The 72,089-nt window shown below is 40.4% G+C and overlaps 3 protein-coding genes across 5 annotated transcripts; 2 read left to right on the top strand and 1 right to left on the bottom strand.

The window, feature by feature from the left end:
* Positions 1 to 4,918: 4,918 nt before the first annotated feature.
* Positions 4,919 to 30,716, top strand: znf462 (zinc finger protein 462; the record flags this gene model as incomplete). Of its 2 annotated transcripts, none has more annotated exons than XM_083902803.1 (12): positions 4,919 to 5,132; positions 5,271 to 10,468; positions 10,939 to 11,073; positions 12,646 to 13,061; positions 15,157 to 15,275; positions 17,256 to 17,453; positions 21,049 to 21,292; positions 21,391 to 21,530; positions 22,836 to 23,059; positions 26,922 to 27,243; positions 28,064 to 28,220; positions 30,258 to 30,716. In XM_083902803.1, the coding sequence occupies 12 exons, from the start codon at positions 4,919 to 4,921 to the stop codon at positions 30,478 to 30,480; spliced, it is 7,590 nt and encodes a 2,529-aa protein (XP_083758929.1). In that variant the 3' UTR covers positions 30,481 to 30,716. The 2 variants fall into 2 exon arrangements, with proteins under 2 accessions (XP_083758929.1, XP_083758930.1); XM_083902804.1 differs by having other exon boundaries at positions 28,079 to 28,220.
* Positions 30,717 to 35,773: 5,057 nt separating this feature from the next.
* On the top strand, positions 35,774 to 45,283 carry rad23b (RAD23 homolog B, nucleotide excision repair protein). 2 transcript variants are annotated; one of them, XM_083903048.1, is made up of 10 exons: positions 35,774 to 35,905; positions 37,710 to 37,791; positions 40,688 to 40,767; positions 40,968 to 41,182; positions 41,274 to 41,329; positions 42,595 to 42,722; positions 42,854 to 42,986; positions 43,941 to 44,068; positions 44,571 to 44,789; positions 44,953 to 45,283. In XM_083903048.1, the coding sequence occupies exons 3-10, from the start codon at positions 40,756 to 40,758 to the stop codon at positions 45,064 to 45,066; spliced, it is 1,005 nt and encodes a 334-aa protein (XP_083759174.1). In that variant the 5' UTR covers positions 35,774 to 35,905; positions 37,710 to 37,791; positions 40,688 to 40,755; the 3' UTR covers positions 45,067 to 45,283. The 2 variants fall into 2 exon arrangements, with proteins under 2 accessions (XP_083759174.1, XP_083759173.1); XM_083903047.1 differs by lacking the exon at positions 35,774 to 35,905 and adding an exon at positions 36,558 to 36,735.
* A 2,404-nt stretch (positions 45,284 to 47,687) lies between these two features.
* On the bottom strand, positions 47,688 to 53,326 carry klf4 (Kruppel like factor 4). Its single transcript, XM_083902256.1, has 5 exons — positions 53,055 to 53,326; positions 52,769 to 52,880; positions 49,926 to 50,811; positions 49,245 to 49,415; positions 47,688 to 48,661 (listed from the first exon to the last, which is right to left on the bottom strand). Exons 1-5 carry the CDS (start codon positions 53,057 to 53,059, stop codon positions 48,486 to 48,488), a joined length of 1,350 nt encoding a protein of 449 aa, XP_083758382.1. The 5' UTR covers positions 53,060 to 53,326; the 3' UTR covers positions 47,688 to 48,485.
* Positions 53,327 to 72,089: the final 18,763 nt, after the last annotated feature.

Genomic DNA, 72,089 nt, shown 5'->3' on the forward strand with positions numbered 1-72,089 from the left:
TTTTAAGTATTGTTGCTGTTCCCTTTGCACCTTTCTCTCTTTCTCTGCCTCCATAACTTTCTTGAAACTAAAATTGTATTGATTTCTATCTGATGTTGTCGTCTCATCTCTGCGAGAAAAAAAATCGATTTCCATAGCCTGCTGTTATTGCCACTGTATTTTTCCTTTAGAAAAAAAGCTCTCTGTCATTTTCCATCAATGGCTCATTATTTATTGAGGCTCTGAAGATTGACAAGATGCATGTTCTGTCTTGTTTTGCCCAAATGAATGATCTATACCTCGGACGCTGGCCATGTAGTAATGTAACACATGTATACGGATGTTTTTTGTGTAAGATAGCAGCAGTAACCAAGAGTTAAGGACAAAACCTCTGTGCTCCTAATCAGCTTAATGCTGGCTTTTTTCAAATGCCCTCTTTCAGACTAAGCAGCTGCTGTGAGCCAGTTTGAGTAGAGGGTGTGACTGCTGGCAGAGCTCACCGATGCAGAGAGACCGGTTGGTGATTAACAAATGTCAGTAGACTTTGGAATCTGGGGAGCCCAGTCTGATGGCTTTGTCCTCTGTTGCTTACCCAGTGAAGGTCTTCCAGGTGGCTCTGTCATGCTCTCTCGCTGCCTCCCTTCACCTCCCACCCTTCCCCGTTCTCTCCTTCTGCTTCTCTCTGCCCCCTCGTCTTCTCCTCAGAGCTCTGAGATAAAGAAGTTCAGACATGCCTCGCATTTTTAGACCCCCTTGTGGAAAGTCGTTGGCAGATCCTACAAAACGCCACGGCTGTGTTTCTCTGCTCAAAGTGTCGGTGCTCTGCCGATTGCTCCGACCTCTCTTCTCTGAGCATTTCTTGATGTGTGAGATAGAGTCTGTGAGGAATTAAAGGAGCAAACACAGGGCTGGCAAGATGTTTTCTGCTGAGCAGTGTGAGAACAGTGCTTGGGTACAGCACCGTGCATCTGGCAGATTTCTGTCAGCAGCTTTCCACTGACAGGCTGCCTGCCTGCCTGCCTGCCTGCCTTTGAGGAACAGGATCAGATCCGTGGGTCCATGTTGTGTGCTGGCTGAACACCTAAGCACACATAGTCAGCTCCCTAAAATGGCTGCCCTTGAAGCTAAGCTCAGAGGAGGATCTGAGCAGCTCAGCCGCTGCCTGTCAGAGCCCCAGCTGATGAGATGAAAGCAGTGACACAATCTCACCCATTAACTTGATGTGGTGTGGAGTTTGGAGTTCTTAGGCAGATGATGATTGTGTCGGGAGGCTTTTCTCTCTCTCTCTTCCCCCAGCATATTCATCTCCCCCTCTTTCTCCTAAAGGATTCTCTTGATATCCATGTCAAGGAATCTTTCATTAGGAGGCAACTTTGTTCAAAACGGCTGTGAACTGCCAAGAGGGCAGGGTGGGGCCTCGTGGCGAGGCTGTAACCTGACCCTGAACAACAATGGATCCCCTGGTTGCTCAGGGACACACTGGCGGCTTGGCCTGCTCACATGGAGCTTTCCACTGGCAGGCCTGGTAGGGTGTGGGAAGCAGGGCGGGATTCCCAACTGTCTCTGGCTGGATCGCATGTGAAATGTCTTGGTTTCAGTATCCAGAACAGTGGGCTGAGTTACACAGTGATAAAGTTATCTTCTGATACAATCAGAGCTGACTTTGTGAGACAGTATCCAGTTTTAATTACGTGTAATCGCTATTACACCACAAATGTTGACTTGATTTGAAATTCACCCAAAATTTGCTGTTTATTTGTTTGTTTGTTTTTTACTTCCACAAGCGCAACTTCGAAAAACCTGATGACTACACTACCGATCAAAAGTTTGGGGTCACCTATACATTTTGTGTGTTTTCCATTAAAAGTCACACTTTTATTCATCAAAAGAGTTGCAAAATGAATAGAATCATCCAGTAGCCTTCTAACAGGATTAGCAAACACAATGTACCATTAGAACACAGGAAATGGGCCTCTATACACCTATGTACATATTCCATTAAAAACCAGACGTTTGCAGCTAGAATAGTCGTTTACCACATTAACAATGTATAGCGTGTATTTCTGATTCATTTAATGTTATATTCATTGAAAAAAAGTGCCTTTCCTTAAAAAATAAGGACATTTCTAAGTGACCCAAAACTTTTGAACGGTAGTGTAACTGCAAACAGTGTGGTCAGAGTTTCAGATTGGTCATGTGTCAGTTGTAGCCCCAAGGTTGGTGCCCTCAGGCACTGATCAGGTGCTCAACACCCCACCAGATTTGTTTTTTAAGTCCTAGTCTTTGGCTCAACTAAGGCTGCCTCATGTGGCTGCATCTCTCAAGGCTCTCAGATTTCGTGCAGCTCCCTCCAGAGCCATGAAAAGGTTTTACATATGCAGACTATGCAGAATTTATTTACGCTTCCAACGAGTGCCAGCTTTCATTTAGTCCTGCATTTCATTGGATAAAAAAGTAATTGCCTTGTAATTGCTCAAGAATATAATGGCGAGAAGGAAAACTGGTTCAAGCTTTAATTTTGAAATGCTTTCCTCGAGGGTCTCTTAACTGTGTGACACTTTGGATTAGTGAAGGTGGTTGTTGTATTTTACCACTCGTAAACTTGTGGTTTAATGGTGCAACGGCCCTAAAACAAGTAGAAGGTGCGCGTCTTCAAAATGGCCAATATTGTAAAATGTGACCCAGTGCGAGAGGCCAAACGTTTTGAACACAGACAAAATGACTAGAATTTATTAGAAAACCATCACGAAAGAGCTGTGAAATGATGGCCACATCATCAGCTTACATTTTCTTTTCTGGCCAAATCTGAACTGCAGAAAAACCCAAAGACATAAAGCCTTCATCTCTCAGTTGATTCATCCAATCTTATTTCAGAGCAGATGATACAATCTGATGGAATAGTCTGCTCTAAATACTGAGCTGTGGAGCTGCTCTCCAGCTGTTGCTTATCCCAAGGTAATAAAAATGGGACAAATCAGCCCATAATCCCTCCTCAGTCCCCTCCATTGTTCTTTGAATGATGTTAAAAAATGGGACCTTCTTAGTATTCTGTGTAACATCAGCATCACTCGATTTCTCCTCTCTGTCATGTTGCTCGGGGCTTTCAATCAAAGTTAATGGACAGCTCCAGTCATTTTTAGAGCTGTAAAAACCATTTTTACATGAATTCACGACACACCAGCCATGCGGTGCATTGTAATGCGACATAAATGTATTTTAGTTATGCAGAAAGTCTTGTTTGCGGACACAAAACTAAATACACAATTTTGCATGGTTCGTTTAGGAGGTGTATTGCTCACATTTGAATTAGCTACCACCTATATATATATATATGTATATATATATATATGTATATATATATATATGTATATATATATATATATACATATATATTATATATATTACATATAAAAATTAAATTAGATCAATTAATTACACATAATTTATTATCGCGCAATTTTTTTAATCTCTTGAAAAATTACATACATATATAAATATATTTATATGTATGTATATATGGTACACTCAACAAAAATATAAACGCATAAAGAAAAACTTGTAGTTATTGTTATGTGACAAAACAGATTAGCTATCCAAAAATAATAGTACTTATATCACTATATATCAATAAAGTGGCTTTAATTTGCGAGCATTCGGATCAATTTCAAAACAAAAGTCCTGGAGTAATGACAGGAAGAACACAAGGGGGGTTGATGATCCAAGTTCACAAACTTCAATACTTTGTGTGTGTCACCATTAGCCTCACTCATCACCAGGTTGTCGATCGTGGCCTGGGGGATGTTGTCTCATTCCTCCTAGAGAGCCACTTGAAGTTGGCGGCCGCTCTGGGGAACTGGAACCTGGTTCACTGTTGTTCCAGTCTCTCTGAAACGAGTATATGTCTATATATGTGCACAGTATATGTATATATACATATGTATGTATGTGTATATATAGTATATATGTGTATATACATATACATATATACAGATGCATATATATACAGTCAGGTCCATAAATATTGGGACATCGACACAATTCTCTTCTTTTTGGCTCCATACACCACTACAATGGATTTGAAATGAAACAACTTTAGCCTTAACTGCACCAGCTTTAATTTGAGGGTATTTACATCCAAATCAAGTGAATGGTTTAGGAATTACAACGCTTTCTATATGTGCCTCCCACTTTTTAGGGGACCAAAAGTAATGTTAAATTTCAAGTAATATGAACCCTCTGTATTCACTGTGGTGAAGTCTTCTTTTGATTGTTGACTTTGAAACACATACACCTACCTCCTGAGTGTTTTTGATCTGGCCAACTGTTGTGAAGGGCTTTTTCTTCACCAGGGAAAGAATTCTTCTGTCGTCCACCACGGTGGTTTTTCCGTGGTCTTCCAGGTCCTTTGGTGTTGCTGAGCTCACCGGTGCATTCTTTCTTTTTAAGAATGTTCCAAACGGTTGATTTGGCCACACCTAATGTTTTTGCTATTTCGCTGATGGGTTTGTTTTGATTTTTCAGTCTAATAATGGCTTGCTTCACTGACAGTGACAGCTCCTTGGATCTCATAAGGACAGTTAACAGCAACAGATTCCAAATGCAAATGTCACTCCTGGAATCAACTCCAGAACTTTTACCTGCTTAATTGAAGATGAACACCTGCCCACACCTGTCCATGAAATAGCTTTTCAGTCAATTGTCCCATTACTTTTGGCCCCCTAAAAAGTGGGAGGCATATGTATATATGTATATATATATATATATATATATTTATATGTATGTATAGCTTCTTTTTCATCCACAACCACCTAAATTAGACATATATTCCACCATCAACCTCTTTGAATATAATTTCCGTCCTCATGATCTCTCTCTCTCTCTCTCTCTCTCTCTCTGCAGATTTCCCTGATTTTCCAGGGAGTGCTCCCTCTTTTCAGTGATGGAGGTATTGCAGTGTGACGGCTGTGACTTCCGTGCCGAGTCATACGATGATTTGAAAACCCACATTCAGGAAGTGCACACTGCTTTCCTGCAGCCTGCGGACGCAGATGAGTCTGACTCTTTGAAAGATGAGGATGACGAGGAGGAGGTGGAAGAGGAAGAATACGAGAATAAGGATGAGAAGGATTATCCATCTTCCAAAGCTGGAACAAGTATGTCTGTCACATTAAGTCAGATGTCTGTCTTCATTTTCTTAGGATTAGGATAACACTTAATAGCAGGATAATTTATATACTGATTATTAACGTCAATGTTTTAGTATTTACAACTCCAACTGCTTCTTTTTTTAGGTCCCAACTCTGCTGACACTTCCAACCAAACATCAAAAAAGCAGACAGCTGAAACCCATCTGCAGTTTTACCAGTGCAAGTTCTGTGTCCGTTACTTCAGATCAAAATCACTGTTGAAAAATCACACCAAAAAAGTGCATAATGCCGTGGAGGACGATTCTGACGCGAGCATCTCCTCACAGACGGACAAGCAGCCCAGCTACACTGTTATCACACACAACAACCATTCAAAAGTGTATTTGTGTCAGTATTGTACGTACAAGTCTCCACGCAGAGCAAGGATACTGAAACACCAACTCATGTATCATAGCAAAGGTCCCTCAGAGAACGCTGGAGATGCTTCAGAATGTGCTGAGACGGCAGAGGAGTCTGACAAAGCTGATGATGCACGCATGAAGGGAATGTTTGCCTGTGAATGGTGTGACTATCAAACAGACCAGAAGGAAAGCTGGACTAATCACGTGGTGAAGGAGCACAGTGACAACGTCAAGATAGTTTCCACCGCTGCAGAACTGGACGGCGAGGCGATTGGGAGCTCACCCAAACCAGATTCTCCCTCCTCTTCCCATAGTCCGAGTCAATCAATGAAGAGTTTCGCTCATGTTCACGGAACGGTGGAGGACTCGGGAGGGAAAACGGCAGAAAACACCTTTGAGAAATCAGTCCCAGAGATTGCATCCTTTCAGTATGCACAGATTAGTGCGGTTACACCCAACAGCACCGGCTCATCTATTTTGTCCAAGAGGTTTGCTTCGTCTGACGTCTCCAACAGTGTCATAGATATGGACGCCAACTTACTTAATGAGGAAGACTCTAGAAGCAGCTTAGAAGATGATGTTGACGATGAAGATTTGGGTGATATAGATGATCCCAGCTACAGTGGAACCCTGTCAGCTGACGCGAAGCAGCTTTTATCTGATGAAGATAACAAATTACTGGAGACAAAAGGAATACCGTTCAGAAAGTACATGAATCGCTTTCAGTGCCCCTTCTGCTCCTTCCTCACCATGCACAGGCGCAGCATCTCCCGCCACATTGAAAACATTCACCTGTCTGGCAAAACCACAATGTATAAATGTGACGAATGCCCATTTATTTGCACCAGCTCTCTTAAACTAGGCACACACAAGCAGAGCCACAATTCCTCACACTTAGAGACCTTGGACCTAACGAGCGACAGCCCAGAATCGCAGAATGACAGTGGTGGAGAGCCAGTTAATGGGGGCAACATAAGCTCCAAAGTGAACGGAAAAAAGATAACCAGCAGCACACCGAACGACCAGCAGAACCCTCATCGCTGCACGCTCTGCAGCTTTTCTACCACCACTCTAAAAGGCCTGAGGGTTCACCAGCAGCATAAGCATTCCTACTGTGATGACCTAGATCCCTCTGCCTTCGAAAGCCAGCTGACTGACCAGCCAGACTCTGAAGTGGAGGCTTCTCCAATCTTTCTACAGAAAACCCAGACCTCAATTTTAGGACTTGCTACAAAAAAGCCCCTAGTGCCAGGAAAAAGAGCCAGGAAGTCCATTAATGACTTGCCTTTGGACTTATCCTCAGTCAAAAAGAGAACTAGAATTGATGAAATTGCCAGTAACCTTCAAAGTAAGATAAGCCAAAGTCAGCAGGACATGATCATAAATCTGGACGACATGGATGACGAGGACACAGGAGAAAACCATACTAGTCTTGATGACGAGTCGAGAAACCATGGTGGCAAACACCCACTTTTTGCCTACAACGCACTGCTCTCTCACGAGGGAGGTAGAATAGGAAAAAGAAAAAGCAACCCCAAGTCGAAACCTAGAAACATTCCTATATCACTGACTCTCTCGGACGACAGTGAAAACATCTCTGCTGATCCCAGTGACGGCACAGTGCACGAGAACAGTGACTATTCAGAGGAAACCGGAACTGCACGTTTCTACTGCAAACACTGTGATTACCAAAACAAGTCGGCTCGTAGCGTCAGCACCCATTACCAGAGAATGCACCCGTACATCAAGTTCAGCTTTAAGTACATCCTGGACCCTGAAGACCAGAGTGCCGTATTCCGCTGCTTGGAATGCTACATTGAATATACAAATTACAACGATCTACACCAACACTACATGGATCATCACCCAGAAGCTAGTAACGTTCTCAATTTCAACCAGCCACATCTGTTGTACCTGTGCCGCTTTTGTTCGTACACAAGCCCCAATGTCAGGAGCCTAATGCCCCATTACCAAAGAATGCATCCCACGGTTAAAATCAACAATGCCATGATCTTCTCCAGCTACATTGTAGAGCAGCCCCACAAAACGGGCGAATCACAAACTCTAAGGGAAATACTAAACTCTGGTCCCAAGACATTTAACTCGGCCACATCGACGCCCAGGTCCTCCTCGAGCCCTGTGCTGAAACCTGCTTCCAAGTCCCCCGAAACCAGTACTGAGGTAGACCCTCTCAAAGACACAGTGGGTGGTAATGTTGTCATTTATGATTGTGATGTGTGTTCTTTTGCTAGCCCCAACATGCACTCCGTTTTGGTCCACTACCAGAAGAAACACCCAGACCAAAAGGCGTCTTATTTCCGTATACAGAAAACCATGAAGGTCATGTCGGTGGATCAGTCACAGCCTTCCACTAACTCTTCATTTAACCTCAGCGTGTCTACATCTCAGAAACAGTCGAGCGCAGCACTGTATGGATCGGATGAAGAAATGTACTACTGTAAACACTGTGTGTACAGCAACAGGTCTGTTGTTGGCGTGTTGGTCCATTATCAAAAAAGGCACCCTGAAGTAAAAGTAACGGCAAAATACATCAAACATGGTGCTCCCACTCCTGGTTTGATGAAGTTAATGGATGAATTGCAAATAGCCACTCCCAAGCAATTTATAAAACCGCTTCAAAACAACGGTCACGATGGAGCCACCAATTCAAGTCCTAAACCAGGAAGTGGTGAGAAAGGAGAAGACGAGTTGTTCTTTTGTCAGCACTGTGATTATGGCAACCGCACTGTAAAGGGAGTGCTTATTCATTACCAGAAGAAACATAGGGAAGCGAAGGCCAACGCTGACCTTGTACGCCGTCACACTGCAGTTGTCCGGAGTCAGCGTGAGCGTGCACAGATGGTACAGTCGAATAACGCCTCATCTACTGCAATCCCACCTCCTCCTGACCCTGAGAATGCTTCGCCACTGCGGTCCCTTAAGTGCAGACACTGTTCCTACACATCCCCCTATGTCTATGCCCTGAAGAAGCATCTCAAGAAAGAGCACCCCACTGTGAAAGCCACATCCATGACAATTCTACACTGGGCTTACCAAGATGGCATACTGGAGGCTGGTTACCACTGTGAATGGTGCATTTACTCCCATGTTGAACCCCAGGGCCTGCTTCTCCATTACCAAAGACGCCATCCTGAGCACAACGTCGATTACACGTACATGGCCAGTAAGCTATGGGCTGGTCCAGAGACCACGCAGCAAGGAGGCAATATGGAAACAAAACATTACAAATGCAAAGACTGTGCCTTTGAGGCCTGTACAATATGGGACATCACTAGTCACTACCAGGCAGTCCATCCCTGGGCTATAAAAGGGGATGAATCTGTGCTCTTGGATATCATCAAAGGAAACGACTCCGTTGAAAACCAGCAGGTAGCCAAAGAAGATGCATCTTTCAATTGTCAGCCCATCGAAGACGACGTCGCGCTGGTCATTGCCAGCGCACATCAAGAAAGTAGCCCCCATCCTCCCCACCCACGTCTTTCCATCTCTAACAATCCTTATCAGTGCACTGTGTGTCTGTCAGAGTACAACAGCCTCCATGGCCTCCTCACTCACTATGGAAAGAAACACCCAGGCATGAAAGTAAAAGCTGCAGATTTTGCACAGGAGGCAGACATCAACCCAAGTTCTGTGTATAAATGTCGTCACTGTCCGTATGTCAACTCGCGCATCCATGGCGTCCTCACTCACTATCAGAAGAGACACCCATTAGTGAAAGTGACTGCAGAGGATTTTGCAGATGATATAGAGGAAATCCCTGACTTGAATGAAGCAGACGACAAGTGCAAAACTCAAAGGCAGGGCTATGGCGCATACAGATGCAAAATGTGCCCGTACACACATGGCACACTGGAGAAACTCAAAATTCATTATGAGAAGTATCACAATCAGTCAGCCTCTGAAATGTTCTCTCCTTCTCTGACTAATTTCTGTTCCAGTAGAGACACAGAGCCAGTGGCTGAATGCAGTGCGAGTAATATATCAGGTACGGCAAAAGATGCTAGTGAATTGGACCTTGTCCTCTCCCCGTTACCCATCAATAAGACAGAAAAACATGCTATATTCAAGTGTCAGCTCTGCAAGTACTGCTGTTCCACTAGGAAAGGTATCGCGCGACACTATCGCATCAAGCATAACAACGTCCGTGCTCAGCCCGAGGGGAAAAACAACGTCTTTAAATGTGCTCTGTGCTCGTACACAAATCCTATACGCAAAGGCCTGGCAGCGCACTACCAGAAACGCCATGACATTGATGCGTATTACACCCATTGTCTGGCTGCGTCCAAGACTTTAGCTGAAAAGCCCGACAAAGTGATAGCAACCCCGTTACCAGAAGCAGAAAACTCCGAAATGAGCGCAGACCTGCGTTTGGCAGTGGAGAAACGAAGATGTTCTCTCTGTGGCTTCCAGGCCTTCAGCAGGAAGAGCATCGTCTCGCATTACATTAAGCGCCATCCAGGTGTCTTCCCCAAGAAGCAGCATGCTAGCAAGCTTGGCCGCTACTTTACTGTTATCTATGCCAAAGAACCCGAGAAGATTGAGGCAGAGGAAGACAAGGATGTGCTGGAGGCTCCGCCCGAACCCGAAGAGGACAGAGACGACGACTGGCTGCCGTTCAAGTGTCTAAAATGTTACCGATTGTCCTTCAGCGCAGGCGAGCTGCTCTCTATGCACTACAACGACCACCACAGCAATGACTTGAAGAGGGACTTTGTGATGTCGCCCAGTCCTGGGGAAGAGGACCCTGAGTTGTACCAGTGTTCTCACTGTGAGCTGAAGTTCCTGGCTCTCCCGCTTCTGGCCCGACATCTGCTGAATCACAATGAGGAGTTTCAGAAAAGGGCAATGAGGCAGGAGAGGAGGAAGCAGCTCCTCAGCAAACAGAGAACCCCAGAAGTGCCTGACTGCAAACTTGAGAAGGTGAGCAAAGATGAAACTTTACGATAAACATGACTGTCGATCACATAATATATCAAGCTATGACACTGTACCCAATTTGACTCCTGAGGTTAAATGTGCACCCATGTATATACACACAAACATCATAAGAGTATACTATTAATTAATCATAACATAACATGATAAACTATCATTCATTGCAGGTTTGCCAAAAGTAATTAAGTGAAGAATAAATTAAAGAGATAATTTTATATTTCAATTTGCCTCTTCTCTGTCATCAGGTGTATATAACCACATAATAATGAGGTGTGATAATTAATTTCATAATTAGTTAATCAAAATGCCATTGATCTCATTTAATGCATTCTGTATGTGAGAGGTTAAACAATGGCCTAATCTCTTTCAAATGCAATTAAAAAGCAAAATGTGATTGTTTTTTTCCTGATTTAAACTGGTTCATTTCATACATATTTTTTTTTATTTCTCAACAGGAAAACCCTGTAAATAAAGCTCCCATAGGATTTAGGTGTAACTTCTGTGTTGAAGTGCACTCCACCCTGCGAGCCATCTGCAATCACCTGAGGAAGCATGTACAGTACGGAGAGGTCAAAGAGGGACACGTCAAGGTAAATAGAGCTGGGATTATTCATTCATGGTATGTTATTGTTGGAGAACCGGTTCCTAGAGGCTGGAATATTTTGTGTTATATAAAAAGGGAGTTCTTATGCATCATTTAAGTTTTAGAGAGCCTGTTATTTTATGTTATTGTTCAAATTAACTTCATCGTCCACCTATTTAACCACAATACAGTCATTTTCAAATGTCAAGGGAATAACAAACAAAATCGAGTGCATGGATTTCCAAAACAGTGGGCATGGATTTCCTAAACGGAGGGAGCGGTTTACTAATCTGAGGAAACAGTTTACAAACTATTTTTATTTTTTCCACACCTGACCCTAGCAGGGCTCCGTACAAAGAAACAGCCAATGGCAGGCTAGTTAAGTTTTAGCTAGCTAAAGCTAAGTTTAGCTAGCATGCTGGAGCTTTCCCTGAAATGTTGAACCACTTCATTGTTTATTAGTCGTGTCATAGCTGATTCTGAAATCAAACACATGTACTTTATGTATTATTTACTCATCTATTTAGCATCAACAACTTGAAAGGTGGACATTTGCTTTGCTCACATTTCACGTCTTACGAACAAGCGTCCGGCTCTGGGGTGACCTTTTACGTCTCTGTTTCTCCATTTTGGTTAACAATGATGGAGGCTTCTGTGTCGACTGGTGTCAGAGAGAACAAACAAGGCTGTCCCGTAAGCAGTGGAGTATCAGAGAGGTTGCTGAGCCATAACTTTAAGGGCAGTGGTGGGTAACCATTCAAACATTAGTATTCCACTGAGGCTGCCAGTGAAGGGAATGTGCCAGAGGATCCAACGCCTCAAACGGAGGCCTGCTTCTGTCATCAGTCAGTCACTCTGGCTTTTATGTGTTAAAGATGAGCTCGTTTGCAGCCGCTGAGAAATATACTTTTTTTTCAAATTAGTGTGGCAACAGATCTGCCAATAAAAAGTGAGTTCTTATGCATCATTTAAGTTTTGGGAATAAAATGCTATTCTGTGTCGCTAGTAGAAGTAACCCTGTCAGGTTTAGGGTGACCGGTAACACGTGTTTATTTCCACAAAATAAGTTGTTTTACACATTGCAGAGAATAAAAATAAATGTTGCTTTGAACAGACTTAAGTAGAATTTAAATTCTTGAGCCGCGTCTGTGTGTGTGTTGTTGTTGTTTTTTTGATGGACTTGGATGAAGAACAGGGGTGACAGCACAGTTGGGGCAGACTGCATGGCAAGGTTGGGCCTGTGGATGTTACATCTTATTTATGGCTGCATGAAGTGCAGGGTCAGGTCCTTCCGCAGAAAAAAAGAACTTCCTCTGGGCAATAAAAAAGTCAAGGTGATTGTTGGTCGAGTCAACTGCAGCAGAAGCCAGTCTGCAGCAGCAGATGGCGGATGCAAAACACTGATGGTGAACGTTTTGTTTTGCACTCAGCTCTGTCTCATTGTTAGTAGATACTCAAATGTGTAAGGTATTGGGTGTTGGCTCATTGTTTTTTCAGCAATTTATCATTATTCTTTTGATTTCTGTGCATCCACATGTTGAAATACTACAGAATACCTGAAATATCTTTTCTATTTCAGCAGGAGGTCAACGAGGTCCCCCTCACCCTCCCCTCAGAGAGCCTAACTAACGGCGACCTAGAGGGCGACGAGGCAGCTGAAGCTGATGACCTTGAGAGGCCCGAGGCCGCCGCGATAGGGCCACACATGGTGTCCGCAGTGTCCAGCGGTGCTGCTGTTGCCGCAGACATGGTTGAACTAGAAACGGATGCCGCCGTCGACGAAAGCGACATGGTCCTTGATGCCGCGGTATCGGAGGGACCGCTGACTCATCGCTTAGCCGCTGGGGGTCACCCGTGTGCCCAGTGCGACCGAGTCTTCATGTCCATGCAGGGACTGAGGTCCCATGAGAGGAGCCATTCAGCCATGGCTCTGTTCAGCAGAGAGGACAAATACAGCTGCCAGTACTGTCAGTTTGTCTCACCGTTCAGGCACAAGTAAGTCGGGGGGAACACAGTCCATATCTTTTTCAGCTGTTTTTTTTTTCATGTGGTACACAACCGTTCAAAAGTCTAGGGTCACCTATACAATTATTTTGTGTTTTCCATTCCAAAGCATTAGAACACTGGAGAGATGCTGGAAATGGGCCTCTATACACCCATGTACATGTTCCATTAAAAACCAGACGTTTGCAGCTAGAATAGTCGTTTACCACATTAATGTTTAACGTATATTTCTGATTCATTTAATGTTATATTTATTGACAAAAAAGTGCTTTTCCTCTAAAAATGAGGACATTTCTAAGTGACCCCAAACTTTTGAACAGTAGTGTATATTATAAGAGCACATTGGAGCTGCATTGTTGGGCAACTTTGCCCAAAATAAACTCATATTCACCAGAATTAGTAGGAACAGATACAGTGTCCATAAACTGAGGATAGCTCTCTAATGAAAGTATCATTGTAAAAGGCGTTTACAAGATAAAGTACAACTTTATTTGGTTAAAAATGATTGACTGAAGCCTGAAATATGCAGAACAATATTTACGCTGCGCTCAATTGGTGCACTAATGAATATTCATCTGTTCTGACAGAATAACATTTTAGACCTGGTTGATTTGTGCCTAAAGGTTATTGGCAAACCACTTAAACACTCCGGCGAGGACTAATGGAGAAGCCACCGCAAACCAAACAAAGTTGTACTCGCTTGTGTGTCATTTCAACTGTGATCTGATTTTTTTATTTATTTATTTTTTTTTGCTCGTGCAGATGCTCTTCTTCCTTCTTTCACTCCCTTACAAAAACTGAAAATGATCCAATGCTGGGGTTCTTAAACGGAAAATGAGGGAATGACAAATGTTAATACTTAACTAGATACATCACTGCTGCCAAAATGCCATCTATAAATAGTATTAAATAAGAATTTGTCTTGATGATAACTTAAAAGGGACACGTTTTCCTGTCATTTATCCTCTTCACTTATAGAATTGTTTACCCATACACTTACAAAATGTCGTCATGCTACTGTATATTTACATTATAAATGGTGCTGGGCATGTTAACGCACATTAACGCATTACGCGTTTCCATGACGACTGACAAAAGACCGGCGTGGTGTCATGTTTAGGTGCCGCGGCACCGGAGTCCAGGCACCGTTTCCCAGTTAGCTCCGTTAGCTGCGTTAGCTCCTTTAGCGCTGTTAGTGAGCGTACAGTTGAACTGGAGCGGCCTGTTTATTGAACGGAAAGAGCAGCGCTACAAATAACTAGCGTGCCTGTGTACTGCGTATGTGTGCCTCTGTTTTTAAAGTTTAGCGTTACTTTAGAGACTCATTTTAACTCTCAGGAGTCACGTAAACATGACGTCACGCGCGTCTTTTTCCAGTCAGTCGCCATGGAAACGCACCGTGTGTAAATGTACGTTAACGTTAATGACGTTAACCGCCGTTGTCTAGATGTTAAACTTTCCTTTTGTGCACGAGTATGGTTTTATTTTACACCTTTGCTTTGTTTACCTTGTCACCTTCACTTCCTTCAATCTCCTAGCAATTCCCTGCCTCTGAGGAGAGCAGGAAGAACAAAGTAGACAGTGGAACAATTCGTTTCCATCCATATCATAAATTCAGAGACAAAAAGAAAAATAGAGGGTCCTTCGTCACCTCCCAGGTGTAATCCCCTCTGTACTAAATGAGCCCTGACCCAGAAAGAGGCAGCATTCCCATGCCACCTAGGAGACGAGAGTTAAACACACAGCCACTGTCCCCACTGGCACTCAGACTCTCAACCCCCCCCCCCAGGGGGATTATGGGTAGATGAGTTCACTCCATGGCTCCTTGTTTTGTAGTCATTGGAAATCTGCAGCTGTTGTTTGTGAGCTAAACAGAGTCGAGTGCTGTAAAAACCCTGCTGTGGAAATCATCAAAGTGGATGCTGTAGTGCTCCCCTCTTTCCTTCCTGTGCACTACTCTTATCACGTTCTCTCTTTATCTGCTATCTCTTTGTCCTCATTTCATGTATTTTTATTTTTTGGGGGGGGTTTCATCCTTTTATATAATATCCTGTGTGTGTGTGTGTGTGTCTTTTTTTTTTGTCAGTTTGGACAGACACGTTCAGTCTCATCATGGGCATCACAAGCCCTTCAGGTGCAAGTTCTGTCCTTTTAAATCTGCCTACGCCAGTCGCCTGAAGAGCCACCTGCATAAGGCACACACAGGTAGATACACACACACACACACACACACACACACACACACACACACACACACACACAATCACATGCCGCGCATGTGACTAACAAGGTGCTCCTTGGGAAGAATAGAAGCCTCTTGTTTATTGTCTTCCACACTGTTCCACTGTTTTATTTGGTGGTGTATAATCCATTAATTAATTAATTAGTCGATTATTTTCTCGCTTAATCGTTTGGTCCATAAAATGTCAGAAAATGTAAAAACAAACGTTGATCAGTGTTTGTCAAACCTGGAAATGACGATGTTCTCGAATGTCTTTGTTTTGTCCACAAACCAAAATGATTCAGCTTTAATGATGTCTTTGTTATGTGGAGCAAAGAAACAAAGTAAATATTCACATTTAAGAAGCTAAAACGATCAGAAATCTTGTTTTAATAATTAAAAAAGCTTCAAACCGATTAATCGATTATCAAAATAGTTGAGTACGATTAATTTAGTCATCGATTCATAATCGACTCATCGATTAATCGTTTCAGCTCTAGTGGAATCAAATCTACATCAACGTCTTACCACAGTTTTTTTTAATGTCGCGTTTTTGTCAATTTGTAGCACACTTCGAAGATAAAGGCACTTTAAGTTAGATGCCAACATTGATCCAAAGACCATTCAACGAAATGCAAAAACCCCAACAAAATATGCTTTACCTGAGCAATCAATGCACAAGCAAAAGAAACAATCATACAACTGGGAAAACTTTGAAAGGCCCATTTTAAATCGACTTTTGACTACTCCCGGCTGCCTGATTGGAACAAGAAGCAGCATTTGGAGGAAAGAAAATTGACACAAAGCAATTTGGAGTTGTGGTTACCTTTTTTTTTTTATATATATAAAAAGTGGAACTGCTTTTACTCCTGCAAGCAAAACAAGATTTGGATTGACACGTCCACACCCAAACAGCAGCTGCCCTAACAATACAGTATGTTGTTCCTTAAAGCAGGAAGGTGTTTATTTAAAACCACCTCTGAACAGAATATGTTACACACACACACATCAGATTTGCTTGTAATGGCGATTCTCAGCGGGGACGCTGCTCTGGACGAAGTTGTTGATGGAAGCTGTAAATATTTTCCAAAATCATAACGGCTTCTATACAAGTCATGAAGGGGAGTCATTTTTGTCCTCACCAAACTGCACAAAAACGCAGTTCATTGAGTGAGGAACAACTTACTTTGAAAGCATTCAATCTTAAAATAATATTAGTTTAGAATTGTAGCCGTATTTTTAAACCCACTTTACATTGCAGTACACTAACAACATTCGGTGGTAATTGTTTAGTATTAGTAAGGTAACATTATGATGAATATTGTATCAATTTTCCTAGCTTGCTGATAGCAATGGTAATAGTGTTTTAATGAAGAGATGATATTATGGTAATAACATTGTAATTTCCATGGTGATCGCATGGTAAATATGAGAATTATGAAGTCACTGTATTGTTATGTAAAGTAAAGCGAATGAAATTGTGAACCCTGACTTAATATTTTCAAATTTTGGTAACACTTTAGATTAGGGAACACATATTCACCATTAACTAGGTGCTTACTAGCATGCATATAAGTAGCATATTAGCCCTTTATTAGTAAATATTAAGCACGTATTAACACCTTATGTAGGAAAAATCTTAATGCATGTCATAATAGATGTAGAATAAGGTTATGTAGAATAATACATTCTTAATGATTACTAATAAAGGGCTAGTATGCTACTTATATGCTAGTAAGCACCTAGTTTGTTTGTGTTTCCTGAGCTTTAAATAACAAATAAATAAATAAATATTCTAATGACTCCAGAGGGAGTGCCACTTGAATACAAGGTAATATTCTTGTTAGTGGTCGCCTCAGAGGGGATTTGCTTTGTTGTGTGATGAGCCATGTATTGTCTTCAATGATTAATACTCTGTAGAGTCGGTCACGTCCCTGACTTCTGACTTCTCGTCCGTCCTCCAGGCGAGCAGCACATGTACAAATGCCTGTCGTGCTCCTTCTCCTCCATGACCATCAGCCAGCTGAAGGAGCATTCTCTGAGAGACCATGGTGAGGCGCTGACCCTCCACAAACTGCGAGCTGCTACCCAGGCTGCTCATGCCACCCTCAGGCCCTCCCGGCTGCCCAGCAACACGGAGCAGAGTCCTCTGGCTTCAGATGGTATGAGATCACATGTGATATCATTTCCAGTGGATAAAATGTCATATGATAGGCTTGTCAGGCTTGTCTCATGCGCTGGAGCAGAATCATCTGTAACACAGAAAAATAAAGTGCCTTTAATTCAGCCCCTGTCATGAAGTGCGAGGAACTTATTGTTCCTGTTGAGATTATTATTTTTCTCCGATGTTGCGCTTATTTTTGAGGGGGTTTACGTGCATAAAAACTCGATACGCGATAATGGCATTGGGCACGTGCCCATTTGTAGCCCCAGAAGTTGGGTCATGATCAAACAAAAAACGTCGGATCAGGACGAAATTCGGTGAGACTGTCTAACTTACTCTTAAGTTTCTTGAGGATTTTTTGGGGAATTTTTGACGTGAGAAAAAGTGGCCAGAATTGCGTTAAATGCTTTTTTTTTTCTTCTTCTGTCGTCCAAGTCACACATAGTTGTTCCAATTTTAATCACACTTGGTGCACTTCTTGCTCTCATGATGCCAAACAAATTTCCAATGTTCTTCCATTAGCTCTGCCCACCCAGAAGTCGGCCATTTTGGAAAAACAAAAATGGCTAGTCTACGCATTTGAACGAACTCGTCCTAGCACGTTTGAGCTAGCCGCGTCAAACTCAATCCATATGTTAAGACAAGTTAACGATTAAAAGTTGTCTTAGGATTCTCTCTACGTCAAAAGTTGTAAAACTACCACTAAAAATTCCACTTTTTGAAAGCTTTAACTTGAACAGAACTACATGCAATTTCTCACAGAGTTGCGTGGGGCGAGGGCCCTTTCATGGTCCTAATTTACTTTAATGCCTCGAGTGTCACAATTTGCATCCAATTCCACCTCAGAGCAGCAACACGGAGGCAAGATACACACAGTCTGTAGTGTGAATGACTGTAATTTACACTCTTTGAAGATGTCATTATCTCCGAGGTCCATCATAAATAAAATCCATAAATCTCCGTTTGCATCCCGAAGGCATGATTATCCACAAATCAAAGTGCAAAGACAAAGAGCAAACTAAAACAGGACTGACAGAAACTATTCTTATTATTTATGTATGTTTTTGTCGACGGGGGCTTTTTCGTTGCTTCCATTTTTTGTTTGGCCCACAAATATCAGAGTGTGGCCAAATGAGAGGTGATATCAATTGTGCACTCTTTTGTGTTCCATAGTTTGCTACAACTATAACCAGATGGGTAACACTTTATGATAAGTTAACACTATTAGCATTAGTTAAGCATGTATAAATATTGAATTCATCATTTATAACGCATGAGTACTCGTATACTCATAGTATTAGTATGTAGTTTATAAACACACTTATAAATGTTTTACTCATCACATCAGCTGAGGAACAGCGTCCAAATAGCTGCTGTACTCAAGCAGCCAATCAGCATCCACCTCCAACAAATGAGCTCTTTGATTTACAACTTACAAGGGACTGCTCTCTCACCTCTCTGTCGCTCAGTACATAAGAAAAACGTTTATAACGGCGTTTATAAACTACATACTAATGAGTATTCATACGTTATAAAAGATGAATTCAATGTTTATTCAGGCTAATGCTAATAGTGTGTAGTTATTTTACAGTGTTACTTGAGCGATGCAATACTTGTACTAAAAAGATTTTAATCAAGGTGGTCTGATGTAATTTTTGGTCATATTATTTCAACACAAATGCGATTTACTGACCCCTTAAAAGTCATTCAATTATTCAAATTTTTGGCTCGTTTGGTGTCCTTTTAATTCACAGAATGTGTGCGATTCAAGAAGCACCTTCAGCGAAACTCTGTGATGTGATGCCATGACGTTGTAGGTGTTTCAGTGTCTTGTGCGGGAACTGCTGCTTTTAGCTTGCATATTGTTCTTGGCAGCAGCTGTGTTACCTCGCTACTGGTGCTGTGGAATCTTCCCCCGGAGCTGAAAGCAGGGCGGCATTCCTCAGTGCACCAACCGCCACTGTCAGCTGTGCCCCGCCGAGACAAATGAAGCATTGAGAGGGCGCAGAGCTGACATATTGAACGTTTTCACTGCCATGCCTTCAGTTGAAAGTTTGATCTGTGCAGTGGAATACTCATTTTCTGCCCTTTTTATTTGTTAAAAAGGTTATTCATATGTGGTTGCCTCTAATTAGCAGATGTGGTCACATATTGACAGCTGCACATTTTCACTCGCGGTGCAAAACTTTGAGGATTAAACATCCCTCCTCTGTCTTCTCCAACTCCTCACTCATTTGTGTAATGGAAAAAAGACCATTTTAGCCATTAATCCACTTAGGGAGACACATCACAGCCAAGCTTAAAAAAATCACACTCTCATTCTGACACCTCATTTCCATACGTCTTCACAATAAAAGCCAGGAGTAGACCGTGTCATTGTTGGATTCTTCGCCGGCTCTAGGGCAAGAAGTGAGGGATTGAATCTTAGACGTTTCATTCAGGAAAAAGTTAAAAAGGGAAAGAAAAGGATGTTTCTTTACACTGCTGAGTGAAATGGTCTCGACATGAACAGATGTTCTTTATTAAATGATGTGTTGGGCTGCTAACGCAATTCAATTCATCTCTGTCTGTTGATAGATTTTGATTACATATTAAAGGTGACGTAGAATGGTCCTATCTCATATATAATGTGAGTTATGGAGGTTTACTTACAAACATGAACTTGTTTTTATGATCAAAAACCTCCGAGCTGCTGCAAACGAGCCGATCTAAACCTCTCCTCACTGACGCTCCCGTGAGCTGGGCTGTTTCAGAGTTTGGTGCCGAGTCCTGATAATTTTTAATCTCAAAATTATGACTTTTTATCTCATAATTATGGCTTTTAATCTCATATGACTTTTTTTTCTCAAAATTATGACTTATCTCAAATTGCGATTTAATTTTTTATCGGATAATTATGGCTTTTTAATCTCATAATTTTGACTTTTTATCTCATAATTATGGCTTTTTTTCTCAAAATGTTGACTTGATGTGTGATGTGTAGGATAAAGCGGTAGACCATGAACAGATGAAGTAAAACTGCATTTTCTGTTTGAGGACATACCCAGAGCCTTCTAATTAAAAGAGAATACACAGCTGAAAAAAAAACATGAAATAAAATGGTAATATAAACTCACATCCTGCTGTGTCGGAATACAAGATTGGTTAGATTAGTTAAAAACTAGCACCTGGATTCTTTTGATATGATAATAAAAATGTAAAATACATTTTGTACACGGTTCATGCTTTTAAAGTAGAAGTTTTATATGTCACTGAAGAAGACCGTCATCTTTCTGGTATCAGAATGCCAAAGAAACGCTTTCTCCTGCTCTGTCAAACATGTCTCTTTTCATTCTCTAATCATTGCATTTTCTTCTTTTCATTTCATTTAAAATGGAACCATAGAAAGGTTGATTGGAGAGAGTGCAAACATAAACAATGAAGAATTCCTGCTTCTTAAATGTGTGGAGTTGCTTGTTTGTAAATTCAAATTTTTAAGCAAGCACAAGAAGTTTGAGAACCACTGGTTTAATCTTAAAAAGGATGTTCAGTAGTTAAAAAATGATCATTTGTCACAGTGTCCACGTGTACCCACACCTCTGTCCCTCTCTCAGATCCATCATACCTGGAGCCACCTGATGTTCGTCAGCAGCTGAGTCATTACCAGCTTGCCTCCCGCAGTCAAATGTCCTCCATCTCAACGCCGGTGGCTGACAATCGTCCAGACGTCATCCTCACATGCGAGTTCTGTGAGTTCAGCTCTGGCTACATGCAGAGCCTTCGCCGGCACTACAGGGACCGCCACGGTGGCAAGAAGCTCTTCAAGTGCAAGGACTGCTCCTTTTTCACCTGCTACAAGTAAGGAAAAAAACGTCCCCCACCGACGCCCCCAAGTGTCGTAAAAACATCCCAGTTTTGTGCTCATAGAGTGTGTTCCGTCTGTGAATCTGTCTCAGGAACAACTTCACCATACATGTGGAGGCTGGACACAACAACGGTGTTCAGGAGGAGCTGCCCAAAGACCTGCGCTGCCCTCTCTGCCTCTACCACACCAAACACAAGAGCAATATGATCGACCACATTGTCCTGCACAAAGGTACGCTGCAGACCTGTGACTTATTCTCTGCTCTCTCTGGTGTCCTCGCTGTGGCAAAAACACCCACATTTCTACATACTTTCCCATAAACATCTTAACCAGTGAATTCTAGAGGGGCAAAGGGGGTCTTTTTCTTTTTCCAAATATGTTCTCTCTTATATGGAAGCCTGTTTCCGCCAGGAAAAAAAAGAGGTATAAAAAGGTGAAATTATGAGATGATAATGTCATAATTATGTGACTTTCCCATTGTTACAGAAAGGGTCATTACAAACATTGCCGTTGAGGCGAATACACACACCTTATCTCATAATTTCAAATTTTTATCTCATAATTATGACTTTTTTATCTCATAATTTCGACTTTATCTCATATTTCGACTTTATCTCATAATTTCGACTGTAAACTCATAATTATGACCTTTTATCTCATTATTATTATTTATTATTATTAATGGGGGTGGAAATGGGCTTCCATACTTACTATTTACTGTACAATTCAGATACTGAAACATTAATTTTCTGCAAACCTTAAGGGAAAAGCAGATAATCATTGTTTTGACAGTTGTTTTGATTTAAATGATGATTTTTGGTTAACTGCTTTAGGCCTTATCAAACTTTCTGAAAGGCTGAGTAACAGAATATGCATCTTGTATTCCATTTTTAAAAAAAAATTGGAACATAATAATTACATAATAACAAGTGACATTAAAGGTGCATTATGTAATAAATATATATCAACTGACCATAAAATCCTCCTAATATGTCACATAGACTCAGGAATAATGTTCATATAACAAACTGAACTCACCAACAACAACAGTACAACCAAAATATTTGCATAAAAAAAAATATTTTGCAGACTGCAAATCATGTTTATGTTTTGAAATCATGTTTTGGCATGTGGCGCCACCTACCGCCGTCTACCAATCATTGCATTCAGTAGAGTCTCAGCTGCCGAGCAACCACGGGTTGCCATTTACGTCAGAAAACGAAACCTAAAAGACCTTGGTATTTTGAATTTGAATGTAGTAACCGTTTTTGGCCACATTCTTACATATGGCACCTTTAACTTGTGTTATTATACAAATATAGTTTATTGTATCAGCCACTGAGATTAGTTTTCTGTGTGTTTGTGTGTGTGAGAGAGAAAGAGAGAAAGAGAGAAATGTCATTTGATATCTCTCCTGCATGCCCACATTTCCTTTTCCCTTTATGTCCTCGGTGCCATTTCCCCTCTTTTCCTTCTCCCCTTCCTTCCAGCCGTATAATCCACATCTCTCTCTCTCCCCTCTTCTTCCTCCATCAGAGGAGCGAGTGGCTCCACTAGAGGTCAGCCGCTCTAAGCTGTCACGCCACCTTCAGGGCCTGGTGTTCCGCTGCCACAAATGCACCTTCACATGCTCCAGTGACCAGGCCCTGCAGCTGCACCTGCAGAAGCACGCTGAGATCAAGCCGTACCAGTGCCAGCTCTGCTATTACGACAGCAGTCGACGGAGTCAGCTGGAGGAGCATCTCCGCCTTGAGCACAAGGTCAGCTGGATTCCAGATATGAATGATGCACTTAAAGTTTTTTGTTTTTTTTCTTATGACTAGATTTGATAAACCTCATGGGCAAACAATTTCCTCAGTAGAAATGGGGACACTTTTGTAAGACGGAAGACTTTCAGAGTCGGCACAAGTTTCAAACTCTTCAGTGGTTTATGTTTTAATTTTTGAGATATTTCTTTATCTATTCATGAGACAAGTCAATTGTCGATTGTGTTTCACATCTCCGATTCCATTTTCTAATTTGCCATCTAAATACAGAGGAAGCATATGAAGCTATATAGCAGCTGCATGCAAAACCATGTTAAAAATTAAGTTTCAAATGATTCCTTCCAGCAGATAAGAAAGGGAAAATACAACAAAGATCAACTCTTTCTATACAACTGCACAATAGCTCTGTAATTTCACTCACTAAGTGCCGGCTGTTTTCTTTATTTCATATTCACATGTGTGAAACTGATCCCGCTATAAAAATTAAATATAATTATCCATGAAGACTATTTAAAGAGGTCCTGAGAGGCGCATAACCATTAACATTAGTTAAATGTAAATAATAAGCATCTAAAGCACTAAAGTGAACACTTCCTGCAGCGGTTTCCTCATTAAAATCCAAGTCAGTCCACCTTGAAATTAGGCAGGGAAAAAAAACAACACAGTTAATGATTCCATCACGGCTAACGTTAACATGTACGTGTGGTGTTTTTTTTTAAAGCACGTGTAATAAAACTTTATTGGATGAGAACTCATTAGAGGATTCCAATCACATTAACTTTATAATGGATTTAATTTGACCCACACAAGCGCCTCTGTTCCTCCTTGTCTTTTTATTTATTTATTTATTTATTTATTTATCCCCCCCCCTTCTTCTTTAAGACTCAAGCTAATAAATCCAACCTTGACCTTTGACCTGCACCTGGACATATAAGGAATACAAAAGAAATAGTAAGATGAGTAGAAGTAGATCAATATCACGTTGTTAAATCTCCAGTATGCTCCAACCTAACCACATCCAGGAGAGCAAATAATTCATCTCTTGAGCATGAGCGCTTTATGTAAAAAAAAAAAAAGAGGCTGCATGGAAAAAAGACCTCGCATTTTTCAGGAACCTTTTCTTAATGTTGAGCAGAGCACTCTGCGGGTCAGCGGCAGACTCACTCAAGACATTGATATTATCGTTTTGTGAAGAAGTCCGCCCATATTTTTTTTGTAGATGAAGGTCACAAAACCGTAGACAACGGCCTGTAGATATTTCTAATCGGCCTTGAGTGTGACCGCTACCTTTCAAGATGGCGAGCCATAATTTATAAGCTCTGAATCATTCATCGTCCTCTACACACAGCAATCACTCTGCAGCGCTCTTGCCCACGGAGTTGTGACTTTTAACTCTTTTCTTTTCTTGCCATTGGAATACTGCAAATGTGAGTCCGAGCCATGGAAACACTCTTCTACCTGGTAGTGAAGGTATTCCTTGTTTAACCCATTAAGGCCTGAAGCGCCTGGAAAAAATGCCTCTAAAACCTGAGCTTCAATGGCTACTAAATGACTGATTTCTCAGCCTCTATAGCAGATATAGGAACACAATTCAAGATGTATTTGAGAGCTCACACCTGTAGCTTTCCTGTGAAATTTAGTTTATTTAGATGCCAAAATGTAAAAGTTAAGTGAATAACTGTTTTCAATTAAAAAGCATTAAGAAAATAAAGTAATATCAACTTGTGTCAGTGCCTTGATTTAGTCCTGATGGGGTGTGAAGAAGAAGAACAGCATGTAATGACTGTAACAGTCTGCTTCACATGTGACGGTGATAGAGCTTACAGCGCTGTGGCATCTGCAGGTAAATCCACTGTCACCCCTGGTGCCCGGTTGTAAACACGATTGCGGTGGTATTTATCGTCATAATCGTCATTATCGCCGACCTCGTTGTCTTCAAACATAATTATGTTTTAACCATGAATCCCGGTCGATTTGTTCAGCGCGTTCGAAGTTATCTGCGATGACGTCATCGAAGACGAGAGACTCATCAAAATCCCTGCCTTCAGAAATCTCTCCGCTGTCAAAGTCCTCAATGTTTGCGCAAAGTAATTTCAAAACAATGTCGCGAGGAACCCTTATACCCCCCGAAAATGTACGTATCCGATTTACCGGCGTCTATGGTAGAAGTGCTGCAATACTTCCTCCATCTGTTTGTCTCCTTCTCCGTCCTCAAAATGTGTCCCCACCTTTGTTTTTGCCGCTGTTGTCTTATTTAACTGTGTACTATGATTTTAGTTTATCAGGCCGGCCTGAGTCTCACTCTGGTGCGACTGAACATACTGTATACCTGCAGTCCAGGCACCGTTAACCAGTTAGCTGCGTTAGCTCCTTTAGCGCTGTTAGCACGCCTACAGTCGAACTGGAGCGGTCTGTTTATTAGACGAAAAGAGCAGCACTACAAATAACCAGTGTACCTGTGCACTGCATGTTTGCCTCTTTTAAAATTTAGTGTTACTTTAGAGACTAATTTTAACTTTCAGGATTTAGGTAAATACGACGTCACACACGTCTTCTTCCGGTTAACGCTGTGAACATGCCCAGCAGCAGTTGGACTCGCATGTTTACATGCATTTTAAAAGGTTGTCAGACTACTAACAACAATGATGATAATAAAAAATTTTTAAAGTGGACCTAGACCAGAAGTTCCATTTAACGTTGTTGTTTAGTGTGTATCTGCGTCATTACCTTGTTTACGAAGCCCTGAAGTTTCAAAACAAACAGTTCAGCCATTGCTGAGAAGCCTTCTGGTTACGTAAACAGTGGTTCTCCTGAACAGCAGATCGTCCTGCTCCGGGCACTAGTCCTAGCACATCCGGTTGCATACATTGAATCGCAGAAGAAGAACAACGTCCGTTGTGGAGGTGTTTCACAAGCGACAGTGTCTTCTGACTCTGGGTCTGACTCCGGGTCAAAGTCATAAACGGGACTGCGGCGGGCAGTCGTGACGAAACTATTTTTAAACATTGTTAAAACAATGTTTTGATAATGAGTAGCAGTGCATCCACCGTTCCAGAGGGGGGAGCTGCGCTTCTGAGAGCGGGTGTGCTGAATATGTGACTTCCGGGTATTGGCCAATCACAAGACAGTGGGGAAGGCTCTACGCTGGCTGGCCAATCACAATACAGTCTGTCTTCTGGGTGTGAGAGTTCAGTCTGAAATATCACGGCTGAGGACAGCGTCAGAAAAGAGAGATTTCTATCGGCTCGTTTACAACAACTAGGAGGTTTTTGACCATAAAAACAAGTTAATGTATGTAAGTAGACCTCCATAACTCACATGTGCAACAGGACCACTCTATGTGAGCTTTAACTTGAATTTGTATAGCACCTTTCATTCATAGGAAATTAAAAATTGAACACGGTGGAATGAAAAGGAAAAGTCTCAAGTCAAAAAGTAAAAAATAAAAACAAACTGTTTTAACTTTGAAATAAACTGAAAATGCAAATAAAACACAACATGGGGTGGAATAAAAAGCAGCTAGTTGAAGGGTAGAGTAAAAAGATAAATTTAATTCTTCTTTTAAAAATAGGACTAACACAATGTTTCATTTACAATTGTTAATTTTCTATATAACAAGACACATATTATTACAACAATAATAATAATAATATGTCACAATTTTATTCTATTTCTTAAACTAAAGAAAATGGAACAGTGAAAACAAATAAATAACTTAACAAGATGAATCATTTCTGTTTTTTCTGTGTCGAAATTACAGTACATCGCTGTCAGCATTTTGATGTTTATCACAGAATTTCCCAAAAATATGTTAGCGATATTCCAACTAATACTTCCACCTCCTGTTTCTGAACAGGTTATACGCAACTTTGAGCTCATGGGTCGGGTCAACCTGGACCAGCTGGAGAAGATCAAGGAACGAGGGAGCAGCGCAGAGGAGGAAGAGGAGAGGGAAATGATGCAGATGATGGTCGATGAAAAAGATGCTGCGGAGGAGGAGGAGGAGGAGGACATTGATGGAGACGACGACGAGAGAATGGAGATGTTGGGAAACATAGTGGATGAACGGAGAGATATGATATATGAAGAGACAGAGGACAACATCAAAGAAGAGGAGGAGGATGAAGAAGAAGCCGAGGAAGTTAAGGAGATGGATGAAGAGAGGGCTGGCCAACAAGGTAAATACAAAATGATCTATTCTGTGTTCAATAAATATTGTGCTATTTATTTATTCTCATATCATAGAATTTGCAAATGTGTAAAATAAAATGAAACTAAACGTGAAATGATATTTGTTTTCTATCAATGCTTATTCCCACATGAGAATGTAGACTTGTTGACATCAGTTTGCTTACAGAGAAGCAAAAAACTGTTTATATATGTGTCAGAAACACTCTTAAAAAAAAATATATATATATATATATATATATATATAAAGAAATCCCACTCGGATTAAAACTGTAAATGTTTATCTGTGTGTGTGATCTGTGTGGAAAAAAACCTCAACCGTGTTTTTAAGCTAAATTACTATTTGCTCAGGTTTTACCTTTCAAAATAGACAGTCCTGTTGTTATTGTGAATTGGTTTATTTATTTTTATTTTAGCCTATAATCTGCGAACCCCTTAAAAATATACTTATCTACAAAGAACCACCATTCACATGATTATATTATGCATTTGATAATTGCATTTATTAATCATGTAGTTATTCTGAAATACTCGAAAGTATGGTCGCCCTGAGGTGCAAACACAAGTCAAAAACACAAATGCAAATCACAAAACACAAACAAATTTAACAAACAAATTTAACTTTTCTTAGTTAAATTAAAGCAGTGAAGCTGCAGTAACTTCAGGCATCTCTGCAGCTCCCAAGTTTTGGGTGCTTGGTAACGACAGACAGAGCCAATGTTAAAAAACACTCATCACTTCTTCCGAATGATATATTGTTTTAATAGTTAATGCGTTCATTAATTCACAAACTTCCTAACCATTGATTAGAACTCTGTTTCCCAGAGGTCCTTGCGTCTCCCATCAGCAGCAGCAGCACTGGCAGTTCAGGGCCAAGCGGTGTAGAGAAGCGTCTTCCCTGCGAGTTCTGCGGCCGCTGCTTCACCAACAGCCTCGAGTGGGAACGGCATGTTCTTCGACATGGCATGTTAGTATTCTTTCCCTTTTCTTCTCTTATCTCTGCTCTCTCTCTCTCTTTGGACGTAAGGTGTTTGTTGGATTACATTTGGCACAAGCCTGTCTTGTTCCTCCCCAAGGATGAAATATGATAACTTTTGATCCTCTGACTTTTCATCCAGCACCGTCATCAGATCAGGATCAGGATTTTTTGGGTTTTAGTCACAGCCAAATATCTGCAAAAGCAGTGAATGCGTAATGTCTCCTGGTGCTTACAAGACGTTGGTAAACACGGAACATGCCAAATGCGAAGATGTTATCATGTAGTCAGTGGTCTTTGAAACAGGGGAAAATCATCATTTCAGGCCCAGATATTTATACATAAATTCTGACATAAATTCTGCAAACGAACGACTAGAACTGGGCTGTCAAACTCAAATCACCTGAGGGCCAACGAGCATCTAGTCTTGTCAAGGTCATAAACAAAAACAATATGAGCTTAAAATTCCAAAAAGAATATGCATGTTTCACAATAATAACATGTATATGATGCTAAATAATAATAATAAATAGCAAAAACAGAGAACTTGATCGAAAAAAAAGTAAAAACTACTGTGGGCAACTGCAATTGAGACACCAAACAAGCTTTTCTATACAGTGGTATGCAAAAGTTTGCAAAAGTACCCCTGTAAATGTTCATGATTTTCCTTTATAAATCGTTGGTTGTTTGGATAAGAAATTTCAGTTAAATATATCATATAGGAGACAAACACAGTGATATTTGAGAAATGAAATAAAGTTGATATGATTAACAGAAAGTGTGCAAGAATTATTTAAACAAAATTAGGTGCATAAATTTAGGCATCCTTGTCATTTTATTGATTTCAATACCTTTAGCACAAATTATTGGAACTCAAAATTGGTTTGGTAAACTCAGTGACTCTTGACCTCCATACACAGGTGAATCCAATCATGAGAAAGGGTATTTAAAGGGACAATGTGTAGTATTTATGGGTATATATAACCCAAAATCCACTTTTTTATACATATTATGTGCTCCTGCATTGTCTAGTCGCTCTATAATATTCTTTGTTTCATTTTCGTAGTGTTTCAAAAAGTCATGTAAAATAACACGGTCGCGGGCCGCGGTTGCATTGCCATGTTAGCAGCGAGACGCCATGTTTCTACCGGAGCCTGTATAGACAAACACGAGAGAACAAATCATGCATCTCTTTACTTGTAGCAGAAGTCCCGCCTCCACTCTCTCCGCTTCGTCTGCTACGGCCGCAAAAACAACTCTCAAATGACCTGAAAACAATGATTGTTCAACATCATGGTTTAGGGGAAGGATACAGAAAGCTCTCTCAGAGATTTAAGCTCTCAGTTTCAACTGTGAGGAACATTGTGAGGAATGTGAAGACCACAGGCACAGTTCTAGTTAAGGCCTGAAGTGGCAGACCAAGAAAAATCTCAGATTAGCAGAGGTGAAGGATGGTGAGAACAGTCACAGTCAACCCACAGACCAGCTCCAAAAATCAAACATCATCTTGCTGCAGATGGTGTCACTGTGCATCGTTCAACTATCCAGCTCACTTTACACAAGGAGATGCTGTATGGAAGAATATATATGTATATATACATATATATATATATATATATATATATATATATATATTTTTTTTTACTTGTTTGGTGTTGTTTTCAATTTTGGAGCCACATGCCGTCTATTTCTGGGCCGCATGTGGCCCACGGGCCGTGGACTACAACAAGGAAGAAACGAGCCTCCATAGAAGTGACTGTGTGACGATCTCACCGCGGTGGAAAAAAAACATACTCTGTTATAAAGCTGAAAAGATTATTAATCGATTACTAAATTAATTTTAATTTGAAGCTTTTTTCATGATCAAAGCAAGATTTCTGATTGTTTTAGCTTCATTACATTGTTTAATGTGAATATTTTAGTTTATTTTCTTTTGTTTCTTTGCTCCACATAACAAAGAAATCATTCAAACTGAATCATTTTGATTTGTTGGACAAAACGAGACACCTCTGTCGTCTGTGTTTTCAGGACGGTTAACAGCGGTCGGGTGGACACCAGCACCACTTCAGCAATGGACGCTTCAGCTTCATCTTCCACTGGCTCCTCTGTCTTGACAGACCCGGGTCTGGATCCGTCCAGCAACATGCAAGAGGAAGGTAGCGACCCTGCCGATCTGACACTAAGCGGTCCAAACCAGCACGTGGAGGACAAAGATATGCTTGACACCAAAAAGGATCAACAGTTTGGTTGAACGGATTGTGGCCTCTTGGGATGTTGTTCTCGACAAATTAATTAACACTGTTTAAGAAAGAAGGAAAAATGCGAAGGAAATGGAGAAAAAAAAAAAATTGTGACTTTTTTTGGGGGGGGAAATGATTAGATTTTAGATGTTTCATATGTAAGTATTAGGTTGTGCTGCATAAAATGGCTGAGCTCTTTAAATGAGCGGTCCCATAGGACAGATCTTAATATATTGGTAACCAATAGTGAACAGAACTCTTTATATCTGACATTCTGGTCAAATCTACCGTGAAAGATCCCACCTAGATGAAATCTTAAGCTATTTATAAAGGATTTTGTCCCAAATGTTGAACTAAATTGACGCATTTTATTATTATCGAAAAGCACCTTTAACACTCCCCCCTGCTCGTCCAAAAAAAACAGGGTTACTGTAAATCAACGCAGAGGAAACGAACACGATATGAAAGCATTTACAAGCATGGCCCGCTGTCTTTTATTGTTTCTTGTTGAAATTGGAGACGTTTTTGACATCTTAGCCGTGTGTTAACTGTGTAGAAGTATTCCTTTAGGAAGAGTCGCACCTTATTTAGATTTAGCAAAAGTCATCCGTAGAAATGCTGACAGTTCTCCCCGAATGTTTGTAGCAAATTGCTATACTTTAGGCCCCTTAATATTATACTACGTATAAGCCTTCAGCCTGTGGCACCCTTCATGTTTTTGACTGTATGATTTTTATTGTCTAGTAATTTCACTGATAAACAAACCGTGGAAACGACGGTGATACTTAAAGCGTCCTTTCCCCCCCTAACATGTCGTTTGTGATCCAGTGTCACAGTGAAGTCTGTCGTGACCTGTATGGAAGTCGAATTCTTCGTAACCACCTGCATTAAGCCCCCCAAAAATGTACACTACAGTTCTAAAGTTTGCGGTCACTTATACATTTTTTTGTGAGTTTTCTATTAGAATTCACACTTTTATTCATCAAAAGAGTTGCAAAATGAATAGAAAATATAGTCCAAGAGATTGACAAGATTAGAAATAATGATTTTTATTCGAAGTAACAATATACCCTTCAAGCAAAACTGTTTTCAGCTGTGCTAACATCATTGCACAAGGGTTTTCAAGGGTTTTTAATCATCCAATAGCCTTCTCACGCGATTAGCAAACACAATGTACCATTAGAACACTGGAAATGGGCCTCTATACACCTATGTACATATTCCATTAAAAACCAGACGTTTGCAGCTAGAATAGTCGTTTACCACATTAACAATGTATAGAGTGTATTTCTGATTCATTTAATATTATAAGTGCTTTTCCTTCAAAAATAAGGACAATTCTAAGTGACCCCAAACTTTTGAACGATAGTGTCGTGTGAGACTGATCGGGCGCTCGTACGATCAGAACAAACTCAAGCACTCAAACACAGGACATGGAAAGAAACGAGGGGTATCCTGCAACACAAATACAGTATTTTTTTTTGTTTTGTTTTTTTGGCGTTATGACCACTTGATACACTCGGCTTTTCAGTCCAAAAATACTGTATGTGATTAGACTTAGACCAGGTCTGAACCAGTGGGTGTGATCTGGTTTACTGGATTTTAACTGACTGCACTTTGATGAACAGACACCGTGTCTGAGTGCTGAAGCCAGCGTGCAAGTGCCTTGAAATGCAGTCCCTCTAACGGCCACATTATGGTTTTAATTACTCGCAGAAAAGCCGTTACGACTGTTTTGAAGTGTATCCCCTACGCCAGGTTCTTTATTCCCACGGGAATTCGTGGCGTCAACAGCAGCTGTCTTCACTTATCCTAATGTGTGCCTTTAGTGGCAAATTTGGGAGTCATTGTTTTAATTAAGGTCAGATCAATTACCGTTAATCTGACTTCACGGTTAACCGTAAAATATGGTTTCCGTGTCGACCCCCGATCAGAGCAACAAAAAAAGAGGTTTCGTAAAGATGGTGAAACGGTGTTTGCGTGACTGTCTCGATTCCTTCTGCGTCAGTGATGATCTCAGCTCTATTCAGGTTCCTTCACATGGTCCACATTTGGATTTTCAAACTGCTACTTAAACCCCTTTAAATCTCCACCCTGTATTGGCACAACTGTCATAGCCTGCGTTAGTGAGCTTCTTTAGTCGTCTTTTAGTGTTGATATTGACAATAGACAGAGATTGTATTTGCTGGAATTTGCTGCTTGAATGCCCTAAAGCCTTATTAGAAGCGAAGAGCAATTAAGTCAAATTTATATCCGATTCCAACAAAACTTTAACGAGCTACGATGAATGGTCTGAAATTTAAGGACTGTTAGAAATTTATAGAGGAACACGGTTTTCGTCTAATTGTGTTCTTGGTACCAAAATATTTACCAAGCCTGCTGTACTTCCTGCTGTGATTGTCTTTTCCCATGCATTGAACCTTTAATGGTAATGGACAAAAATCTGGGTTTGAGCCATAGGATTTTAGGAGTAGAATTCTATGGTTGGAGCCCAGGTTATCTACATGTTGCAGCCATGTATAGAAAAACAAATCTACTCATTAAGTGTTTGAATTGTGGTGTTTCAGAAACAATAATTTAACTTTTTTTTTTCCGTTAGGTGTTATTACTTAAAAAAAAAAATGAAGAAAAAAGAAAGAAAGAAATCTGAAGATGATAATTAACCCTTAGGGACTTTTAAAATCCCCATTCCAACAATATTATACTGTTGTACAAAGTCTGGTTACAGTGAGAAAAAAAAAACACGACTCTTTTGTACTGTAATAGAAAAGAGAAGATGGGAGGTGCAGTGTGCTTGTACAATATTTAATCCCATGGAAGGGAAAATAATGCAGTTTCCGAAAGAGTAATAGCCAGGGCTTTTATTTTGAAAAGAAAAAACATGGCAAAGAAGGAGAGGAGATTAAAAAAAAATGTGTTCCGTTAGGAGAGTTGTCTTAAACTGCTTGTTTTTTTGTTTTGGTTTTTTTTCTGGGCTTGACCACTATCTGAGTTTGACCTGTAGATCCGTCTGAAATCTAGCATGTTCATGTATCTAATGCAGAACCTTACACTCCAGTCTCTTTTACCCCAAACAGTGGGGACTGTCTGTCGCAGCCACGCGCTGCACCCTCAGTCTTAGTCCAGTTGGTGCTGAATATCAAAGCCCTTGTTTTGTTTTGTTTTGTTTTGTTTCTGTTTTACCGGACCAGCTTGTAGCTTTTTTGAAGTTAAACCATTGTCGTATAGTAATAAGCTTTTTGTGAGGCATCTTGAAAGCCCCGTTGTAAACCAGATGATATAAATGGTACAATCTGGGTAATGAAGCTGTCGACCCAAAATTGTCTGTTGTTCTGTGATCATTTTAATAGAGAATGACTTATGATTCCCTCACTGTGTGCAGTCTGAAGACTGCGAGACCCCCCCGAGTTTACCCAAAGTTAAACCCCTGTTGAGAACACACTGGATACTTGTATATATGTTTAGTTTTTTTCCGAAGCATTTCTCTTTTCGGACTGTTGTCTCCGTAGTTTGACACTAGAATCTCTCCTTCTTGCCTTTCTTCCTATACAAATCTGATTACCTGATGGTGGGTTGTGATGTTGCCTAGAATGATTGTTTACAATTTTATTCCATTTATCTCTGGATATTCTGTAAATATTGTAATTCATTGTCTTTTTTTAACTTGATAATAAAGTTATCAGATAATGGTCAATTGTGTTTTCCTCCATTCTTATCAGACATGATGTGAAAACACACGATTTACCCTGAGACTGAGACAGTGTGATTAGATTTCTGATATTTTATCATGTAAATATATTTTCTAAACAGTAAATATTCTTGATATGGTTTGTGAATCACCTTGGGTGTGCAATATTTAGCTCCCACTGCCCTCTAAATCAGTTAATTATGCATATCGGCACAGATGTTCATAAAAAAAATCTCTTGTGAGCAGGTTTCCTGAAGAGCAAAAGGAGAATGAGGCAAATGTGAAAGTATTAATTACTAGAGATTGAGACGAGGCCTAAAGATGGTTTGAAGATTTTCATTTATTCTTGTTTTTTTTTTAACCAGCTATTTACATAAGATTGACTTATACCTGCAGTACACTTCTGAGTCAGAGGAGGGAGCTTGTTCATTTCTCACCACAGTCAGTTTCTGCAAAAAAATAAATAAATAAATAAAATCCATGATTCAGCAGATAATAGCAACAAGCTCTGGATGCTTTGTTCAGTGAGAGAAAGAACAGTGGTTTATGCATTCAGAAATAACATCAGGTGTTAAAGAAATGACAGTAAAAACATTTTTTTTTTTACTAAATTGAGTCACAGTGCTGTTTTTAAATCAATAAAAGGTTTAGAAAATGTATTTGAAAGGACCAGCGTGCAGGATTCAGTTCAAGCATCATGTTGCAACTCACTTTTACTTCTCAAGTGTAAATTAAAAAACTACGGCAGCCTTCAGGTTACATCCATTTGATATGGAATGATGTGTATACTGCAAAATAAATCTATTGGTATAAGAAACAGACATAAATAAATCTAAAATTAAGCGAATCATAACTTGGACACCTGTAATGGAAACACTAAAAAAGCTCACATAAATGTAATGTAATGTTGACTGTATTGGGGCTGCATGTGGGCCGTGGGCCGCCAGTTTGACACCCCAAGTAGCATTTGATGTTGATTTGTACAGTGGAAACATCGATTCCATCACTCATGGTTATAAATTCTGTCTTTTGTGCAACGTTTCCATTTCTAATGACAGTTTTCTTTGCAACATTTTTCCCCAGAGACCTTGGAACAGCCAATAGCAAGCGAAGCAGCTTGTCCACAGGAAATAGCTCTGGGCTGAGAAGGCATCTCAGTGGCTTAACTCTGCGTTACACCCTTCCATCTACACCCTGCAAGCGTTCTGCTGACCAGAACCACAAACCCTTGCAAATGGGATGCGTGTTCATCTCTGTGTTGTGTCTGTTTTACACTGTACATGCAGAAGCTCTTGCACCTAACACAGCATTTTAATTCCTCCGCTTTCATCCATCCTTTGCCTTTCCAGGCTGTATCATAAAAAAAACAACAAGCACTAGTCTTCTACCTGAAAGTCTCAGCTTCTCTTCGTGCCCAATTTGAGAAGGGGCTTTAAGTTAAAACTTAAAAAAATCTCCAAGTCACAAGAGATCAGTCTGCAATTCTCTGCGGCTCGGCACTTCAGTGGGGGCCGATTGGCAGAGTGACGACCCCTGGAGACAGGAGCAAGAGGCACAGCCACAGTGGGGACGGGGGGAAAGGAGGACACTGCTGCTGCTGCTGCTGCTGCTGATCAGTAGAGCGACATAAGGAGTGTGTGGTGAGAGTGGGTTCAAGCCACAGCAGACAAGTGCACTGCTCTTATTGTACTACAGAGAATGAGAGAGGAGTGATAGAGGAGTGAAGAGGAGGACTAGTGGGGAAGACGGTGAGTAACAGACGTGGCAGCATCAAGATGTGAGACTCAAGGGTTTGTATGAAACCCAACACTGAAGCTATACTTGCTTGCATGGATGAGCCTTTGCTCGGCTGTGTCTTTGGCTGAACTGGAGTCTGCTTAAGGGCAGAGTAGTGTGTGTGTGTGTGTGTGTGTGTGTGTGTGTGTGTGTCTTTTTCCTGAGTGGGTTAGGATGAGTGTGTACATCGGGCTATATCTGTACCTCCATCCCAGTGGAGTAAATTAACACCATTGTTCACCGTTACATCCTGGGTCTATTTCACATAGGCACACTGACAATAAATTCACAGGAGCTGTAAAAACAACATCACATGTATCACTATATTTCATGATTTTTTTCCCCCTACATTTATCAAGTAAGAAAATTAAACAACCATAACTGCAATATGTCTATTTCCTCCCACATTTATTTTATCACACTTTTTAACTGACTATGTCATAATAATAATAATAATAATAATAATAACAACAATAATAACAATAAAAGTTAAACATTTGTTTATTAAATAGCATTATGAACATACTATATTCTCCCTGGTGAATTGAAACGTCCTTGTAATGCTTAACGTACCCAGCAGGGGCGCTGTAGTTTGACTGACTGACATAGAAGAAGAAACGGGAGGAAGACATGGCGGCTGACAGTTTGTAATGAGCCAACAAAAACAGCTAAGACTCTTGCAAGTTTCACCCTTATCGTTAAAACCAGTCGCGGGAACCAAGCACAGGTCGTCAAAATGTTCATAACTCTGAAGACGTTGCAACAGCAGACGTTCAAAGTCGAGATCGGTGAAGAGGAGACGGTAAGAGTTGAGCGCATGCATCTGTGGAAGGGGGTGGAGTGGGAGTGGGTTATGTCCTGGAACCGAGTCCTTCAGTTTCTGACCGTTTCACTAGCAGCAGATAAGCCTCTGCAGAGGACACTTACTTATTCAACATGAACCATATGTTCGAGTTGAAGTGTGTTATTTATGACGCGGAATTCCGCACAATAATGAGTTATTAAAAATAAATATATATATATATATATATATATATATTTATAAGAAAGTAGTTTGTGTGTCAGCATGTAGCCATAGCCATTCTCTGGTTCGATATGGGATGAAAACATGACAAATTGAACTAACATTAGCTGTAGCATTTACCATAAAAAAATATATCGATTTTCTTTTTCAGACGGGGGGATTTTTCTCAGAGCAAAGTGCTCCGAAGCTATTGCTAATTCCCTCCCTTAAACACTTTATAAGTAAATAATGATTGTGAAACAAGAAGTTACCAATTATTATCATTCATTTTCTAAAAACAATTAGCACCATGTTAGCATTACATTTCTGCCATTTAATCTAGTTGGTCAGGCTTATATAGTGATTAAACACGTTAAATATGTTTAAATGTTACTCAAAACGTCTTTGTATTATTATTTGTACTTTTTATTAAAACGCCAACTAGGCTTTTACAGTGCCTTTAACATGTAAATAACATTTTATGAAGTTCGATTTAGTCTTAAAACGTTGTTTTGCTGTCAGTTTGTTGTGTCTTTTTTGGTAATTGCAAGTGTTCTTTTATATTCCACATTTCAAATCTGATTTTGTGAAGTTAGGCTATTTGGTTTGAATCAGGAGCCATAAGTATTGTGTCTGCATTTTTATGATGCTCTTTGGTAGTAAACCTTGGTCGCACTTTGTACTTTTATTTTCTAACTTGTGCTAGTAAAAAGTCATATAACAAGACTAGAAATGTGTCGTGACAGGTAAACATTCGTTTTCCCCCCTCACAGGTGAAGACTCTAAAAGAGAGGATTGAACAGGAGAAAGGAAAGGAAATCTTTTCAGTTGCTGGACTAAAGCTCATATATGCTGGTATGTTACTGTTTTTGATTGTTCTCATTTGTGATCGTCTCTGTCTGACCAATAATTGCACAAATGGTAAAAGCAAATAAAAGACAGTTCAAGACAAAGAAAATCAATTAAAAAAGCTGAAGTCATTTTGCCATTTGATAAATGATAAACTGATTGTGAAAGTTTATTCATCGATTGGCAGAGGCTTGAATCCACTATTGTTTATGTTATTTGCCAAAATCGTAATTTCATCCAGCCATCAACAAATAAAGTTGTCTGGGGAAAAATCTGCTGTTAGTAGGAGTCTGTAAAAAGGTTGCAATTGCAGGTTTACACTGCAAACAATGCAACTGATGCGTCCCACCACCTCCTGTCTGTACTCACGTGAAAGCTCCGCCTTCAAAACACCAAATGACAACATCACAAACTGTAAATCAACTGTACAAAACACTCCAAACATGCAGGCAGGTTGGTGAGTGACATGAACGCCACAGTATAGTGTTGTGATGGCTACAGACAATGGATTTATTCCTCACTTTTTTTACAGACTTTGTTGTGGTGCCACTGTGTGTGAAGGTGACATTCATAGATGGGACTATGAGTGCCCGCTTACACCCAAATACTGAATAAAAAGTGGACTCAAGGAGCAAGAGCTCAAACAATTAATCGATGAATCGATTATTAAATTGATTAAATCGATAAATTGAATCGTCAACTATTTTGATAATCGATTAATCAGTTTTAAGCTTTTCTCATGATTAAAGCAAGATTTCTGATTGTTTTAGCTTCTTAAATGTGAATATTTTCTTCGTTTATTTGCTCCACATAACAAAGAAATCATTAAAAACGGAATCATTGTGGTTTGTGGACAAAACAAGACATTAGAGAACATTATTATTTTCAGCATCCCCCTGCCCAGAGTGTGCTCCCACCTTTTGCCCTTTGTCAGCTGGGATTGGCTCCAGCTCTCCCGATGGACAATGGATGAATAAAAGTTGAGTCCAGCCTTGGGATAGTTGGCAGGAGATGAATATTGCACCGTGACAGTGATCCCAGTGAAAATGAAAGTTAGGACCTGGCAAATCACGTGTCCCCTGACTCACATCTTTGAAAATAGCGATTATTTTCGTAATCGAAAAATCTATTGATTATTTTCTCGATTAATCTACTAATTGTTTGGTCAAACCTGGAAATGATGATTTTCTCAAATGTCTTTGTTTTGTCCACAAACCAAAATGATTCAGTGATTTAATAATTTTAATAATAGATTAATCATTTCAGCTCTAAAATATGTAGGTACATGCAACAAATGCAGACTTAAAACATGTAATATCTCACTAATGAAGGGTGTACAAGCTTGTGTTGCTTTTCTTATACCTGGCCTCTTCATTATGAGACAAATGTTTCTATTTGAATGCATTTCATCTTGAGTTGAAATAATTGAAGCTGTCGTGGGTCTTTTATCTCGGAGCTCGTACACTCACACTCTGTATTCCCAGGGTTTAATGGAGCAGTCCGTTGACAGCTGACAAACGGATCTTCTTCCTCTTGTTTCACTTCACATACAAAAACAAAATTACCATAGGCTTGTTTTTTTTTTTGCTTGTTTTAAAACTGATATAAACACATTTTATGGGATTACAACAAATATGGTTCGATTACGTTTTTAGTAAATGAATTGGTTGTTGTCTGACTTGGTGTCTGAGTCATAGCATGGGGGCTATTTTTCTTTTGACAGTTGGATCAGACACTGAGCTTTTGAGTCGCCTTCGTTTCCACATAATTTGCTAAACTCCCTTCTTACCTCACTCATCTCATGTCAGGCGTATGTTGTAATAGACAACAAATCCTCGCAATTCTTTAATTGTAATTTAAGGATCTGTTTTCACGTCAGTAATAGCTGTTGCATCGTTAGACAAATGTGGTAAAGATGCCGTTCTTGATCTGTTCAGTGGCCTAAATACACGTCTGTTGTTCATATCATTTAGGGCCTTTGTACAAATGTAATACAGTCTTGTGGAGCAGGTATCATAAAATGAGTCATTCAGAGCTGAAACGATTCATCGCTTATAAATCAATTACTGAATGAACTGTCGACTGTTTTTATAACTGATCAATGATTTTTTTTTTTTTTTCTTACATTTCTGTCATTTTACGGACCAAACGATTAATCGAGAAAATAATCGAAAGACTAATCGATTAGGAAAATAATTATTTGCAGCTCTATTCTAATTTGTGTTTTAATGCAATCCGTCACAGTGAGAACATTTTATATGCACAAAAAAAAAATTCCTTGAAACATTTAAAAATGTGCAATATTTACATAAATAAGAGTGACTTATACCCTACTTGTATACAGTTTTAGCTTAAATGTGTCTCTTTTTATGATGTACGTCAGGGTTGCTGTGGTTGTGCTTTTTTGGTAATATTCAGGATTTAAACAATTTTAAGGCTTCTGGGTAACACACATCCACCATTAACTAGGTGCTTACTAACATATATACAAGTAGCATACTAGCCATTTATTAGTAAATATTAAGCATGTCTTAACACCTTATCGTGGATCTAAAAAGGGCATTAGCCTACTTTTTTTTTTTTATTTCAGAAAAAAAAGTGCTTTGATTATTCTTACTGTGTTTCAGTTTCTTCTTTTGTATTTGTGAATTGTCTCTCAGGATCTAACTCCATTACACGCTGTACTGTTTAGTTGCCCCGAGGCCATACGTTCCCCACCTGTGCAGAAGAAAAAAAAAAAAAGAAGTAGATATTCTCACAAAAGCAGACAACTTATCAGCTCAAACATCTTTTCAGTGACATGATATGATACTATCCTTTGTAACGTCGCTGCCTGTTGTTCTAGAGTTCACGGCAGGTCAAGCCCACAGATATGTGACTCTGCCTTTCCGTTTCCTCTCAGGTAAAATCCTCAACGATGACTCAGCCCTCAAAGAGTATAAAATCGACGAGAAGAACTTTGTGGTCGTCATGGTGACAAAGGTTTGAACATAAACTACATATAGAAAACGTTGTAACCTGTCCATGATGATCCACTTAATGTTGTCTGTTTTTGATGCATAAAGACAACCTACAGTAAATTATAGCAAATAATATGTGTTTAAATGACATTTTTATTTTTGCAAATGCTCACTTTAATTCTTATTTATAAAGTAACACTGTCGAGTAAAATTGTCTTACAGCCCAAAACGGCCTCAGCCGCCTCGCAGCCTTCACCTTCCCCTACAGCTGCAGCTCCCAGTGCTACAGCTTCTCCACTTCCTCCAACAACTCCTGCTCCTCCAGCTCCTCCTGCCTCATCATCCAGTTCAGAAACCAAAACAGAATGTTCCACTAAAGACGACAAACCAGAGGAGACCCGGTCTTCAGCTGCTGAAACAACCTCCTCCCCAGTTGGGTAAAGATATGTGCATCTGTTTTGTCTCCTGTTAAGTGTGTCTTTGAGTCTGCCGATCGAGCTTTCACCCCAGGTCTGTTTTCTCTCGCAGAAGCTCTGAGGCGTCAACAAACACAAACCTCATCAATGAGGCAGTTTCAAACCTAGGTAGGACTGCATGTGTGTACTGTCAACACCTTTTATGGTTTTATTTGTCTTTCTTTTACGGTTCAGATTTTCATTTTATATGTTTAATAAACAGTCTGGAGATGCTTCTCACGCAAAACAGAATCCCACAGTTCCCCATAGCCACATTGTCGGAAATAAGCAAATATAGTTGGTCTGAAGCAGCAGACAAGTAGAAGAGTGTGGGGTTAGGGTTAGTTTTGTTTTGAGTTTTGTGCGTGCGTGTGTGTATAGACATGTGTTTGTATATGTGCATATGTAATCTGTCTATATATATATATATATGTGTATATATGCATATATGTATACACAAATGTGTGAAAAATGTCCATCTCAGATTAAATGTTGTCCTGACCTATACACGTCATATTCTACAGACTGAAGAAACAGGTCTGCAAAAAATATCACACGGTAATCATTTTAAATGTGTGATTCAAATGAAAAAGAGAATAATTATGTAAATTGCACCGTTCCCTCTCATGTCGTGAATCATATCGCACTAGCAAATTCAGTCAGAATTACCCTAATTAGATATTTATTCAAAATCGTTCAGCCCGAGTGCTAATTATTCGTTATGGTAACACTTTAAAATAAGTCCACGCTGTTGGTATTAGCATGAATAAATATTGAATTAATTATTTATAATGCATGAATACTCATTAGTATGCAGTTTATAAACACAGTTATAAATGTTTTACTCATCCCATCATCAGCTGAGGAACAGCGTCCAAATAGCTGCTGTACTCAAGCAGCCAATCAGCATCCACCTCCAACAAACGAGTTCTTTGATTGACTTAAAAGGGACTGCTCTCTCACCTCTCTGTGTGTGTCCAGCAGTCGCTCAGTACATGCTAACACTTCATGAGTAAAACATTTATAACTGTGTTTATAAACTACTTTTGAGTTATCATGTGTTTTTAATGATGAATTCAATATTTATTTATGCTTAACTAATGCTTATAGTGTGTACTTATTATGAAATGTTACCTTACTTATTATAGCTCATATAGCATTGATGTGAGTCACCCACATTAATTTTAATGTGGGTGGTTTATTTCTGTGGAACTTGCCAGTTCCCGAAATTCCCTTGTTTGCGTTATGCACAGATATCAGCATAACCCAACATTGTATTTTTAAAAATACCGTCACAGGTTATATTTCTGTATGATAAATTCTGATTTATTTATGTGTAATGGGAGTACGAACATGGCCTCTTCTAAAACGTGCCTGTTGGTGTGCGCCTGCAGTGACAGGTGCTTCATACGACGCCATGGTGAACGAAATGATGCTCATGGGCTACGAGAGGGAGCAGGTGGTGGCGGCTTTGAGAGCTAGCTTCAACAACCCAGATAGAGCTGTGGAGTACCTGCTCACAGTAAGAATGCCGTTAAATCAGCACATGATGGATTTCAAGTAGTTCTGAATTGCGTGATCCTTTTCTTATTTATTGTATGTCACGTTATTTTGTTTTTTTTCAATTGCTGTTTTGCTTGGCTTTCCTGAAAGGGTATCCCAGGCAGAGACCAGGGCCACCTGACGGGTCCTGAAACTGTGGCGCCTCCAGCGAGTGGAGCTCCAGCTGCACTTGCAGGTGGCAGCAGCGTCCCTGCCAACACTGGGTCTTCAACAAGTGCTGGAGGTAAGTGGCTCTGAGTGTCTTTGCATACTCTCAGCTTGTCTATGTTATTATCTTTCATTATCTTGTTTGTAACGCTTTCTATCTTTGCTAAAAAAAAAAAAAAGAGAGAGGTTGCTGCAGCTTCACTGAATTAAGTAATGGATTCACTTACCCCAGCTTTGCTGTTGGATTTTGTGTGTGTGTGGGGGGGGGGGGAAGACGAAAAAAAAACTTGCCATGTTTGGGTTTACTTTACCAACTAAATCAAGAGCTTTGCACGGAGTGAAGTTTAACGCTTTTTTCAGAGTGGACAAAGACCAGTTTGACCAACACCACCGTTCAAAGGTTTGGGCTCACCTATGGAATTTGGGTTATGTTTTCCATTAAAAGTCACACTTTTATTTGTCAAAAGAGTTGCAAAATAAATAGATAATATAGTCAAGACATTGACAACATTAGAAATAATGATTTTTATTCAAAATAATAATTTTGCCGTTCACCAAAGAACCAGCAAAACTGTTTTCAGCTGTGCTAACATAATTGGCCAAGGGTTTTCTAATCATCCAATAGCCTTCTAACACGATTAGCAAACGCAATGTACCATTAGAACACTGGAAATGGGCCTCTATACACCTATGTACATATTCCATTAAAAACCAGACATTTGCAGCTAGAATAGTCATTTCCCAGATTAACAATGTATAGAGTGTATTTTTTTATTAATTTAATGTTATATTCATTGAAAAAAGTGCTTTTCCTTAAAAACTAAGGACATTTCTAAGTGACCCCAAACTTTTGAACGGTAGTTTATATCAGAAAATGGGCTGAAAGCGCTTGTTATATTGCTGAAAGTTGATATTTTCATCTTATTTGTGTGCTTGTGTCTGATGTGCCACCTCCTTTGAAAAGAATGCGTTTGTGTCTGCAAAATATGCTGCATGTGAACGGCCCCTTCCTTCGTCCGTTCTCTTTCAGGCAATCCCTTGAATTTCCTCCGAAATCAGCCTCAGTTTCACGTGATGCGACAGCTGATCCAGCAGAACGCTGCCCTGCTGCCCACGCTGCTGCAGGAGATCGGCAGGGAAAACCCCGAGCTGCTGCAGGTGAAGCGCCGTCATCATTCGTGACCTGTCTTTAAATGATAAGAGCGTCGCAGTGTGCGTGTGTGTGTGTGTGTGTGGGTTTATTGCGAAATTCCTCACATGGTTTTTCACATGATGTTCTGTTCTCTCATCATGAGGTGTACTTGAGAGAGGGGCTGTGCTTTGAAAGTATGAGGAAAAAGACTTGAGTTAAATTATCAGGTTACTGGAATCATAGAATCCAGTGTTTTTGGACTTTGACCATTTCTTAAGAATATCAGGATTATGTATGTAATATGTAATATGTCAGGATTTTGAGCAGCTAAAACGAAATGTGTAACATGCAGTTATACTGGATGCTTATTGCTGATTATTGTTTTTATTATATCATAACAGCAGGTTAGATCCAGGAATTCAAAGAAATCTATTCCTCCATTACTGAAATATCAAGGCCAGGGATTACTGAATTTTTTCTTGTCTATGAGTCCAATTTAATGTTCAAACTGCTCGTTCACTGCTGCAGGAGATAAGCAGCCATCAAGAGCAGTTCATCCAGATGCTCAATGAACCCAATCCAGAGGCTGTGTCCGGCGGTGGCAGTGGTGGAGGCAGTGGTGGAGGAGGAGGAGGTGGAGGTGGAGGTGGTGCTGGAGGAGCCGGAGGGATATCAGGTGATGCACCTGGTGGAGGCCACATGAGCTATATCCAGGTCACACCACAGGAGAAAGAGGCCATCGAGAGGGTGAGGAGGAACAACAACATTAACTATCATAAATCTTCTCCACTAGTCCAATCGTCATGAAGCTGATGTTGTACCTGAATCACATACTTGTGATCCATTCATTCATTTGCTTTTTATTGAAGTGTGCGTTTTGTAATAATTCACATCTCTTTCCTATTTGCAGCTAAAAGCCTTAGGATTTCCAGAGGGGCTTGTTATACAAGCCTACTTTGCATGTGAGAAGAACGAGAACTTGGCGGCAAATTTCCTTTTACAGCAGAACTTCGACGACGATTAAAGTAACCATCATTCTTTTGAATTTTTTGTTTTTTTTCCTATTTTCTTCCTACTCCTTTTTTTTTGATTGACCAACATCAAATGTCATGTTATACAACAAGCATTTTTACATTTCCAAAATAAGGTTTTATTCACCACTTTCCACGCTGACTTTTCTTGGTGACACTGGATCATAATCACAACCTGTAAGTGTGATCGGGTTGAAAATGGACGAACAATTAAACTCGATAACTTTACAGCAGAAATAACCTGTGTGCTACTGTTTTTTTTTTATTATTATTTTTTAAACACGAGTTAGGTTAAATATATTTTTTTTATAATCAATATGGTTTGCAAGGATGGATTATGTCATAAGTGAAGTTAGGTCGCAGACTCTGAAGGCTTTTCATGTACTCTTATTCTGTTTTTTTAACTTGAGAAATAATGGTAAATCAAAGCATAACAAGCATGTATGGCACTGATTCCTTTTTTTTTATATATATATCCTTCACCCTGAATCTGCATGTGAATCAGCAGGGTTATGAACTGCAGTTTAAAATGAAGGGTCATTTAAACGTGTATATAGTTTACCTATATACACGTGATGGGGAACAACTGTCAATTTTTACAGGAAACCAAAAAAAAAAATAAAGTTTTGAAGAGAAATGAAAGCTGGGCTTGAATAATTCAACTTTAAATGAGCTTATAGTGTCATTTTTATTATTTTATATGACTGAAATTTCACCTCCAGTTTCATAGATTGTGGAAACTATCGTTTGTGTCACCCGGTAACACAATACAGCAAATATATGGTAACTAACAAAGCTTAAGTTATGTATTTAATTGGTGACATTAAACCCATTTGTCACGTCAGATATGTTGGTAAGTTGACTTCTTTTTCAAGGGCCCTCACACAGACCTAGTGTCAACCAGATCTGAGTGTGGGTGTAAAATAAGAGTTAACCTATAGGGGGCAACATAGACCACAGCATTTTCTAAAATTAGACTCCAAAGTCTTAACCTGAAAATGTGTTTACTTGTAGTAGTAACTATATTTACATTTGGTGCTAGATTTGAGTCTTTGCGTTATAGAGAAGTGAAGTAATACTGCTTGTTTTCATTATAGATTCATTCAATGACATCATTTGCAAGGTGTTTTATGAAAAAAACATGTTTTATGGAAACTGCTAATTATAATTATAAATGATAATTTCTTTTGAAAACATATCATCTAGAGCTGTAATTAACAATTATTTTAATAATCGATTAATCTGTCGATTATTTTCACAATTAATCAATTAATCATTTGGTCCATAAAATGTCAGAAAATGATAGAAAATGTTGGTCAGTGTTTGTCAAACATGGACATGACGATGTTCTCGAATGTCTTGTTTTGTCCACAAACCAAAATTATTCAGTTTTAATGATTTCTTTATGTGGAGCAAAGAAACAAAGAAAATATTCAAATTGAAGAAGCTAAAACGATCAGAAATGTTGTTTTAATCATGAAAAAAAGCTTCAAACCGATTAAACAATTAATTTAGAATCGATAATCGTTTCAGCTGTAATTTCAATGTTTCCGTTTCCATATAGGAAACTATAATACTTTGATAATAATAATAATAACAATGCATTTTATTTCTATGGCACTTTTCATGGACAAACTCACTTTACGTTAAAAGCAAAAGAATGAAAAAAAAGACACGATAAATCAGTTAAAACCATTAAAAATAAAACGTTTTTTGAGTGTTTTGAATGAGGAAAAGCTGACGTAAAAGCTGATCTCTGCGTGGACACGCGTCATAATGTCATTTTTGTTTTGTACAACATCGGCGTAAACAAGAACCGATGCGGCGTCATCATAACCGTCGAGCAGAAACATGGGAGACACTATCTCGCCGAAGCATCTCAACTGGTTTCATTCTTATTGTGCGCCAGAGCTGCAGCACATAGTCGCAGTCAGATCTGGTGTCGGCCTTGAACGTCAGCCAGTTACTCAGTTGTGCTTCCCATTCTTCCCGGTGACAGGTGAAAAGAGAAACCCATGGAAACAAGACAGTGAAGGAGTGTATTTTTCCCCCAAATCTTTTTTAACAACAACATTGTGTTAGTTTCGCCTGTGGCAAACCCGTGATAATATAATGTGTGAGCTGACTGTGAGCTATTGGTGCCATTTGAATGTGCGTCTCCATTTCACCAACAGGGAAATATACAATTACTATAACTATGTTCAAAGGCACTTCCTTTAACGTTTGTGTCACATTTGCGGAGCTAATATTTATCTCACGGCATCAGAGACGGGAAAAGTACACTGTTGGCGTTAGTTAAGCATCAATAAATATTGAATTCATCATTTATAACGCATGAATACTCATTAGTATGTAGTTTATAACAGTTATACATGTGTGGAAGTTATGTGTTAATAACTGTTTATTAACACATAACTTCAGTGTTATGTGTTACCGAAAAGGATAAATACTATGATGGTTTTTTTTCTTATTTCAAATACAGTTTTATTTTATTATACTGTAAAATACAAAACAATAACAAAGCCATTTTTATTTACAAATGTACAAAATTCAAGATTATATTACATATTTTAGGCTATAAACAACAACAACAAAAAAAGATCTTTGTTCAGAGTTACTCATTCCATACAAAAATATGAATGTCTCGTATAAATTATTGCACTTTGCAATTGCAGTGCATTGAAGATTGCCATCACCATTTTTTTTTTTAAAAGAAAAAAAAAAACCTGATTAAGTCAGATTGTGGAAGAGAAACAAACAACAATATGGCACTTTTTTTTTTTCATAGTGTTCACTTCTTTGTGTCTTTTCCTTTTTTCTTATCTTTGGTACCTTTTCTTTAAAGAAAACCTTCTTCAGAGTCACTGAGCACCATTCTGTATAAATTAATGTACCTGAAATCAATGGCATTGCAGGTGAAATGTGTATATAAATATATAGACGTATTTGATAATACAGTATTTTTGAACAGTGTGTAGTTATCAGATCCTATAATGTGGCATGTGTTGCCGGTAGAAGGCCACTGAGGACGTTTTGTCTTCCTGGCTTCCCTGACATAAAATACATTTCCAGTTAAAAGTTGTTGGCACCTGGTTTCCTCCAAGTTTTGTCAAGTTAAATAAGACAAATTCCAGTTTTGGTCCCCTTTTTTATAGAAGTTTACAACCGTGGCTGAGAGGTCTCGTCGAGTGCAAAGACGGGATCAGTCTTGAGGGAAATTTTCGGCTCTTTGGGAAGCGTTGCCATGAATACCACAGCTTGTCTTGTTGCGTGACAATGGCTTAAGGACAGATTATGGTTTTAAAAAAAATCAAAAAAAGTCAGTTCCAGGACCGTGCTAACGTGTATTCTCTTTCAGGAGAGCGTCATCCACAGCCAGTCCAGTCCAGTCCGGTCCTGCATCAACCAAGTCTCATAAGTGTCTCTTCATATGGAGAGCGAGGTGGTCGGACCTCGAGAAGGCCCGGTCGCACTTCTGACACTGGAACGGCCGGTGGCCTGTGTGCTTCCTGTAGTGGCGCGTGAGCTCGTCCGAACGTGCAAACTTCCAACCGCAGCCCTCCCAGTCGCAGTGGTAAGGCTTCTCCCCTGTGATGGGAAACACAATGCACACACATGAAGCAGTTAGTGCTGCTGGGGCCTCAGGGTGAACTCAGCCCAACGTTTCCCTCCCACCACCACCTCCAAGAAGAAAAGAGGTCCATCCTGTCCTGCAGCTAGTGAATAAAAGGCCCTAAAAATAATCAGCCTGGGGTTTGCGTTGGAACAGGGATCGGTGTCAACCTGTTACACTGCACCTGCTTAACAAATCCCATGACCCCACCCCTCACCCCCCGCATAACAGATGTGGCTGTTGTACTGTTTCACTCTGAACAATGAAAGCAAGAAAAAAAAGGGTGTTATAACTGTCATAATTAGCTCAAACTAACTGTCAAACCTGGAAATGACCATGTCTTGTTTTGTCCGCAAACCAAAATGATTCAGTTTTGATGATTTCTTTGTTATGTGGCGCAGAGAAACGAAGAAAATATTCACATTTAAGAAGCTAAAACAATCAGAAATCTTGTTTTATAATCCTCAAAAAAAGCTTAAAACCTTCAAACTAAACAAAAAATAAGCGATGCAAAATGTGACGCAAGACCGCGGCGCTAACACGCTACGGTTACATTACCTGTGTGTGTGCGGTGATGTGCTTTGAGGTGGGAGCTCTTTGTGTACGTTTTCCCACAGCCGACGTAGTCACACGTGTGCGTGGCGACTCTCTTCCTCGGCCAGGAGCGGCGGCCGCGTTTAGGCTTCGGTTCCTCCGGCAAGCAGTCCCCGCTGGAGATCATGAGGGACTCTGTGGGGTCAAAAAATTAAATAAATTATCATTATATATACGTATGTGTGTGTATATATATATATATATATATATATGTATACGTATCTATATAAAATATAATATCATTACTGTATCTCATCACACTGCCACACCTACAGAGAAATAACACAGTGTAATAAGGTCACAGAAGGAGAAACCTTTGCTGTTATGAGAGCACTCCCCTGGAGCCTGAGTAAACACCAGCTTTTCTCCCTCAACAACACAAATAACTCATTTACTATTCGACAAAACATTTAAGTTCCACAAAGAGAAAAGATTTCTCATCGACTAAAAGCAAAAAAAAATATTGATATGTGGACACAACTTTCTGATTTTTTAAGTTATCATCACATATTGAAATAGACTCAGTAAAGAGTTCTTCAATATGGTCAAATCATCGTCTTTTCCTCGTCAACAAAACCTGCAACGTTTAAAAAACAACAACAACAAGCGTTAATAATGAGGTGGAAAACACAAGCGTGCTCTTACCTTGATACTGCATGGTGGACGGCTGAGGGAAGGAGGCGTATCCCTGCGGGGAGCTGTGGTGAAATCCCTGCGGAGGCAGCGGGATCTGAGAGTGGGGATGCCCCAACACCTGGTGCTCCCGGCTCAGCGGATGGTCCGGGGAGAGGGAAGAGGAGGAGGAGGATAACCTGCCGCCTGTCATCGAGCGTCCTCCGCCCGGGAAGCCGTGTAGATCTAAGTGGCTGGGACGCTGCTGACCCCCTCTGCTCTGAGAGTTCCCCCCACCCAGGTGGAGGTCTATGGGCTGCGAGATGGAGCAGTTGCCCGGGTTCTCCTGCTTTATCCTGTGGCACGCGAAGGACGGCGAGGCGCGCGAAGGACTCGGGTCCGACACGACGTTGACGCGGGCCTTGCTCACGTTCACGCCTTGGCTGTACTCTCCCATGTCTAGCGTCGTCTTGACCACAAACTTGCCGTGGAGGCTGGCCGGATGGAGGTACGCCGGGTCCAGCTCGGGCCTCATGAGCTCCGCCACGAAGCCACCGGAGGGCGAAACGTCGCTAATGTCCGGGATGGTGTAGTGAAGTTCACTGGCGGTTCCCTGAGGGGAGGGCAGAGTGTAAGACGAGGAGAAAGAGCCGGGGGAAGGAGACAAGGCCTGACCAGAGGAGCACGCCATGGCCTCTTGTTGCTGCTGCTGCTGCTGCTGTTGTAGTTGTTGCTGCTGTTGCTGGAGAATGGAGTTGGATAGAATGAAGTCGTAGTCTAAGTCCAGGTCTGGATCGGTGTCTTTCTTGGACATGCTGGGGCTTGTGGTGCTGGTGGCAGTGGGATGGTCTGGGTCAGGGCAGTTGCTTCCAGTTGGCACACTGAGTCTCCTAAGATGGGACAACTCCTCCTTCCATCTCTAGAGGAAAGTCACACAGGTATTAATAATAGCTGTTGCTAGCACGAGCTGCTCGACTGCGTCTCGTGTTATTGTTGCGTTAGCGGCTAGTTAATTAAATCACACTCGAGCTTGTACAGCTGAGTGCTTGTTTTTAAAAGTTAAGGAAATCAAATCAACTTGGCATGATTATCCTGATCAATAATCATTTAGAAAAAAGAGTTTAACTCAATGGCTGCCAGAACATTTTCAGCACAGAACTGCCAAGCGTTTTACAGCATTTTGACTGATTTTCCACAAAACAGTGTTGTTCTATGACTGTAAACACTGAAACTTCTAGAGCTGACAAAAACTGATCAAAGTTTTCTACCGTTTTCTGGACCAAGCGATTAATCGAGAGATTAATCGATTACGAAAAATAATCATTAGTTGCAGCTCTAGAAACTACCAAAAGAAAGAGTCGACGCTCTACTTTCATCAGACGTCATTGGCAGTGAACGCTTGTATTTGAATTGACGTCTATAGACATCAATGGCAGCCAATGAGTTAATATAGTTCTTAGTTGTGAATTTAATCGTGGCTTTTCTGTCCATAATTTACCTCCCATTTAAAATACAGCGATGCACATCAATTCTCTTAATCTCTTAATAACAGATAATTAATATACAACGATTATATTGTAACTCACAAGGTCCTCCTTGTGACACTTCAAAATACATCACTTGGACTGTATGTTGGCGAGCTATTACAGCATATTTCCAAAATACCAAAAGTCAGATTTTGAAGACATTTCCAAATGTCGGTGGTGAACCAGGATTTAAATGAAACAAAACAATTGTGTTGCAAGCAAGAGTTTTGGGGTAAACTAAGCTGAGGTTTGTTTATTGTTGTCTCAGCCCTGGATATTCAACTATAAGTCAATGCTTCAAGGAAGGAAGGAATCTGGGTTAATAATACAAAAGTGGTTAAAGCGAGGCAGCTCTGGTACAGCAAGTGTCCTTGACACGGTTCAACTTCCAAGAATACAAACTTTGTAAAACACATTGTAAAGCAGCAGCAGCAGCAGCAGGAGTGGCACACAGTGGGAAACGAGGTGACACTCAGTCTCTGATGAATGCAAAGTAAACCATCAGGCTTAAGAGGAAAAGACTCCATAAACCCATGTGCAACCTGCTGAGCAGCCTTTCACAATAATAAACCACATATTGAGGCTGGACGTCAGGGTGTTTTCTCTGTGGAGATGTTTCCAGTGTTTCAAGCTCGTAGAAAAACAAAAAGAAAAAACACTTTTCAAGTTGCCTGCGGCGGCGTCGATCTGATCTCTAATTGTTTTAAAAACAGAATTTTCACAACTTTGTATCATCTGATATTCTTTCTCTTTGTTTTCCTGTTGTGGTGTTTTTGCAAATGGTTAACTTTTTATTCTCGTCCTTTTTATTTATTCATCATAATGTCACTGAAACTTGCGACCTCATTGGACAACTTGACTTAAAAGTGATGAGGCCTAACACTCTGGGACTCATGGGGAGACCCAAAACCAGGTCCCAGCGAGGCAGAGCGTCGTTTCTGAAGAACTGGTTTGGTTAAGTTAAGTTAAGGGCTCGTGGTTTGTTGTGTGGTTAAGGTTAAAGTTAGGGTTGGGCATTAGCTGATTGTGGTTAAGGATGGGTTAATGCTTTGTTTATAGTGTCCAAATGAAAGAGTCTTAACCAAGAGCAACAGTGTGTTTGCGTGGATGTGTGTGTGTCTTTGTGAGGACATTTTTGCCTGATCCACCCCTTAAATTTGCTTTTTCAGGGTTAAATACCTGGGTTTTAGGGTTCGAATTAGAGTTATAGACACTTAATTGTGATGGTTAAGGTTGCCAATGTCAATAAGTGTCCTCACAAGTGTGTATGTATCGTGCACATCCTCCCTTGCTCAGATCGTGGATGTTGTGTGTGTGTGTGTGTGTGTGACCGTGCTGGGGTTTACTCACTGAGTTGGCACTTCCTATGGACTTGCTCTTGACGGTGGGGCCGCTGGCAAACGTGGATATGGAGGGCAGAAGAGTTCCACCTAAAGCCATCTCGACGTCATTTGGAGGCTGCCTGAAATGACATGAGAAGAAGAAGAAGAAAAAAAGGAGGTAAATCCCGGTCCTGGATCAGCAGCAGCAGCAGCAGCAGCTGTGAACACATGTATGCAGCAGCACTGTTTGTAGTCCATGAGGAGAGGAATCATTCAAAAACAAAACAAAAACAAAAGTTTCTCTCGGTCCGCACCTCATCAATGGATTCCTGTCACTTCTTCTGTTCTCTTTTTTAAAGTTGAATATCCTCCGGGTTTTTTTTAAAGTTTCTGATCCGTGTGTCGGGTTAAACCAGGATCCAGGACATGTTGCCGTCGGTGCTGCAGCTGCAAACTGACTTGAATGTTTTAACGCTCAAGCTATTTTACTTCTTTCTTCTCTTTTTTTTTCTAATGATTTTAATTCGTATCTTTTTTTTTTTTTGTAGTTATTATTATTATTATTACCGGGGTCAGGTGGGGGGAATCCCTCGCGCCTGTCGCCACGCACGGACCGGCAGCCTGAACTGAGAAAACCGCGTGAGAGTGGTATCCTTAAATCATTGGGAGCTGGACACGCCTACGTTGCCGGGCAACAAGCGCGGAAAAACATCACGTGGGGGGGAGGGGGGGAGAGAGAGAGAGAGAGAGAGAGGGAGCGAGAGAGAGAGAGAGAGAGAGAGAGAGAGAGAGAGAGGTTTGTTTGTATTCATAGCAACGGCACCTATCCTTTCTGCTGTGAAATGTGGGTGAAGGAGCGCATCGTTTTCTCAGCGACTGACGTGGGAATAACTGTGACTTTTCATCCAGTGATGTCCGCAGGGTCACCTGCAGGCAAACACAGCACCTGCATGGAAAAATAAAACCACTTACACATGCCCGACTATTGTCTGCAGGGGTAAGATACGTAAATAAACAAGAAGTGCCAGAGTGAAAAAAAAAAAAAAGGAAAGTATACAGAAAAATGATTTAGTTTAGTAAAAAAACACGGCCGGATTAAACTTCTCCAGGGCCCCGGGGGGGCTGTTGACAGATTTTTATTAGGACATAAAATGAATATTCTTTTGACCTTTGTTAACAAAAGTATGTATATACACATAGAACAAACATTCCTTCCAAGACAAAGTATAAAGGTGGATAAAAAATATGTCACAAGAGTTAAATAAATTAACTTTAACGTGGGAAAAATTATGCATGACATTGAAAAACATATTGGATAATGCATTTCTAGTCATAAATCTATGTATGTGTGTGAATAAAATGGAATTATTCAAGTCAAACTCCTACTTAATCATCATAGTTAAAGAGCTAATGCACAGTTTTATTATATGCCAGAAAAGATTTGCTGTTCTTGAACATATGCCGTTTGAATGCAAGTAGAGGAAACGTGTAGTACGAGATTGTTTTTGTGCCACATAAGTCGCCTATACTGTATGTAATTATGCAAAGTATTATGGGCACTCCCATGTTGGGTTTAAAATTACATCCCTGGATTGTAATAGGAGCAGCTAACCCACAACACATGTGTGCACCCACAAAGCGGTGTTTAATTTTCCTTCAGTTTTGCTTTCTTTGTTTTTTTTTATATAACTTTTACAGCTGGTCACAGGGAATTCATTCGGCATGCAGCACTTGTAGATTACAAGTGTGGCCCGAGACAAAGCAATGAATGAATTTGAATTTCAGTTTTTAAAGCAGTATTTAATATTTGATTCTGTAACTCTTGCCTTAGTAAGTATTACTGTAGCCCTACATATATAAACTCTGTACGGGAAAGAACTTACCTGCATGGGAACATTTCAGAGTGTTGAGTTTGAGTTGGGTTCAGGCAGTGTTTGCTCAGAGCTAGCGAGCTAACACAAACCTCTCTATCCAACATAATTAGACACATAAACTCAAGAGTTCAGTGCAAGAGCAAACAAAGCACTTGCTGCTGATCCTGCTGCATCAGGATCTTGTCCGTTAGGCGAGTCAACAAACACGCCGTCACTCCAACAGGACACGTTCGCCCGGCGTAGGTATCTGCTGGTGTCTTCATTCCCTTGGCTGAAACGGAATGAGTGTCACCACGCTTTGGTTGGACAAACAGTCGCTGGTGGGAAACAAAATATAGACAACAATGCCAGGGCAACTTTGTAAACAGAGATTGTATCCTGTTGGGCAATGATTTAATGTTTTGTATATTTACAGTGAGACACTTATGTATCCAAACAGTAATATGTGCATTCTCTTTGTCTCCGTTCCGCAGTTTGCGTAGTGAGGAGTGATTGGCTTGAAACCAAGGGTGTTCTTAAAGTCCTGCTTCCTATATTGCAGGTAGGAGCACAATGGCAGCCAGTGTCATTATAACCATATTCTTTATGCCGGGAGACAATGGTTTTGAAAATGATCCCTACTTTGACAGCGGAGGTGCTTTGCATTGCAATAATGACAGAGTAAGGAGGGATAGAGGAGCGAGATAAAGAAGGAGAAGACGACACCACTGTGAGCTTTTCCTGTCACAATGAAGTCAAGCTGCTTAAGTAACTCAAACCACGTCATTTGTATGGAATATGTTAATGCAGCGTTTACAGTATTAAAGGGATAGTTCAGTTTTGTTTTTTTGGAGTTATGAGGTACAGACACACTACAGAGTGTGCCAGCATTGCCATGCCCAGACACTTACTCACTTTGAAAGAAAGAAAAACAGATTATAGTTACTTTATGAATGGTTTCACCTCATAAAATCGACACCTATGAATGAGAAACTAGAGTTTGTAAACCACTCACTCGTCCACACCAAAGTTCATAGGAAAAAAAAGGTGTTTTTAGCTCAGAGGCACACAGAACCTGGTGGCCTACTGCTGCCACCTTTAAAGTAGACATATTATACCCTGTTTCTCCAAATTGACCTAGCTCCCTGGTGTCCTAATGAATATGTCTGTGACATGCTTTGGTCAAAATACCTTAAGGATGAAGCGCCACAGCAGTTCAATCACCCTGCCAAAACAGCCCTGTTCAGAACGCTCGTTTTTGAATGCATGTCTCTTTAAATGCAAATGAGACACAGGAAACGTCACTGAGGCTCCGGCAGCTAACAGCAGTTAGCATTTGAATAAGCCATCATTTGCAGACTCTTTAGACCAGGGGTCACCAACGTGGCACCGTATTGGCTGCCCGCGGGCTCACTTCACTTCACTTCACTTGCATGTATCCGTATGATCGCTCAGTAAAATATCTTTGATATTGTTTATAAAAACTGTTAATCGTTAGGAGTAAGCACTGGAATGAATGTGTATGCAGTTGAATGCATAATATTAATCATTTAAATGGTAAACAAACAAAAAAATATTATATGGTAGCCCTCCATATTATTTTTTACCCTTAAGGTAGCTCTCTGTCTCAAAAAGGTTGGTGACCCCTGCTTTAGACTATATAGAAAATGCAAATCCTCTAAAGTATGGAAGTTTGTGTAGAACTCTGTGCTGCACTGTGCAGCCAAGAATAATACACTTTGCTGACTTCCGCTCTTCCGGATACGATTGCCCTCGCCTGCACCCACGTTCACAATGAGCGCAAAAGGCAACATCACGTTTTTTATCTCCTGTACTTAGACTGAGGCGGATCACAAAAACATGAGTCATCTTTTTTCACACTTTGCCTACTCATAAGGCCTCCAGAGTCCCAAATATAAGGATTTAAATGATTAAAAAGTTGATTTTGCATAATACGTCCCTTTTAATATGTTTGTGTCATGTTGGTTAAAAAAAAAAAAAAAAAAAAGATTTCAAACCTCTGGAGGTACAAGATAACACTTTGGAACTCACCCATGGAGGCAGCAGTGGATTAACAACTCCTGTTTGTCTTGATGTAAAATTGCAAATTTTCTCTATGGACTTTGGTCAGTTGTCTTATCATTCACGGTAAACTAAACATTATGCCGGGATTATGAAGAATCTTTTAATCTGTTATTTAAGTCCTGATATTACGATTATGTTCAAGGCACTGGCGACATAAGTCTGATGTGGAGAACCAGATGTGGAGAGACTGAGGTAATGTTGTTGTATCGACAACGATGACTGTTGAGTGCTAACTTGACACTTAAGAATGGAAAATGTCTGTCCCTCATCAGTGTCAACAAATGACCTGATGATATTGTTTCTCTGTGCTTTTTTTTTTTTTTTTTTTTTTTTAAGGGTAGATCAAATAAAGATGTCATAACACCTACCCCGAGAAACAGCTTCAACACAATTATTAATTTAAAAATTAGCTCAAGGGTGTTGTTCTTGGCTTTCTGAGTTTCGACTGATCCGGTGAATATTTGAGAAACAGCTGAAATAGTCTGTGGTTACGGTGACCGTCGCATCATCAAACCCACGTGATAATCGAGTTACATAGTTCTGAACATTGATACAATGTAAATAGAGTGCGAATAGCCAAGTAACTGAGCCGCACAGGATTTGTATTTGGTATTTCCACCCTCAGTGTGCATATGACTGACATGGTATCCCCCGGTGATCCTCAGTCCAGTTCCTCCTCCTGGAATGCACCCAAGTGAATATGAGTACCAGCTAATCATAACTCCAGATATTGAGGTTTTCAGCGCTCTCTTCCAGATGCTGCTCGGTAATTAAAAAATAGCTTTCATTCCTTTCCTTAATTCTTGAAAGCTGACTCAAGCCTTTTCTGATTTCCAGCGCTGCACTTCATTTCACATTAGCTCTAATACAATTACATTGTATATGTATGAACTTTATGTCTGTTGTTACTCCCACTGCAAAGGCCAAAGAACCTTTGAAGAGTTCACGCAACACGGCAACGACTGAAGTCCTAAAAGCAGCGAAGAGTCCTTCTGGCAGCGCATGTCTTAAAACCTCAGTGTTTTTAGTTATAATTCCCCATTTCAAACTGAATTAGACGGCTTCACTGGCACTGCACAACATGTCTCCCAATGTTATTGTATAAGGATGATTTAACTCATAAGTCACTACTGAGGCATGACAAATTCATAAGAAAAAACAATGATGAAAACCATACAATTGATTAGCTATTTGAAAGCAAAACAAAAGAAACACATTTAGCCGTGATACAAAGCAGAACAGACATGAATGATCACAATTCAAGAAACTGGACGACCGTGTGAACTGAATTGCTTTATTGCGTGAAAAATGACAAATAATTCACTATCAAAACAGTTTCTTAATTATTATCGGTCAATCAGAGAATTGATTAATCGTTGCTGTTTTCTCCTATCCCATTTTGAACAGACTCAAGTATTATAAAACAGTCTAAGGTTTACAGTAGGTATTGTTGTTGAAATGCTTCAGATAAAGATGCTTTTTGTGGCATGAGTGACCACACCTGCACGCTATATTGCTCTAAGAAGCCTAGATCTCAAGGCTTCTTAGCAACCCTAACCCAAACCCTAACCCTAGAATTTCATTCACGTTGCTTTGACACTTGATATTAGTTGGGGCTGTTTGTTTGTGCTGTGAGGAAGCTATTGGATGTTAGCAGAGCAGTTCCCATCATGGCTATAACTTTGGAGCAAGAGATGCTAATGTTGCTAAGGTGATGACAGGACTGTTTTTCCACACCTCTAACACCTGCACGTTCCGCACACTTTCAGCACTCTACCTGATCTCTGTCACGTTTGAAAGCAGATGTAGCGCCTGCGATCACACTTCAATCTCTGAAGCTTCAATGTTGTAAATCACTTTTGGTGAAAGTGTACCTGAAAGTGAGTCGTGTTTCCACTTCGTGAAATGTGAAATTATTTTTGCATTTCCATAAGGAATAACACCAAAATAACCGGCCCCCGATTGTTCAGTCTTTCTGTACCCTACCTTTGGGGTACCAGAATCATGGTACGGTACGGTAGGGGTCGAGCTAGAACCATGACCGTTGTCCGCTGATTGGGTGACAGACAAGCATCACTCCCTTGTGGACGTTGTTTCTTAAAGAGCTGCAATCTGTTCCCATACATAGCTTGATGTCTTGAGACAAACAGAACAGGAAAAAAATGAGCTGCTGGATGTCTTCCATTATGTTGTTGTCTGTTGTGTTGGGTTTAATGTCTTTGACGCTGACGCAGCCATCGGGCAAAGGTCAAAGTGCACGCCTCACCTACTAAGTAAAGGTGCTGTTCTCTGTCAAAATACAAGCCTACTGTAGCATGGTGGAAACATGGGTGTACCTTTTTGTACACCCAACATCATTATGAATAAAGATGATATGTCTAAAATATAATCCAATGGTCAACAGTGGTTACATTTTCTACAAAAACAACATTTTCTGTTGCAGTCAAGTTGAATTTAGACATCATTTAACAGTGGTTGTGGTCCTGTTTAGTTCTGCTGTCTGATAGAATGCATAATATGGAGTCAGCGCTGCTTGTTTGCACATTCTCAGCCAAACTTGTATTGTCGTACAGGTCAGAATTAGATGCAACCAACCAACACTGAGCTTTTACCATGTCATTGCACCAGGTGGTTGGATTTCCAGCAGTGTTGGAAAACGTGATTGCGGTTTTGAGTGGTGGTCGTGGTCATGTAGCAGGGCTCGAGTAGTGAGCTGAAATGGATTTACAAGCAAGTGGAGGCAGAGAGAAGGAGAGGTCAGCAAAAAAAAGAAGACGGAGAGGAGAGAGGGAGCTCCTGCCGGGCGGCAGGCTGTCCAGACTTTGCCTTCCCTGGGATTCCTCAGCAGCCTTAAATATGCCAGTTATTTTTAACCCGCGACGTAACAGAGCCCAGTGCCGGCCCCTCTGTTACAATATTTCCTTTCTGTCAGGAGGGGAAATGGACGGGAGCCACACTTCCTGGTCACATGATGTCAGTGAGGCAGCCGACTAAGAGACTCACAGGAGGGGGAAGTAGTGAAGAGCAAATAGTTGGGTGCTTCGTGCCCACGCCAGCCCACACTTCACTCAGCACCTCTCTCTTTCCTCCACAGTCTAACTCTCTCAGCCTGATGAGGCAGTCTGCCTTAATCAGAGAGTCAGACGTCAGGGCCAGAGCAGAGATTGGTGTTCGTGAGCTGCGGAGGAAATGAGCGCGTGTGTGTGTGTGTGTGTGTGTGTGTACCACACATCAGCCGACAGAAGGGTGGAGGGAGGGGTCCCCGTGACGTCAGGAGAGGGACCCGCCAGGATTAGAAGCCTCTAAAAAGAAAAAGCCTGGGACTGGACTGCCAGAGCTTGGGAGAATGTGTCTCTCTGTCTCTCCGACATGGGAGAATCTGGGACTTCCCATGAGCTCACCTTGTTGACATACAGAGAACTCGGACTGGTTTAGGTCTAGGAGTGCACCAAAGCACAAAAGTGGTACCAGCCTCACGTCATAAAATGTAATGTGTGACTTTTTTATTGGACAAGTCAGTATACCATAATCTTATTCCGTTGTGAATGCACTTTGCTTTCTACAATAATCATGTGAAAATACGATTACTCCAACCGTGGGTGCGACCCATTGGTTGTTGATACAAGGGTTTTCTATCAGTGGGTAACTATATATATCTCACCTTTCACCCAGTGTGTGATAGTGCATAGTTATGACTGATTGATAGAGATTGACAGATTCATACGCTACCATTCAAAAATTTGGGGTCATCTATACAGTTTTTGCCCTTAGCCACTTTGCTTTCGTCAAAGAACCAGCAAAACTGGTTCAATTGCACAAGGGTTTCAAGGGTTTTCTAATCATCCAATAGCCTTCTAACACGATTAGCAAACACAACGTACCATTAGAACACTGGAGAGATGGTTGCTGGAAATGGGCCTCTATACACCTATGTACATATTCCATTAAAAACCAGACGTTTGGAGCTAGAATAGTCATTTACCACATTAACAATGTAAAGAGTGTATTTCTGATTCATTTAATGTTATATTCATTGAAAAAAAGTGCTTTTCCTCAAAAAATAAAGACATTTCTAAGTGACCCCAAACTTTTGAACGGTAGTGTATTTAGGAATGCACGTCAACCACTGAAATAATGTATATTTTCTTGTATACTCTTATGACATGAGATGAAGTCAGTTCAAACCATTGTTGTTTGTGGAAGACTGAGGCATGGAAACACCAACTAATAAACCTCTACCAGTCAAACTGGTACTGTAATAGTTTAATTCAAATGTGACTCGCTGTCTAAACATTTAAAAACAAAAAACAAAGCAGTCTTCTTCATAACATAGATGCTAATTATAATGTTGGCCTTCAGGGTGTAGACATATATATGGAAAAAAAAAAAATTAACACTGAGTCACATTTAAGCGGCTTTGAGAATAAGTCATCTGAGGTCCGAGTACGAGAGGGCAGAGCTCTGTCAGATATAAAAGATATCAAGAGTTATGTAAACTCCAGAGAAATCTCATAAATCACGATGACGTGACGAATGAACTCACTTGCAAGCTTTTCATATGACGTTGCATGTTAGACATGTACGTTTTTTTCGTTCAGCTAATCAGCAACTTGACATGACCCACATCTTTATCCATGACCAAGACCTTTCCATGATTTTGCCCACTCCTGTATCTGTGGCTCATAAAGTTTTTTCCAGACGTGCACGCACCATATAGAACATTCAAATTTAAAAGCGAAGCCTTTCAGTCACACTTGTACCATAAAAAAAGCTAAGAGCACAGGCTGTCACTTAACCAAGACCACATCTTTACAGTGTTAGACAGGTTCCCATAGAAACAACCAAGTATTAAAGTTTTTTTTTTTTTATTTCCGTGTTTGAGCCTGTAATAGACCCCTGCTACACAGCAATTATAGCAATCACCAGCGTTCTTAAACCTTCATCAGTGTTCTGGCATTGGCTCAGAGAGGCAGAGAATAGGTTGTCTATCCTCTCCATGCACTGCCGTTAATTGCGGCTGTCAGGTTTTTTTTCACAAAATGTGATTCAAATCTTTATGTTCACGAGGCACAGTGGAATTTGAGATGTGATGTGATAGAGGCTTCGCGGGTTTACAGTTCAGTGATTTACAGGTCTTTTTGAGCCGTGTATCGTTGCACTTTCTAAGCATCTGTTATGTTAATTTTGAGCTTTCCAGCTGATTTTGTTTGGAGCCTAATTTGAATGAAAACACCATATAGCCAATGCATTGTGCGCTGATGATCTCCAGACTGGCTGAAAACCCAAATAAGTGGTCTGCAGATAAGGTGTTTGGCATTATAATATGCTAAAATTCATGTGGTAATTGTTGTCAGATTTCGGGGGTGAGTGGGCCTCTGCGTTCCTGAGAAGGTGTGGACTCTCCTGTTTAACCCGTGGGAGCAGTTATGAGTGTGTCACCTTTTCCATGGATCATCGTTTTTCTGGCCCTGGACTGACTTTGAAAACATGCCTGCAATCGGTACAAGCATTCAGGGATGTAAAATTACAATAATAATCCTGAGCATCGACGTGCAAAGGCCCTGCAGGATCCATGGTTTGTAGCAAAGAGGAGAATCCTAATAAATTCATGCATGTGAAGAGAAACATAAATATCAACTGCCCATGGCATGAAGTTTATAATTAAACCAGAAAGCTCAGACGTGATGGCTGAAAGCGGACCTAGACTGGAAGTTCCAATTAACGCTGTTTTTTAGTGTGTATCTGCGTCATTACCATGTTTAAGAAGCCCTGAAGGTTCTACGCAAACAGTTCAGCCACTGCAGAGAACGCTGTGTTTTATTGTAATCTCGGGCTCAGCGAGATCTCTGAAAAAACCCGGTCCGGTTACGTAAACACTGGTTCTCCGGAACAGCAGATCATCCTGCTCCGGGCACTAGTCCGGGCACATCCGGTTGCGTACATTGTACCGCAGAAGAAGAATAACGTCCGTTGTGGAGGTGTTTCACGAGCGACAGTGTCTTCTGACTCTGGGTCTGACTCCGGGTCAAAGTCATAAAAGGGACTGCGTGAAGAAGCTATTTTTAAACATTGTTAAAACAATGTTTTGATAATGAGTAGCAGTGCATCCACTGTTCCAGAGGGGGGAGCTGCGCTTCTGAGAGTGGGTGTGCTGAATATGACACTTCCGGGTACTGGCCAATCACAAGACTGTGTCTTCTGGATGTGAGAGTTGAGTCTGAAATATCGCGGCTGGGCAACATTGTCAGAAAAGAGGATTTCTATCGGCTCGTTTACAGCAACGTGGAGGTTTTTGACCATAAAAACAAGTTAATGTATGTAAGTAGACCTCCATAACTAACATATACGTGCAACAGGACCACTCTATGTGAGCTTTAAGAGGCAACTACAACATGAAATGGTTGGTTTTTACAAGTCATTACTGGACTTTTTTGACAGATTTTTGCTTTTTCAGGTTGCATTTTGGTTTCATTTTCTGTCCCAAACCAGCTCCAAGGGGGTTAAGTCTTGTTGTACATCAAGTGAATCAACAGCTGTTGTGTTTTTGGATCATTATCTTGTCATGAATGAATACCTGATGAACCAGTCCGTCTTCCTTTTGTGTTACTTGCTTTTGGGGCACCGGTAGGAATCTCCATGCAAAACATCGACTTCCATTACTACAGGACATGCTAACTTTGCTAGCTTTAGCAAAAACATGCTAGCTTTGTAAATTTGCTCATGTTCTGTGCTTTCTTTTGATGAACTAAACACATTTGGACCAAATAGTTTGATGTATATATGCATTATACCCTCGGTAATACACACACAAAATTATGGCAACGTTTTGAAGGCATGTGCCCAAATCGAATCAGAAATGGCACATCGTGGTAAACTTAATCAAACTACAAATCATTTCAGACTGATACTCCCCGCTGGAATGCTGAGGAAAGAACAATACTTGACAGGCCCAATTTAGCTAAGTGATAGCTTCTCCAGTCTGACGTTTTATTGACATCATGCTGAGTCTAATTGAGGAGGGGGTTTCAGTAACATAAACCAGATGGGCCACCGGCTCATGAACTACAGCCCCACACTCTCCACACCATCTCCCTGCTTCCCCCTCTCGTAGCTATACTCTGTTTTGGCTCAGTGTAATACTTAACTACGAAATAAAATGTCATAAATCTGGCCCTTTTCTGGTCAAATTTATATTTATTGTAAGAACTTGATGCTGTGCCATTTATCATAGATACTTGAAACTGGCAAGGGAAAGTACGTGGTAACGATTATCATCATTGAACGCTAAACTGGACGGATTAAATGTCCAAAAGGAACATTTTGACAATATGAGAAATATGCTCGTTTGCCTCCTCGCCAAGAGCGAGATGAGAAGATTGATAGCAGTCTCGCATGTGCAAGTCGACGTAGCTGGAGACATGATGGAGGCTGAGAATGAAGCCAAGTTCACACTACATGACTTACAGAGTTGGAGGGTCTCTGTGCATCCACACTGCAACACGTACTAAGTGATCTTGAGTCCTTGGATCGTCCAGGTTTAATTTAGCTTGGTTTTGCGTTTACAGGTCAACTTTAGAGCTTTTATTGTAGCGGTGCTAAAGTGTAAACTAGGCTTAAGCATTTCACTGGCCAGTTTGTCAGAGGGCCTTTCTGTGTGGAGTTTGCATGTTCTCCCCATGTGCGCATTGGTTTTTCTCCGGTTTTCCAATAGTTAGACGCTCTAAATTGACCGAAAATTGAGCGAATGGTTGTTCATCCATATATGTTGGCCCTGTGATAGACTGGCGACCTGTCCAGGGTGTACCCAGTGTCAACTGGGATTCACTCCAGCTCGTCACAACCCTCATTTTGGGGGGAAATAGTTCTTCTAATTAACGCATTATTTCTCTTTCAGCGTAATCCATACAAAAAACATATAAAAAGTGGCCTTTTTATTGACATAAGTCGATGGTCAAATTACATATGTTTTTTGCTTCCTACATTTGGCCGTGCTAAGATAAGCTGCTACCGTATCTGCAGATTGTCAGATTAGCACATGTCCCATAACTAGAAATTTGATGAACAATTTTATTGTGCATTGCATTAAAAAGTCCATCTCGTGAGTTCATCGTGGTGAAATTCCATTCCTGGGATAATCACGAATGAGGGAAATATTCATATCTGATGTGCGCTCTTTTGCTTAACGGCATACAGTGCTTTTTTTTTTGAAATACCGCAAGAGCTAGGCCTCCTATTTTTCCTGTCTGCCATGCAAAGAAGTGGCTCCTTACCAGAATGTAAGGTAAAGTGATTTAAGTATGTTGTAAAGCCATTCTAACAGTTAAAAGCAGAATTTACGATTAATGCAATAATATCCCTAATCACAATTATTTTTGGTCAGGATAATGGTGACATTAAATATCCCGCGTGCCTAGTAATAACGTTGTCTAACTGAACTTTAAACTTCGTCTAGAGAACAAATAGAACTATAAAATATGCTGAACATCACCATGAACGCACATGCAGAGACAGAGAGCTGCTTAAGAGGCTGTTCATTAGACACATGGATTTAATGAGGCTGCAAAGAAAACCAACTGTTAGAAGTGTGCTAAATTAGTAGGTTCACATGGATTTCTTCTTTAGAACTGAAATGGGAAATATGCCATACATCAGCAAAACACCCGCTCATTTGCAGACTCTTTTTTCTTTTTTTTTAAACATCAGAGACTGAGTCTGATTTCATACCAACTGTGATCACTGGTGCAATTTGAAAAAATGAAAGCTGTTTTGAACAACTGTTTATGATGTTCATAATGCAGCTTGTATAAGCTATGGTTCTGTCATCAAATGTATGCTTAGGAAAATAACTCTATTCTATAGAATTAAATAACGATTTCTTTGGCAGAGCTGTCCACATATAAATGACCATAAACATTGCAAAACCATGGTAATCATTAGCGCTTAGCCCTCTGTGGAAAAATACAGTATGTAAGCCTGTAATAGCACTCTGAATAGTGCATTTGTTGCCCATATTTCATTGATTTTTTTTTTTGGTTTGGGGGTTCTTCTCTCTGTGAGCACTGCAAAGATGAGACAGAGAAGAAACAGAGTCAAGGTAATATTTCATACATATTGTGAAAGAGCATGAATCAGTCGACAGGAGCTGATGTTTTATGATTAACGCTTGATCCCTTTTTACACAAGTTGTCTCTTTTCTTTCAGCTGTTGGCGCAGGATATACTGTATGTACACAATAGCCATCAAGATATAAGAGATTGAGAGCTCCTGGCTGACGGTGAGCGCTAAATGTCAAACATTATTAACACACATCATTGTCGTCTCAGAGATGGATTCATTGACCTGCTGTGTTTTACTTCCCTGTTTGGTTTTTTGAATGTTTGAGCAGAAGACAATATTCTCACTGTAATTCTTTTCATTTTAGAAATTGTAAACTGCAGACCATAGCTATTGATTTTTTTTTATTTTAGCAGGGCAGACGATAGAGTCTCAATCTACAGTAAATAACAACTCGATTTCGAATAAGGTAATCACATTTTCAGGTATGGTAAATCAGAGTCAAACTTTATTACAGGTAGGGTTGGAGATCCTGGAAGAAACCGTTAAATAGGGGTGCACCAAATAATCAATTCACATAACAATCATGATTCTCATTTACTACGATTCAGAATCGATATATAAAATGTCCCAGAATATTTTTTTTTATAAACAGTAGTGCTGGGAATCGCACGTAAAACCGCACGTTAACATGGTGGCGTTAACGGCGTCATGTTAACATGTTAACATTAATGTCTCCATTTGTCATTCTGTCTAGCAAAGCAGAATGGAGCAGATCATCCTTTGCACACCTATAGATTGAAGCAGAAATCATTATGAATCAAATCGTTTTGAATCGAAAATCGATTTTTTTAATTGAATCGTCGCCCCAAATATTGGAATCTGATCGAATTGTGAGATAGTAAAAGATTCCCACACCTACTGTTCAAGCAGGCGACATTTTTTAATTCAAAAGCCCAAGCACCTTTCTTCAGACTTCCCTACAAAACTTCAGAGAACAGGAAAGCGCAACGAGCACTGATTCACTGCGCACTGCGCAGTGGTGGCGCTAACTTTTTTTGGATGTACTTTTGATGATGGAAAACAACAAATGCTCTCAAAAGATCACAAAGACATACATTTAACCTATACCGGTCCAGTAGAATTCTGTGACAATGCATTAATTAATTGGCGTGAAGAGGATTTTAAGCAATACAGTAAAAAAAAAAAAAAAAGCTCTCACCCTACCTTTAAGTGTTGACATCATCATTGGAACATGTGTGAATCCACTGCTACAGGTGCTACAGGTGCTACGTGCGCACCTTCAAATGATTTGGATAATTGTCTTGAATGCTTGTTTGTTTTTCCTTTTAATTATATTATGAATATATTGTGAGCTTTTCCAACAACACCAAGCCAACAGAGTTTTTTAAGAGTGCGCATTTAACTGTGTGACTCACACTCGGGCTCTGTTTCTAACTATGTGACCTCGTTGCCCTGCGTTGGTTTATAGAGCTTACAGCCCAAGTGGATGCTGTCCAGTTTGTTGACCGTGTGTGTATGGGTATGTGTATGTGTATGTGTGTGTGTGTGTGTGTGTGTGTGTGGACTTATTCCATTACCACGCAATGCGGGGCAACACCATGTGTGCTGCTCACATACAGGGCAGACATGGGCTACGTCTGTCACAGGGAAAATGTGATGCATGACACTGAGCCGCGGCGAAATGTCGACCCATTATGGAATATTTAAAAAAAGCCGTGGGACATGGGCATGCACACATCACCATTTAATCGTATATATGTGCACACATGGTCCTTGTATGCTGAGGGAAAAGTACAGGTATTTATTTGTCCTGGAGGCTTCGGCACCAGTGTCACCGCATTTGTATGGAGCAAGAAAAAGCCATTTTGCTATTTAAAGCACACCCATGCTAACAATAAAGGGCTCATTCAGCTGGCTTCTTGTATTTGTATTTTCTTGTTAAATAAGTCAGGGGTTCCTTCCTGCAGAGAGCAAACAAGTGCATGAGTTGGCTCCACGGTCTGCAGTATGACGTTGGAGGGAAGAACAATCAACAGTGTGTGTACCTGTTGTGGTTGAGGTGTTGTCAGGACAGTTTGTGTTTGTGTGCTCGCATAATGCTTGTGCAGTTCCTGGTGGAGTGTCTTCATTAACTCGTTCTTCGTGTGCACGAGGCTCAAAGAGACATTATGAACAGTGGAGTGACTGAGCTGTATACATTGGGGTGATTGCGGTTCACTGTGTCGGTTTCAGTCCTATTTCACAGCGCTGCAAACCACCACAGGCAGGACATAAAACTATTTTTGGATCAGCTCACCTCTGTTTCCACGCTGCTCTCAGGACTGTCCCTGAGGGTTCTGAATATGGCCTCGGTATATCAGTGCAAACAGTGGTACGATGTATTTAAAAGGTTTTTACGGTTATTCAAGGAGGAGGAAAATACGAGTTTTAATCACACTTCCACATGCTATTTGCTGAGATATAGAGATACCTTACGGATGCTGACATCCTGTTTGGCATGTGGAATCTTTACACTCATGTACAGCTCAGGTTGATGGGAGGGATTGGTCATCAACAAAGATGTTGAAACTTTGATTTGATGGTAGTCAAAGTTACCGGCGCTTATCCATCAGAGAGATGTTGAGATGGCAATACAGTAGCTGAATGGTGAATGGAAAAATTGTAACTGGATAATCTTGCTTGACTGTCAACCGGCCTGTCCACCAACAGTCTCTTTCACCACGTGAATCCACTGTGATGTCACAGATACACTTGTTTAAGTTACAACAACCGGTATAAATATGTACAAGTATGATTCACTTTTAAAGTAAGTTTACTTAGGATGGATCAGATATAAATATCATAACTTCCTTATACCTCATACTGATTCTCTATTCTGGCTTGGGGTTTTCTCCTTTCGGCTTCCTCTTTATGTTGCCCTTTTACTTTTTCATGACACATTACAGTACAGTAATGCACACACCTCCATCACCATATTCTCTGCAAACCCAGATTGTGTAATTGTCTGTCAAACCTGTTTTTTTTTTTCTTTCCCTCTCTCTCTTTCTCATTTTAATACCTCACCACAAAGTTGCAGAGGGAGGGAGAACCCTCCCCTCCCATATGTGACTCACTCTGATATGTGCGTAAGCAGCCACTACAGCGTTCAGAGTAGTATTCCATTGCTCTTACCACTATTATTGTCTTTCTTCTTCATCATCACCTACATCATCACCTACATCACGGCTCCTCTTGTGCTGTGGGTTTCCTGTGCCAGGGTTGGGAACGGGCTAGGTGTCATTGATGGCTGCAAACTCACTGCAACAGCCAGGCTGAAATCATAATACAGATATGCATCTCCATGGGAATTTACAGCTATGTAGTTCCTTTTCTTTCTTTTTTTTCCATTTTTAGAGTGCAATGTTTTTGCTTCTTTGTTTTGGAAGTGGTGTGAAGAAAACGGCAGAATGTCGAGAAGCAGGTGTTGAGAATGCGGTAACACAACTCTGGGTCAAAGAAAGATGATTGTCGAGGGGGGCATTCCATTGAGTTGAGGGGTCTCTGTGGTATTATGTCACTCTTAAGCCCCATTAAGCCATAATGAGGGTGTTGGCTCAATTATAATGTAACACGTGGACACTGCCAGCAAAGCTATTTCACTTGGCGTCACAAAGAATTATAGCGTTTGCTGTTTCAGCTTGTATGTAAGCATAGAGCAGTTTCACACTGAAAAAAGTGTAGCTTACACGCAGTTGTTCTTTCAAACTAATAACTGCCATTAAAAACAACAAGATAAAATTATTGATTTGATTGCGAAACTCATTCTTTTTGCATTTAGAAACATCACATTTGATTTATACTGAACTAAATATACATTCAAAGGACCCAAAACAAAGTTTTTGATTTTCTCTCAATTTGACTTGCAGGCACTATTTTCAAAGGTGAATTGCGCATCACGGATATTGTTAAACTTCTGGGTGGATTTCGTCCAAAAATAAACTTAAGTAGCAAAGCAGTTGCTGATAATTAAAGTTTTAGTGTTTTGTGTCAAAAAACACTAAACACTTGGCGGTGGCTAGCTAGAACATCATTTGGAATAAGGCAAAGAATTAAGGTTGTGTCAAGTGCAGTATTATTGTTTACATCAACATTGAGAAGTAACTCAATTTAGATTCTGTGAAGTCAAATATTTTAGATTTTTTTTAATTTTTTTTATTTGAGCAAGTTTATACTTTTTTCAGTGCATTGGCAACACACTGAAATCAAGAAAAGCCTGCAAAGGAATATGTAGATTTTGACTTTGGGCAAAGCTCTCTGGTAAGACAGCACAGTTAACATGGATAAACCCCATCAGATGCCACCGTGAGATAGAAGCTGGGGCACAAGGCCAGAGAGTAAATATTCACTTGACGATAATGTGCGTGCTGATGTGGTGTACACACCCTCTGCCCACAGATAGGAGCAGCCTTTTATCTCAGACTATACACACACACAGAATGAGTGACTCAGTAATAGCGACAGAACAGGGAAAATGGAGCACGGAGCGGTAAGAAAATGCTGATTGGGCATCTTCAGTGAGTTTGGTAAATATTAAGGAATTAATAGAGAAGTTAAGATACAGTGAATGACTTGAGGTGCTGCATAAATCTGAGTTTAAAGCTCATGTTGCATGTAATACAGTATGTTGTGCCCACAGCACCCAACCACACTGGAAAGCCTGTGGGGCTTCTTTCCTCTACTTTCTGTGATTTCTTTTTTTTTTTCTCTCAAATGCTAAAATAGTTTATTTTTATGATCCCTTTGAAAACTCTCTCTTGCTCTGACATGAGTCGGTAAATGAGGCAGAGGAAAGGAGCCAAGCAAATGCTATAAAAACCCTCCGCTCACACACATTAGCATAGAAGTTAAACGGTTCAACCACGACGTGCCGTGATAGTCTTCCTCTGTCGTCTCCATCTCAAAAAGGTGCCCCCTTTTTTTCTGGCGACTGAGGCCCTGAGCCAGAAAATATGAGACACAGAGACACTTTTTGTTGCTGATGGCCGCAATTTGATGTTTATCGCCATTTTTCTCTGTGCCACTGGGTCTCCACTGTACGTCGTTGTCCAATCTCAGCACAAAATGTTGTTGTGATAGGAAATGTTAAGTGGACCTCACAATGCTAGCTTCAGCACAGTTTCATCTGATAGTGGCTGCGGCGACAAAATGCACCTGAGGACCTTCTCAAAGGGACTTTTTGTGAATTTGTCCTCTTCTGTGTCTAAACACAACTAACAGCTGTGCTCGTGGCCAAGGTTCATTTCAAAAACACACACAGGCTTGTAATTATTGTAAAGCTAATTGGCTAGCGCAGCGTTACGGTACAAAGGCTAATGTGGTCATTAAAACGACATTTCCTGTTCAGTGATGTTTCAATTGATAAGCACAAAGACACTTTTGCAGGCTGTCGTCAGCAATCGCAGGCATCGGTCCAAAAGCTGAAATTCCATGATGAAAGGTGAACTGTGTCATAAGCCTAATTACGTCAGACCGGGCTCAAAATAGTATGATAATTATGTTGTCTGTGACACACGGTTGTGCCCTGTGTGCTTTAGACTGGATCATGCACAGTGTCAGCGACACTAATACATCCCAAACATATAAGCATAAGTCAAGTTCTATGACAAACTGAACATTTGACATCCTATTTGACATATTAAATTATCCTAATTATGAATGTTTCTAGTAAGGTTTAAGGTAATTCATCCAATAACCACTGAGGTAGGGCCACCTCAATGGTTAGAAAGAGGTAGCACTGTTGGTTGCTGGCCTTTCAGCAGTGGAGTTTGCCTGTTCTCCACGTGTGTTCCCCGTGTTCTCCAGTTTCCTCCCGCAGTCCAAAAACATGCAGAGGTTAATTGGACACTAGTAGGTCAATGACTGTGAGAATGATTGGTTGTGCGTCTCTAGATTTTTGACCTGCGATTGACTGTCACCCTGTTTAGCGTGTACCCCACCTTTTGCCCCTATGTCAGCTGGGATTGTCTCCAGCAGCTCTGCAACCCTCATGTAAGGATAAAACTGTAGCCAATGAGTGAATGGATGAACCATTGATGTATAGTTGTATATCTCATGGGGACCTAAGAGGCCTGTGCATGTGTTTCTGTAAGAGGTAAACAAGAAGATTGAGGCCACATCCATTCCACACTGTTCAGATAAAGAATTATCTGCGTTCAGATCGGCATTTATGCTCCATATCAGATCTACATCCATTCTAACCCACCTGCAGCCATATATGACATGAGAGACAAGACACAACAAAGGTGAAAAGTCAGAGCAGGTTTATCTTTTCAATCGCGCAGCTGATAGTGGAAT

This window comes from Microchirus variegatus (assembly GCF_963457635.1).
Source record: "Microchirus variegatus genome assembly, chromosome: 16".
Lineage (NCBI taxonomy): Eukaryota > Metazoa > Chordata > Actinopteri > Pleuronectiformes > Soleidae > Microchirus > Microchirus variegatus.

Coding starts and splice junctions, on each gene's coding strand:
- rad23b (XM_083903047.1), top strand. CDS start 36,670: ATGTTCATAACTCTGAAGACGTTGCAACAGCAGACGTTCAAAGTCGAG. Junction 37,792..40,687: donor ACTAAAGCTCATATATGCTG/GTATGTTACTGT, acceptor GTTTCCTCTCAG/GTAAAATCCTCAACGATGAC. Junction 44,790..44,952: donor AGAAAGAGGCCATCGAGAGG/GTGAGGAGGAAC, acceptor TCCTATTTGCAG/CTAAAAGCCTTAGGATTTCC.
- klf4 (XM_083902256.1), bottom strand. Junction 50,812..52,768: donor CCATAGGAAGTGCCAACTCA/GTGAGTAAACCC, acceptor ACTTTCCTCTAG/AGATGGAAGGAGGAGTTGTC. Junction 49,416..49,925: donor GTCCACCATGCAGTATCAAG/GTAAGAGCACGC, acceptor TTGACCCCACAG/AGTCCCTCATGATCTCCAGC.